General features: G+C 37.3%; 2 protein-coding genes across 3 annotated transcripts; both read left to right on the forward strand.

The window, feature by feature from the left end:
* The first annotated feature begins 5559 nt into the window (after positions 1-5559).
* LOC149175525 (protein LURP-one-related 5-like) lies at positions 5560-6815 on the forward strand. Of its 2 annotated transcripts, none has more exons than XM_089422869.1 (3): positions 5560-5889; positions 5978-6226; positions 6338-6815. In XM_089422869.1, exons 1-3 carry the CDS (start codon positions 5614-5616, stop codon positions 6467-6469), a joined length of 657 nt encoding a protein of 218 aa, XP_089278995.1. In that variant the 5' UTR covers positions 5560-5613; the 3' UTR covers positions 6470-6815. The 2 variants fall into 2 exon arrangements, with proteins under 2 accessions (XP_089278995.1, XP_089278996.1); XM_089422870.1 differs by having other exon boundaries at positions 5981-6226.
* Positions 6816-27248: 20433 nt separating this feature from the next.
* Positions 27249-29772, forward strand: LOC149175526 (uncharacterized). Its single transcript, XM_089421157.1, has 3 exons — positions 27249-27463; positions 27574-28706; positions 28892-29772. Exons 1-3 carry the CDS (start codon positions 27249-27251, stop codon positions 29770-29772), a joined length of 2229 nt encoding a protein of 742 aa, XP_089277283.1.
* The last annotated feature ends 42317 nt before the right edge of the window (positions 29773-72089 follow it).

The raw sequence follows: 72089 nt of genomic DNA on the forward strand, positions 1-72089 counted from the left end.
CAAGAAACCATAATATCCCAAGCAACCATCTTCCTCCACCAACTCTAGAATATGTTTCCCTTTGACTCAGTCCCCTTTTATTTTGATTTCAACATTACATAAAATGTACATAATATTTATAATGTGGCTCATATGAGAACCTTCAGTGGGTTTTTGATGATTATGTTGCTTCTTCCATAGCCTTGCTGTTGTCTCCTCACTCACTACATTAAATTAGACACTTTTTGCTAGCCACTTCCAAAGCGTAGCATGGTATTCCTATCCAACAACATCCAAGATTCAGCTTTCATTGTTGAGGGTTTCATTGCCACTACTTCAATTGGAAATTATTGATCTGTAGAACCATAATATCCTCCATTTGTGTTTTGTAGAGGGTGAAATTGACCCAATTTAGCTTCTCTAGATGAGTTATTATATTACCATCAATATTTCGTAGCTCACACCACCTGCAAATATAATACCAACTCATAAGAAATAATAGCAGAAAATAAATTTAAAATTAAAATCTAACTCATACACTAGACACAAGCTTAAGTGGAAAACCCAATTGGGTGAAAAACCTTGGGAAGAATGCCTTACTCATGCACACATTTACTTGATTAACCATGTATAAAAACGTTAACTTAAGAAAAAATGAATTATAAATAAATTTTATAAATAATAATGAGAAAATTATCATGGAAGAACTTATCAAAATTGGAATAATCTCAAACCCCTAAGTAACTGATCGGAGGAATCACTTAGCACGCATCAGCTTTTTTTAATTTACTAAAAATAATGGACCATTTCGCTAAATAAAATTTGGTTATATATAAATGATTCTTATAAATAAGAATGAGGAACTTACCATGCATGAACTTATTAGAATTGGAATAAAGTAAAATTTCTAGGAAATTGGTGGAAGGGAGCAAAGTGACACAAATTTAATTTTTAAGAATTATTAAAAGTCAATGCAGCATAACAAACTCTTTAATACATCACATATGCATATGATAGGCATATTCCCTCTAGAATCAATCTAAGCCGTCAATTAAAAAAAAGACAACAATGCATCCTAATTTTGTAAAAAAAAACTATATTTACATTATTTTGCATTGCTATTTTGTAATCACAGCAAACTGGTACCATTCCTCCACATTTGTCATCCCTATTAGGCCTAGAATTCCAAATCCCCTCTGCCTGTCAAATGAAAATTTGATGACGCTTTGGCATTTTTCATGCCTTTCATTTTACGTTCCACTTAAATTTGTGAGTGTCAACTTCCCCTTATCTAGAAATTCTCTTACAACTTTCCTTCATCTCAACTTCCTTTAATCTCCCTATGAGAGTGCCTTGTTTCTTCCTAAGTTAGCATATGTGTTTCCACCTAGTATACAACCATATTTTTAAGATTTTATAAAGCTTTTTAGCCTTTGGGAGTTAATAATTTTGATTATGTACATAAATTTTGACATGTCAAAGAAACTAAAGAAAGTGATATAGTTAAGATGGTGAGGATTTTCAACTGCAAGTAAATGAGATAGACTTATTTTTTTTAAATATCGAGAATTTAACTACTATCACTTTTTATAATTTATTTAAATCCAATAATTTACCACATATGTCAAATTTATTAAACATATAATTAAATGTTTAACTATTTCTTAATAACTTATTTTCACCAAATATTTTATTTACAGATGGGGACGCACATATTTATCTACTCACTACATATTTTATTTACTGAATTCTTTATTTATACCAAGATAACTTTAATCCCTATAAGTGCACTTTCAACCAACTGTGAACTACTTGAATAATAAATCTAGTAATGATAGCTAAATATTTTTTAAAATATTTGTATATCTTTTCAACTAATTTGATATCCATTACACATATTTGGAACACATTATTCCTAAAACCATGACGCTCAAAAATGTCAAGACTAAGCGAACTCTGCAATCTACAAGGTAAACTCTGCAATCTAATCTATCTACAAGGTAATCAACTCATCATTTACATTTGAACATTGTTAACTAACCATTTTCATAATATCTTAAATATGAGCCTATGATTTCATCATCTTAAAAAATTAGATTCACATTATTGTCCACATCATAGAGGAAATATGCAGCCCAACCAATCACACAAAGAAATCCTTCCTATTAAACATTGCCCTAGACAATACCATGACTTATTCTATTCATGCACTTAGTACGATTTGAATCCTCCAAATACAATTATATTAGAAATGGTTGACAATCTAAATAGGTATGTTAAATAAATATAAGTTTGTAACATCTTCAATAATTATTTTTATTGTAAGAGAATTTTAGCTTATTAACTATAAAATTATTTTTTTTAAAGAGAAATTCACTACAGTAAAAATAAAGTTGATTTTGAAACATTTAGTTAAAAACTTGAAATACAAAATTAGTCAAAATAAGCGTTGATTTTTCAAAATGGTAATTGAGCACTTCATTATGCAATAAATCACCAGTTATTTTTAGTCAAAATAAGCTAGGGCACTCAAAAAAACAAAAATAGTCAAAATAAGCATGGGCTTTTCAAAATGGTAATTGACCACTTTATTATGGATTAAATCACAATCTATCTTTCTAATATTTAAGACATTTTTTTAGGGTGACATGATATATTATTCTTGTAAAGGAACACATGTCAAAGAAATTCATTTTGACAAGATTGTATAATTTCACAACATTTATTTCACATAAAATAAATACTAAGAAAGAAATAAAAAAACAACAACCCAATGAGATTGAAACTGGTTGAAGAAGGCAACTTACTTGGGACTTGAAAACTGGTAAATCTTGTTGATTTTGAAGTAAATGATGAGGGCAAGTTCAGTAGAAAGCTCCAATATTTATTTTTAGCGACTTATTTTTGGTTGTGGTGTTGTCTTCTAGAGTTATCACATACAAATTTTTGGAATCGACGTTTCAAACATTTTTCGTGGTTCGATTACAAAAATTTGTATGCAATGACAACACCATTTGCTATCTGTTTGCTTTAGAAGGTGAGTAGCAATGGCAGACCACCTATTTCCCAGTAGAGCATGAAGTTGAATAATAGTCTTCTATTCCTGCATGCTAAAATTTCCCCTTGATATTTGGTCTTAGATGGTTAGCCCAATGTAATCTCCAACTCTTTCTTATCTCAATGCCCAACTTTCCTCCAGCTTCCATGGCTGTGCTACAGTTTGTAAGTAATGAGCTTATTTTCTTCGGGTGTCCATGGGGGAGCCCTACTATTATTTCTAATTTGTTGTTACTTCTAATAAGCCTTATTTCTAATTTGGTGTTACTTCTTATAAGCCTTGGCAAAGATGTTTTCGAATTAAACACTGAAACTGCCCTTCACGTCACCAGTTGTTCCTCCGCTGCTTTTATTTCTCGATGGCACTTCTTCATCGATGTTGGAAGATGGCATAATGAAACAAGAGGGAGAGTGTGGAGCAATTGAGGGAAGCGTAAGGAACAAAAACAAGCCCACCACCCCTTTTCAGTGTTATACACACCAAAAAATACATGTATATTTTTAGTATTTTTTAACCACGTACTAGTTTACAATTTGATGGTTGGATTCACATTCTTGACGTAGACTGAGTTCCTTGAGTGTAACACCTAGATTACAATGTAGTTGTTCTTAGTTGCCTAGGGCGACATCTCCCTTCATAAATTTCAAATCTACGAAAAAACTATAGCCATAGCCAAATAATTTTTTATATGATTCAAATCTATGAAAGTGTGCTCCATTGCCATGTGAGCCAGAAGTATTATATTGATTTGCATTACAACACTTGGTTTAATCTGACTTTGGTGTTTTTAACTTAAAGAGAAATACTATAAATTTTGACAAATCCTAAATTAAACTTCAGAATTACAGTTTCTGATTTATGAAACACATCATATTTAACAGGGAAAATTTACAACAACTATCAAATACGTCTTAAAATATGAAATACATCCTGTGTAACTTCAAATTCGAGGCCTGATCCCTACTGTTTTTCCACGTACGGTTCTGCTTGCAATATCGCGTAAGAATATATCGTTTGTCATAATATTTATTATAACCTATTGCAGATGGCTCTTAACCATTTGCTCGACTAATATGTATTTAAATAAACCAATGATATTTAGAGTAGTCTTCTAAATGTCTATTTACATTTGCATGTGCTTCTTTGCTATTGGTTCATTAATTTCCATTTAGATAGCCTAGGCTAAAAGTTGGTTCATTAATGTCTATTTATAGACACCAACCATGTTCAATGTCCTCGTCTGAATGCCTATATTGTGTTGCGTCTGATGTCCAGCCATGCAGATTAATGGTTCCACGCTATATTCAACCGGCCCTTGTACGGAGAAAAGTATCATGAATTAAGCTTCTGATCACCATTAAGCCATGATTGTCATATATTAAGTATAAGAAGGCATCTTAATTTTATGGGAAAAGATTCGACGAAGATAAAGCGGAAATTTTTTTATTTTTTTTACTATCATATAATAATTTAATAATTAATAAATAAAAATAAAAATCTAGTTACCCAAAAACTTTGGTTTTTATATAAAACATTACACCCAGTCAGATTAAAACATATTCTCTATAACCTTGTTATATCTTCAATTAATATTTATGCAATATACCAACTATATATTTTATGTAATTCTATCGATGCTTAATCACATGTTGGAGTTACGTTATTTGTTCAATTACTGGTCATGACATATACCAGCTTTAATTAATGCACTTATGTTAATTTTATTACACATTATATGTGGCAGCGCGCTATCTGTTTCATTAGTGGATATGTAATTGTTTCATTAATGAATAGACAATTCATGTTTAATGTAGTTGTCATGAAGTTTACTGTAACGTGTTGCACTTTTAGGTGTTACGAACTGTAAAAGGTCCATACTAATTTGTGCGTCATGGAACGTGTTCCATTTTTCCATGATGTAATATCTCATTCATTAAAATTTCCATCTATCATCATTAGGTTAAAATTTAGAAGATAGATTATTTTTTTAAGTGAATGAATCTGTGTGAGAGGTATATATGCGTTAGTTTATGTGAATTTAGTTTTTCTTTTATGTTAAGCATCATGAAAAGGGTTAATAGTGAGTTACTTTTTTAGAAGCATAGCATAGCATAGCATACTAAAGATTTTGATTTATAGGGAATATTTTTCTAATCAACATTGAAAAGTATAAAATTTTCAATATATTTAAGAATCTATAATTGAAAGAAAAAAAAGACACTCAGCTTAGCTTGCTTAGGGCTCAACCCAATGATAATGATAGTTCTTCTTTGCTCAACCCAATGATAATGATAGTTTTTCTTTTCAGTATTAAAAAAATTATAAATACATTATAAAAACCCAAAATATAAATACATTATAAAAACCAAAAAAACACATCGAAAAGAACTACCTTATATCTTCCAGTATCTCCTTTTAAGTGGATATCTCAGTATGTACGTTAATGAGGAATAAATACTTATTCAGTGGCTTCTATAAAATACTTATATGACCACACAAGCTCCTCTATCGACAAGCTCTCTTTCTTTCGTGGAATTTTGGAGGCATCAATATTCCAAGGAAATTGGTAGGAAAGAATGATGCACCAAGTGTATCCGGGAGCCTCCCTTTCTCCCTTGCCCCGGCAAGGCCATGTTTTGATGATCAGTGACAACAAGTTTGTTGCACACAACGATTCTCCCGTCACCTTCACTGTGTGGAAGAAATCACTGGTCTTCAATGGCAGTGGCTACACAGTCTTTGATTCCTCTGGAAACCTGGTTTTTAGAGTCGATAATTACGCATATGATCCGAGACACCAGCTCATTCTCATGTATACTGCAGGAAACGTTCTTCTTACTTTGCTCCACAAGGTAATAAATTTTTATAATTCCGATATCGTGAAATTTGAGAACATTTTATGGATTTAAATATGTGGTTTGATTTTGTTTGTGGGTTTAGCAGAGATTAAGTTTCAACGATCGATGGGAAGCATACAGAGGTGATGGCTATGGTTGTGGGATTAAGCCAGTGTTTAGCGTCCTAAAGTCGGCGTTGACTCTCTTCTCGAGCAAACCCTCTGCCAAAGTAGTGTTAAACCCTACAAAGGGACAGAATACAAAGCTTTGCGATTATGAAATCGAGGGATCGCTCTGCAATCCAACCTCCTCATTCACAGTATTCGGCTCCTCTCGGCAGATTATCGCTCAGGTTTGCTCTTCTCCAATAAAACCTAAATTGGTTTATTCCATAATTTTCCTTCTCATAGGGTTAGTGAAATCCCTATCACGCAGTTATTCATTCACTGGTTCAATGGCGCAGGCAAAACGAAAAGTAGCGAAACCAGAGATCATGTTAGGGGAGGACGTTCTAAGTCTTGTGGTGCAGCCTGGAATCGATCAAGCGTTTGTCATGGGTCTCCTCATCGTATTCAATAAGATTTTCAGCAGGTAACAGTAACGAGGGACAAATTTGGAGAATAAAACTGATCTGCAAGATGTTCGTACGTAGCGTTAAGGCTTTATTATAGGTTGAGCTGGCGATTCGACCTACGATGGATTCCAACAAGGAACTCATTCTTCTTTTATATTATTCGGTCGATTCCCTGACACTGAATTGCCATTGAATTTCGACAGACGCAGGAATAAATATCTCCACCGTGTACAGATTGGTTTTTATGATCTGTACAGTGTAAAGTGGTAAATATACTTGATACTCTTCACTGAGGCAAATTTAATGGGTTAGGTTCTGTAATTATTCGCAAGTGCATCTCCGGATTTATCAATACACAAAAATTTTTTCCTTATCTGAGTTTAGGCAAACATGGCTAGAAAGGCGTATATATTTGTAAGATCAATAGGGCAAATCTGGATACGAAGGCATATTATGTCTTATTTATGTGATGTTTGAATTAATCCTAAAAATATGAAATTTATGGAAATTTATACCAAATTATTTTAAAATTTATACAAATGAAGATAATAGTCCTAAGATGCAGTGGTTAATTAAATATGGTGTTGTTATGTTTAATTAAATTATGAACAAAAAATACAAAATTATATATAAAATTTGTTATATAATTTTTAATTTATATTTTCGACATTCATTATTTTACCGTTAAGAGTTATATCTGTTACCTTTTTGTCTTTTGTCCCCCGTTATATCACAAATTACGCATCTCTACAGCAATAATGTCTCTACTTACGAAAGGAAACGCGTAAAAGGCATCATTGTGAAATTGACTCTCAAATAAAGTAAGGATTTTGTTTTTATTATTGGAATGTTATTAATGAAATCGAATCTATGATCTTATTTTTTTTTTAAGTTAATTTAAATTTCTATTATGTAGACTAAAAATATAATATAAATATAGTAAAAATTACTTGGAGTAAATTTTAAATTACGATTCAAAGTTGTTTAATTTAAAATTATATATAAATTAATTCCTATATCCTATAATATTGTATACTTCTTAAAAATTGAGATTTTATATTTGTTTTAATATTGGATAGCTTTATGGAGGGCAATGTATGTTAGATATTTGAAAGAAGAAATATGTTATCATTTCTTATATTCTTTTATATATTGTTTATAAATTGGTATAGATTCATCTTAATCATCGATTTGATGAGAGTTTAGAAGGATCAAATTTATTGAGATGGAAACTTTGTTAAAATGCAAAACTTGAAAAAAGCATTGTACATCCAAAGATTTAATCTCTATTCTCACCAAATAAATTCATGATTAAGATGAATCTATTTGTGTGCCATTTTGTCGCTAACATGTCACAAGCTTAAATCTTATGGGGAGGGATTGAGGACGGGAGCCAAATTTGAGGGAATTAAACTATCTTACAAAGCATCCAAGCTCAACCGATTTTGGGACAATTTTGGTGATAACATCCCACTCGTAGGCAAATCATTCTTCCATTGAACATTAGGGCTCGGGCTTGTCACAATTCTAGCGATAACATCCCATTGGTGGCCTTATTTTATTTTTTCAAATGATTTGTCGATTTTGATTGTTGCGGCTATACTTATGGGGGCGTAGGACCTACATTAGGGCTCATTTTAATTTTTTTAATAATTTATCCATTTCAGTCGCTACCACTATACCTATGGGACCTATGACCTACATTGGGGCTCATTTTGTATATTTTTAATCAATTTATCAATTTTGGTCACGACAACTATGTCATTTAGCACTTGGACTTGATCTTTGGACAATTTTGGTGATAGCATCCCACTAGTGGGAAAATCATTCTTCCATCCAACATTGGGGCTCATTTTATCTTTTTCTAAATAATTTATTGATTTTGATCCTACCACTATGCCTACGAGGCCTATCACCTAGGCCTACAACCTATCCTCCTTTCTGTAGTCTAGGTTACTTCTGGGGCATTGAACCTTGGATCTCTTAATTTACATGATTTCATATCACTTCGATAACCAATTGAGCTACCTGGTTGGGACATGGTCATCTACATATTTTATTTATGATGGAGAATGAAAGTGAAATATTTTTACCACATCTCTGTTATCCGCAATTGTAATATAACAAAGAACCATTGAAACAATGAGAATGAGATTATTGATGGTTTATAATGTTTTTAGTTAAAACTAACTAGATTTTTATTTATTTTTATATATAGACGAATTTTATTGATTCAAATAACATTTTATTTTTATTTTAAAAAGAAAACATGTCATTTAAAATGTTGAGTACCAAAGGAATTACACATTTCCCTCAAAGTACAATGTAGAATGTATTTGACATATTGCTCACATTGCAATCAACACCCTCCAAAACTTTTCTCACACTTGAATTTTGGAGTCTATTGAGGATCTTATGATCTGTCCTTGGTCACTTCATTGTCGATTGATGTTTTCTGAAAAGCTTAGGTCTTCTTCATGGATTTTTTGTAGTGGTTGCAACACCCTCTGGAATTTTGGCTTGCATCTAATTTCAGAGCCTTCCTTGGTTTTTCCCTTGATGTTTGCAAACACTCTGGCTCATCCCATGAGCTCGTGTAGAGTCTTTACACCCTCTTTGCTTGACCATTCACCGGTTTTCTTTTAACATGTTGGTTGCAATGTTATGCTTGCAGTTTTGTTCTGGCAATGTTCAAGGTCTGTCTTCGTGTGTACAAGTTGTATTCACTATGTGAGAATCTGTCGCACTCACATAGAAAGTTGTATGCAATGTCACACAAGTGTTGTCACGATCGTTCAACGATCTATCCCAAGTGCTGCACTTGTCGCTCGCACCTTTTAGTCAGCCACACTGAGCATATGTTGTCTTGTTGATTTGAGGTGTCTCATCATCAGGTCATGTTGAGTGTGTGTTTGCAAGGTCATGTATACACAATTTCACTCACTCACACACAACCATTTTTCCAAAATATTGTTTGATCATACCACCCTCTATCAGTCGAACCTCCGCTGAGATGCACTACATAGTCTCAACCCTCAGTGACCAAGTACTGATACCCATAATTATGTAGATATTGTGACTTCCTCCCAAGAAATCTGCACTCTGCAATCCTGGAATCAACCTGGTTGACTCTCACCTAGAACAACACAAAATTTTTCCAAGAAACTATCTCAATCTACGTTGCCTACAAGCCTATCCATCAAGCCTCATGCTAGTCAACTAGAGAGTTTGACTAGGTAGTGACCTTGGGCTCCACTCCAAAAAATTTCACAGAAGTTGTGAGCATGCTCTCCTCTACTGACTGAAGAAATTGCGTAGACATGAGGGATAGGCCCCCAATGCATATCATTACACTATCTCTAAAAATTACACAATTCTGTCAATGTCTCCCCCTATCAATTGACCTACTACTCCTCATAAAAATTGTGCATTTATCTTGAACCGTCAACCAGCTGCCCAACACTGTGCCCAGCACAGAAACTACATAGACATGTCTTGCATGACTTCCTCCTAGTTCTGCACAGTTTTGGCTACCATGCAACCTTAGCTCGCTCCCAACCTCCCCTGATAATCTGCACAATTTTCATAGTTGGTGCTCCCTGCTAGCCTCACTACCTTACCTACAAAAATTGTGCGGTTCTGCCTCCAAGCTGAGCCTGATCCCGCAAAATGTCACTGTCGTTCCAGACTACTCCAACTAGCTTCTCAGTGACCTCTACACAATTTTTCTTGACTGTTCCCTGAAGCCCCGCATCTTGGCTTCAAATGTGCTTTGTACATTTTCAAAACCTTGCCCTCTCTCCGAGTCTCCTACACCTGAAAACGAAGGATGATGAATCATGGTAGACTAGGATATTCATGGATTTGACATCCTCTCATCATGACTGATTGTAGATATAGATACATGGATGAGAAATGCTGCAACGACAAATGGGATGAGCAAGGAGCTCATGCTAGAAGAGTTGTTCGTGAACGGATGAACACGCGAAGAATTCCAAGTTACAACGAAGGGGATCCATGCACATGCAACATCGAGCAAGCACTAATACCATTGAAGGCTCCACACACCTTACCATGCGGAGGTGAGGCTATGATACACGAAGAGCACACTCATCACTTAGCAACACAGCAGCTGGACACAGACACTACAATCAACATGAACATACCAGCAATGTCATGTCAAGTCATGCCATGAGTTATCTTAGTCACATAACTACTGTGTGCCATACTACTGTAATAAATGTATTCTAATGTGGAAGTCCAAGAGACCCGCATATGATGTTGAAGAGTCATGTAAGTCAAAAAGTCATGAAGGAAGTCGAAGAGTCACAACGATCAAGCTTCCCCTTGGCTATATATACCCCTCATTTTTACATGGAAAGGAACTTTCACCTTGGATCCTCCCACATAGCCTTGAGAGTCTGTAGTATTTTCTTCGAGGAGTGAGCAGTGGCTCCAACACCCCACTATCGAGGTTAGTAATGTACGGTGTACAGATGTGTCTTGGAACTTTCTCTTAATTTAGAAGCATGTTAATAGGCCAGCATGCTTTCACACATGTATTGTATTCATTTGTAAGACTATTCTTTCGATGCTTGTGATTTAGGTTGCTTTAACCTTTATTAAAACAATTGAACTATTTTTTTTTTTTAGTGCATATGTTGTTGAAAATGTGTTGTATCAGTTGTTAACGATGTCTCGCCTATGTGGACTATTCCATCAGACACTCAACAGATTCATTCTCATAAACTTGTTATAACACTGTCGCACTCGTGTCGAGTATTCTACTCGGTGTTGTACGTGCTATATGTTCAATGTGTGTTTGTGATTGTCGCATCCGTGTGGAGTACTCCGCTGGAAGCTGTGCATGTCCAATTATGTTATGTGTCTCTAGTACAGTTGGGAATATTCCCTTTCAACTTGATACACACTTTGATCCTCTCCCTCTACAGTGAAAGAAATTAGCCATAATTTACACTCAGCACTCACCAAGCACACAGACCTCGTTGTTTGATGACTAAGTATACCACTCGCATGTGTTGACCAGAAAGAGCTAAGGCATATCATTAACATAATGGAAACCAAGCCATCACAATGGATGGGACTCCTACATCGCACAATGTGAGGTCTAGTTGGGACTTCATATAGCGGATATCCTATGAATGTTGGTGGGTCCAGCACCATCAACATTTCTGGGGATAGAAGGAGGGGTGCCAGTTGTTTATCGCTGAACATCCTCCCACTTGCACTCGTCAATCATCTGGTAGAGGCAGTATATCACACTCCCTCTCACCTACGTACAACTATGAAATTGGTTACTCCTCACCTCCTAGATATGAAAATGAAATTTCATATCAACACCTCCACTCTATCCGTCCCATCACCCGTCAGTTTTCCAAAGCAGTCAGACTGATCCCAAGAATACAAGATCTTCCATATTCATTAAATAAGAGAAAGACCACTCCTAGAGGAATTGTTGTCTCATTAGTGGAAGAAGAAGTTCTTGCCACACTTGAAGGTCTAGCAGATGTTGTTTATAATAGAGAGGAACCTCGATTCTTCCGACAGGGAGAATACGACACCCTTGTGATCCTGGGCTCATACTCTGGTAAAGGAGGCGAAGTGGAAGGTAGCAGAGGAGGTGGAAGTAGAGATGAACCAACAGACTTAGAGGTGGAACCATTAGAGTCTGAAGAAGAGGAGGAGGATGAAGAAGAAGAAGACATGACTGACCCAAAATTGGAATGGATGACTTAGGGACCATTGGATCTCCCGAGTGCTTTGCACAGGATGCCAAAGCATTCAGAGAGGATGTTGACAAAGTATGACCCTGATAGAATAATAGTGAAGGAAGAAGACCACTTGGACAACTTCTACCTACAGCTACAGACACATGAGGTAAGGTACAACAATGTTGCATGTAGATTATTTTCATATACCTTGGATGGTCGAGCAACAGTATGGTATGACAGCCTTCCTGTCAACTCCATCCAAAATTCGGCTAGGTTTAAAATTATGTTTTTGGAAAAATTTGCTAATGACAAGACCTCTACCATGTTGCTCAAATAGTTGGGCAATCTCAAGATGGATTTGAAATAGAAAGTGAAGGACTTTACTCCAAGGATTTTATGCATCTTGAATAAGTTTACAGTAGACACAAAATGCCATGACTCCATCACTATTGACTATTTTGCATTTGAACTGCCAACTAGTATTGTGCAGTTTGTCATGTGAGTTGCGAAACTAATGTTACTTGTTAATTGCAAAGAGTCAATTGTTGTGGAAAAGGACCTATGCATGATTGGAGTCATCAAGGATGATGAACTAGAAAAAGACTCCAAAGATACGAGAAGGAATCCCCAAGTTGCTACGAGTAAGGGGAAAGACAAGGAAGCAAGTGACCTTGAAACCCTTACTTGCCTTGTCCAAAACATGACAACTAAGGTGTCTGAGCTAACGAAATGAATTGTCGAGACATCTACGAGTAGTTGACCTCCCAGACAACTGAAGAGGAGCATGTCATCAGGAAACAGTAGCTTCCCAGCTGAAACAGTGTAGAACTCCAGCTTAGTGTTCCAGACTAAAATGTGTGTGAACTCCAAGTTTTGCTCATTCCATGAAGACCGTCGCCTGAAAGGAATTTTTTGGAATGGAAAGAAGTTGCGGACTTAGTGTGCAACATTTTGACAAACATGGTAAATAATGCACATTGTCAATCAGAAGATGAAGACAATGAAGAATATGTTGCATCTAATGAGCCACTAGGTACTGGGCAGGTGATCAACATGTATCAATGCTTGCATGCAACCACGCCTAGAATTTGATGTCCCATAGGAAATATTTCATATTTTAAGATGTATTTGATAGTTGTTGTAAATTTTTACCCATCAAATATGACGTGCTTCATAAATCAGAAACTGTCATTTTGACATTTGATTTAGGATTTGCGCCGTCAAAATTTATACTACACTTCTTTAAGTTAAAAACACCAAAGTTAGATTAAACCTAGGGTCATAACGCAAATGCATACAATACCTCTAGCTCACGTGGCAATGGAGCCTGGCACACTTTCATAGATTTGAATCGTATAAAAAATTATCTAGCTATAAATTATCTGGCTATAGTCTTTTTGTAGATTTGAAATTTATGAAGGGAGATCTCAATCTAGGCAACTAAGAACAACTACATTGTAATCTAGGTGTTACACTCAAGGAATCGACCAACCAATCTATGTTAAGAATGTGAGTTCATCCATCAAGCTGTAAGCTAGTACGTGATTGAAAAATAGTAAAACTATACATGCATTTTTTGGTGTGTATAACACTAAAAAGGGGTGGTGGGATTATTTTTGTTCCTTAGGCTTCCCTTAATCACTCCACACTCTCCCTCTTGTTTGATTCAGTCATCTTCCAACATCGATGAAGAAGTACGATCGATAAATAAAAGCAGTCGAGAAGCAACTCGTGACGTGAAGGGCAGTTGCAGTGTCTAATTCGAAAACATCTTTGTCGAGGCTTATCAAAAGTCACACCAAATTAGAAATAATGGTAGGGCTCCCTGCTGTGAAAAAGTTGGGCTTAAGAAGGGCCCTGGACACCCAAAGAAAATCATAAGCTCGTTACTTACATACTGTAGCATAGCCATGGAATGGTAGAATGATGGGTGCTGAGATAGGAAAGATCTGGAGATTACATTGGGCTACCTATCTAACTCCAAATATGAAGGGGAAAAATTCAGCGTGCAGGAATAGAAGACTATTATGCAATTTCATGCTCTAGTGGGAAATAGGTGGTCTGCGATTGCTACTCACCTTCCCAAGCAAACAGACAACAAAATAACAATGAAAAGGGGTAAGCAATAGGTGGACCTTAAACTCATTCAAAATAGTAGTCACTTTCATGCTATTTTCTTTCTTTTCTTGAAAAGCAAGGACAGTTATTGATTTGAGGCTCTTTCCATCTATATTATGTGTGGTGTTGTCTTCTCTAGTCATTGCATACAAACTTTTGGAATCGACGTTTCAAATTATTCTCGGTGGTTCATGAACCACGAAAGATGGTTTGAAATGTCGATTCCAAAAATTTGTATGCGATAACTCCATAAGACAACACCACAACCAAAAATAAGTCACTAAAAATAAATATTGGAGTTTTCTACTGAACTTGCTCTCATCATTTACTTCAAAAGCAACAAGATTTACCAATTTTCAAGTCCCAAGCAAGTTGCCTTCATCATTTACTTCAAAGTCAACGAGATTTACCAGTTTTCAAGTCCCAAGTAACTTGCCTTCTTCAACCAGTTTCAATCTCATTGGGTTGCTGTTTTTTTTATTTCTTTCTCAGTATTTGTTTTATGTGAAATAAATGTTGTGAAATTATACAGGCTTGTCAAAATGAATTTCTTTGAAGTTCTTGTGATTTATTCCATAATAAAGTGCTCAATTACCATTTTGAAAAGCCCATGGTTATTTTGATTATTTTTGTTTTTTTGAGTGCCCTAGCTTATTTTGACTAAAAACAACTTGTGATTTATTGCATAATGAAGCGCTCAATTGCCATTTTGAAAAGCCCATGCTTATTTTGACCATTTTCTTTTCTTGAGTTCCTTGGCTTATTTTAACTAATTTTGTATTTTGAGTTTTTAATTAAATGTTTTGAGATCAACATCATTTTTACCGTAGCTAATTTCTCTTTAAGAAAATAACTATATACTTAATAAGCTAAACTTCTCTTACAATAAAAATAATTATTGAAGATGTTACAAACTCATATTAATTTAACATACCCATTTAGATTGTCAACCATTTCTAACATAATTGTATTTGGAGGATTCAAATCGTACTAAGTACATGAATAGAATAAGTGATGGTATTGTCTAGGGCAATGTTTAATAGGGAGGATTTCTTTGTGTAATTGGTTGGGCTATATATCTTGTCTATAATGTGGACAGTAATAGCTTGTGATTTATTCCATAATAAAATGCTCAATTACCATTTTGAAAAGCCCATGCTTATTTTGATTATTTTTGTTTTTTTGAGTGCCCTAGCTTATTTTGACTAAAAATAACTTGTGATTTATTGCATAATGGAGCGCGCAATTACCATTTTGAAAAGCCTAGGCTTATTTTGACTATTTTCTTTTTTTGAGTGCCCTGGCTTATTTTAACTAATTTTGTATTTTGAGTTTTTAATTAAATGTTTTGAAATCAACATCATTTTTACCGTAGCGAATTTCTCTTTAAAAAAATAATTATATACTTAATATGCTAAACTTCTCTTACAATAAAAATAATTATTGAAGATGTTACAAACTCATATTAATTTAACATATCCATTTAGATTGTCAACCACTTCTAACATAATTGTATTTGGAGGATTCAAATCGTACTAAGTACATGAATAGAATAAGTGATGGTATTGTCTAGGGCAATGTTTAATAGGAAGGATTTCTTTGTGTAATTGGTTGGGCTATATATTTTGTCTATAATGTGGACAGTAATGTGAATGTAATCTTTTAAGATGAGGAAATCATAGGCTCATATTTTCGAAATTATTAAAATGATTAGTTAATAGTGTTGAAATGTAGATGATGAGTTGATTACCTCGTAGATAGATTAGATTGCAGAGTTTACCTCGTAGATTACAAAGTTTTCTTAGTCTTGACATTTTTGAGCATCATGGTTTTAGGAATAATCTGTTCCAAATATGTGTAATGGATATCAAATTAGTTGAAAGGATATACAAATATTTTAAAAAATATTTAGCTATCATTACTGGATTTATTATTCAAGTAGTTCATAGTTGGTTGAAAGTGCACTTATAGGGATTAAAGTTATCTTGGTATAAATAAAGAATTCATTAAATAAAATATGTAGTGAGTAAATAAAGATGTGTGTGTCCATCTCTAAATAAAATGTTTGGTGAAAGTAAGTTATTAAGAAATAGTTAAACATGTAATTATATGTTTAATAAATTTGACAAATGTAGTAGATTAATGGATTTAAATAAATTATAAAAAGTGATAGTAGTTAAATTCTCGATATTTAAAAAAAATAACTCTATCTCATTTACTTGCAGTTGAGAAACCTCACCATATTAGGTATATGGCTTTCTTTAGTTTCTTTCACATGTCAAAATTTATGTACATAATCAAAATTATTAACTCCCAAAGGCTAAAAAGCTTTATAAAATCTTTAAAATATGGTTGTACACTAGGTGGAAACACATATGCTAACTTAGGAAGAAACAAGGCACTCTAACAAGGAGATTAAAGGAAGTGGAGACATGGTGAAACACATATGCTGAGAAGAAACAAGGCACTCTCATAGGGATATTAAAGGAAGTTGAGATGAAGGAATAGTTGTAAGAGAATTTCTAGATATGGGGAAGTTGACACTCACAAATTTAAATAGAATGTAAAATGAAAGGCATGAAAAATGCCAAAACGTCATCAAATTTTCATTTGATGGGTAGAGGGAATTTGAAATTCTAGGCCTACATGCAATGCATAAAAGGAAAATCGATAAGCAACCACAAAAGAAAAGTGGTCGATATAATCTGAAAAGCCAAGGGGCTCACCCTATGATTGGGGAGATGCAAGAAAAGCCTGAACTGTTGAGGAAGGTTGATCCACGAGCCATTCGAAAGTAGAAAACACAAAGCCAACCCAGGAAGATAACTGCAAACGAAAGTACATCGATGAGCAGTAAAATTCAGAACACTCCACCGGATAGTGCAAACATGAGTCTAACCCTAGACATCTCATGAGTTTACCCGCTCTTCACTACAATATTATGGAAAATATGAAGAAAAATCATGCAAGCATCTCTTTGTTCGAGAGAGATAAGATCTAGGGTCAACGAGATATTTTGTTGCATGCATTGGCAAAAAAATCCACATACAACACAACCTCTACTTGCAAGGGAACAAGAACATCTCTTGGTTCACTATCAACTATGTTCAACACACTCCGGATGGAAGAAGCAAACTCTGTATTCCCTCCATTCTTTCTTTCATTTGAAAATTTTAACTAGAATGTTCACAACTCTTTGGTTGACTCTGGTGCATAATCCAACTTCCTGCCACTCCCCATTGCCAAGTAGATCAATGCCCAATGGAGAAAGACATATGTGCAGATCATCCAACTAGATAAAAAATTCATACCAACCATTGGTGAAATTTAAGACGTGATCATCCGATTATCTCATGAAAGCCAAGTTCACCAATGCATCAACATTGTTATTGTAGACATACTAGAAGTGTATGGCTTAGTTCTTAGCAAAGTCTAGACTAGCAAGTTGAATGGATACTTTTCCCTAGACTAGTCACACTTATGGCTTCCATACCAGGGCAAAAGAAATCAGATCCAGGTGTTACCCGAGAGTTACATGAAGCATAATGTCACTGCCATCAATGCTGAGAATGAATTGTTGGATTTCATGGAACTCATGTTTGGAAACAGCCTCTTGGAAACACAACTAGGTTGTTATCTCGCACAGCCAGCTACAACCCCACTAGACATACAGTTGGGTCTCCCTCCTTGCCCAACTGATGGAAATGAAACATGTATAGTACACTGTAACACTAGTAGCAGTAGCAATGGTAGTACTAACACATCATGTGGTCTGTGTACAGATGAGTTGTGGACCATATATTCTGATGAATCAAAGACACAGGATGGCTCTAGAACTGGGTGTGTCTTGATAGACCCAAAGCATAGGAAACACTTGCTCTCAAGTCGATTGGAGTTCGAGTGCACGAGCAACACTATTGAATATGAAGCACTTGTATTGGGCTTGCACAAATCCATTAACCTCAATGTTGTCACACTCAAAGTGCTAGGTGATTCAGAAATTGTGGTATGACATGTACGTAACACCATACACTGTTTTTCACTTCATCCCAAAAGTTATCAGCAAGAGGTATGGTGACTAATATCTAACTTCCAAGCTTTCAATATCATTACTGTGCCAAGAATGCGTAATGCAACTAACGATGCCTTAGCTAATACAGTTGCTAGGATAACACTGCTTAGGGATAGGTTTACTGTTGAAATTTTTTATAAGCCTTCTATCCTAATAACATAACTAATTTACATTTTCTTACAATTATCAATATATACTGCACTTCATGGCCAACATTTATGTCTTCAAGGATGCAACGATTGATGATGATAAGCATGAGCAGTATCTGTAAGCTGAAATTGATGACAAGAAAGGAAACCTCATCCCTAAGGGTATGGTATCTCTCAAAAAGCTCTATGACTTGCAGAACCACTTCAGGGAGCCAAGGAATAGAAAAACCTACAACTCCACCATGATACATGAACATATCAACTTGAGAACAGAACGATATCTGAAGTTCATCAATCTTGGTATGTGTTGCACACCGCAAGTGTGGAAAGTCTTTGTCGACTTGTTTGAACAATACCGGGATGTGTTCACATGGACACATGATGATTTGAAAACATATGACCTGAGAAGAATCCAACATATGATTCTGGTCAAAGAAAGGGTCAATCCATTTCAAGAGAAGCTCATAAAGTACATCCGTCACTTGAACCCCTCATATAGAAAGAATTGGCTAAGTTGTTGGATGCTCGGATCACTTATAGCGTTCAACATTTTACGTGAGTTTCTAATTTGGTTCCAATATGTAAGAAATCATGGGAGATCCACTTATGCATTGATTTCAAAAACTTGAAGCATGGCCCAGACAAAAACAACTACCCCATCCCATCAATGGAACCTATTTTACAGACAATATCTAGAACAAGAATGTTGTCTTTGCTCAATGAACTTTCGGGATACAACCAGGTTCTGGTAGTGGAACCTAATAGATTGACACTGTTTTAGGGAATCTTGGCCCACACATGTACCTTCTACAATCACTTGACGAGAGGATTAACAACTTCCCTGTCAACGACCAAGACTTAAAGCACTACTTTCAGTAAGTCGGGGTTGGGCCCCGCATGATGTACAGAGTCTGTTTACTTCTTATTGTCTTTTCACTTTACTTTTTCTATTTTTTCTTCTTTTTGTTTTGTTAGCTTAATATCATGTTATTTTTGGTTTTGTCAATAAGTGTTTCCCTCTACTAAGTTATAGCTTCTGAATGAGTATGTGGCTGAGATCCAAAGAGTCTTGTGACACTCCAACACTTGGCCAGTCCCGTGTCTATCTTCTCTGAGCTTGGTTGTAACCTTCGACTGATGAATTCCTGATGAAAATATGAGTCGTTTGCAAGGGACACTCTGGTCCAACCATGAAACTATGTCCACATTGGGAAACCCCATGTTTATACTCAATCTTCTGCTCTGTGTGTTCAAGCTCATCCAACTAGTAGAAATGGAGAATCGAAAAATATAAATGATTAAACCTAAATCATATATCATACATGATTCTCTGAAGGAACAACCTCTTATGTTGTCAATAAGTCGAGATCCCTCTTCCATCCCAAAAATAAATAAGTTCCTATGCACAGTCCTCTTTTAAAAAATACAGAGGAAAAAGAGGAGAAATGCTTCCTACGTAGAGAGGTGAAGCATGCAACTCCACTGGGGTACTGACTAGGCTCACTGGTAGTGGAGGAATGTGTGTGTTCCTATGTGACTCTGTCGGGGTACTGGCCAGCCCTGCTAGTAGTGGAGAAACACTAGAGATGAAAACTTATACTCAAAAAATTTTAAACTCGTGAGCCAAACTACCCTTCCTAATTTTGAAACACTGTGATCAACTGAAATTTGTTGTTGTGTTTGACTAAGTTGGAAAAATCTGAACCATATCTGTCCATGGGGTAATTTAGGAAACCAAAGTAACCCGCAAAATGATTCTATAATCCTTGATGAACTAAGGCTCTGTGTTGTCAACAGACCGAAAAAGAGAAGTTGGTATTGAACTAGTGTGTCGCCAAGTCTTGTAGCGCTACAACGCCCTCCAAAATTTTGGACTGCATCCAATTTCACAGCCTTCCTTGTCTTTTCCATTGATGTTTGCAAACACTCAAGCTCATCCCATGAGCTCGTGTTGAGTCTTTACAACCTCTTTGCTTGACCTTTCACCAATCGTCTTTTAGCATGTTAGTTGCAATGCCATGGTTGCAGTCTTGTTCTGGAAATGTTTAGAGTCCCTCTTCATGTTTACAAGTTGTATTCACTTTGTAAGCATCTGTCACACCCACACATGAAGTTGTATGCAATGTCATGTAAATGTCGTCATAGTCGTTCAACATTCTATCCCAACTGTTGCACATATCGTTCGCACCCTTTGGTCATTCACACTGAGCATATGTTGTCTTGTTGGTTTGAGGTGTCTTGTCGTTGAGTCATGTTTAGTGTGTGTTTACAAGCTCATGTATACACCAGTTGACTCGCTACACTTAACCATTTTTTCAAATATCTATCGACCGAACCACCCTCTGCCAGTCGAACCTTCGTTAAGACGCACTACATAGTCTCATCCCTCAGTACGCAAGTACTATTGCACAGAATTGCAAAGAGCTTGAGGCTTCCTCACAAGCAGTCTGCACTACGGAATCCTAGGATTAACCTGACTGACTATCACCCAAAACAAAGTAGAATTTTCCCAAGAAGCTATCCCAATCTACACTACCCACAATACTATCGATCAAGCCTCCCACTAGTCAATTGGAGAGTTTCACTGGGCAATGAACTCGAGCTCATATCCTCCAAACAATTGCAAAGAATCTTTTAGCATGCTTACCTCCTTTAAGTGATGAAATTATGGAGACATGAGGGACAGCCATCGACTACTTGTCACTGCACTGCCTCTGAAAATTGTGTAGTTATGTTAGTTAGTCCCCATATCAGCCAATTTGTTCCTCCTCCTAAAAATTGCTCAGTTTTATTAGACCATCAACCAGTTGCCTGATGCCCCAAACAACCTGGAAACTACGCAGACATGTCCTACATGACTACCTCCTAGTTCTATGCAGTTTTGGCTAGCAAGCTTCCGCAGCCCGCTCCAAGCCTCCCTTGAGAATCTGCACAGTGTTTACTGCCAGTCTTGCCTATTGCCCGCATGTCCTTCCTTGGAAAAATTGTGCAGTTCTTCCTCCCACCTAAGCTAGATCAAATATAATGTCACTACCATTCTGGACTTCTCATCCCAACCTTTGAGTGAGCTCTACTTAGTTTTTCTTGACATATCCATGAAGCCTTTCATCCTAGCCTAAAATGTGCTTTGTGTAGTTTTAGAGTCTTGTCCTCTCTCCAGGTCACCTGCACCTGAAAATGAAGGATGATCCATCATGGTAGACTAGGAGATTTCTATATTTGATGACGTCTCCTCATGAGTGATTAAAGATATAGGTACATGGATGAGACATGATGCGATGACGAACAGGATGAAAAAGGAGCACATGAAAGGAGACTTGTTCATGGAATGATGACACACAAAGCATGCAAAGTATCAACGAAGGGGATGCATACACATGCAACATCATGTGAAAACCAAGACCACTCAAGAATCCATAGACCTTACCATGTGGAGGTATCATACACCAAGAGAACACTCATCACTCAAAAGCACTGCAGCTCGACACGGACACCGCCATCAACATGAAAATACTAGCACAGTCATGTTGAGTCATGTCATGAGTCATCTCGGTCACATCACTAATGTGGACCATACTATTGCAATCAATGTAACGTAATGTGGAAGTCCAAGAGACCCACATACGAAGTTGAAGAGTCAAGTCAGTTGAAGATTCATGTATGTAAAATAGTCACGAGGGAAGTCAAAGAGTCATAAGGGTCAAGATCACCCTTGGCTATATATAACCCAAATTTGTATGTGCAAAGGACTTTACACCTTGGCTCCTCCCACATAGCCTTGCGAGTCTGTAGTCTTTTCATTGAGGAGCAAGCAGTGGCTCAAACGCCCCACTATCAGGGTTATTGATGTATGGTGTACAAATTTGTCTTGGAAATTACACTTAACTCAAAAGCGTGTTAACAGGCCATCATGTTGTCACACATGTATTGTATTCCTCTATAAGACTATTCTTCAGATGCTTGTGATGCATGTTTCTTTAACATATATTAATACAATTGAAGTATTTCGGTTGCTTCAGTGCGTTTGTTGTTGGAAATGTGTTGTATCATTTGTTAACGCTATCTTGTGCATGTGGACTATTTCATCGAACAATCGATAGATTCATTCTCATAAACTTGTTATAACAATCTTCACACTCATGTGGAATATTCCACTGGGTGTTGTGCGTGCTATCTGTTCATTATGTGTATGTGACTACCACATCCATGTGGATTACTCCACCGAAAGTTGTGCATGTCCTGCCGTGTTGTGTGTCTCTAACAGAGTTGGGACTATTCCCTTTTGACTTGAGACTCACTCTCACCCTCTCCCTCTGTAGTGAAAGAGCCTAGACACAAGTTACACTAAGCACTCACCAAGCACACAAACCTCGTTGTTTGAATAATAAGTATATAACTCTCATGTGCTGACAGGGAAGAGACTAAGCATATCATTAAGATAATGGAAACTGGACCATCATACTGGATAGGACTCCTACAAAAAATGGTGTGAGGTCTAGTTGGGACTTCATACTCGGGAAATACCTTGAATTTTAGTAGGTCTATCACCATCAACAAGATTATAACAGTCAAATTCACATGCTCAGTCCCTGATGATTCATAAGCTCTCCCCATTTATGCAAGCTTGCAAATGCATATCACAATCCATCAAGGCAGTGTTGCTGCAATGTTCAACGCATGTCTACAGTTAGTGTACACTTTCATTGATTGTCTCCCTCACTATGGCTACAATTGCACTTCTATTTTGATGAGCTTTCCCAACTGTCACTTTTAAGTGCCTTTGCTTTTAAAAGTGTCGTTTTCATGTTTGTGATTATTTCTTTTGCTTTCTTTCACTTTAATAAGTGGTGTTTTCATCATATCTTCACTCTAGTATTTTCACTTTCAATTTCTTTATCATTTGCAAGTGTCGTTTTTTCATTTTCTTACTATCGTAAGTGTCTCTCTTAGTTTTTTTCACTCATGTATGTCTCACACATTTGCACATCGCTATAGTTAGTTCTGGTGCACTTTTCTGCATTACATGGTACTATTTATGATAAGAATGTGCATTAGACACATCCCTATAATTTAGCGCACCATTTTGTCACAGTCATCACTTCCATTGTAACTTGTGTTTTGCGTGTTGCAATATGTCGTGGTAACTATCTCACTTAGAAATAAGTGTTGCTTTGCAGTAATTTCAAGTTGTCACTATTGTTCATGAGTCCTCCACATTTTCCTAGGCTGTATTAATGAAACTCATGTGTGTGATTCAGTTTTGAGCCTTTTCCGGATGCATTTCACTCTCTTACTCTATTGATCCCACACTTAGCCATTTTCGAGCTCTTCTTGGTCCTTCTTAGCTGGTGCAAGTTGTGAAGGCATTAGAATGCTTACTAGGTGATGAGCACAACCCGTTCATAAGCCTCATTAATGATATCACTTCCTCCTACACTTGTGCATAATTTGAGCCTTTCTTAAGACCATCTCCTATGGTTGCACATTAAGAGTCTTCCAAGTACAGTTACCTAACAATTGTTGCCCATACTAACTCACTGCACTAAATTTTTACTACCTCTACCTTTCATAGCACATAAAGAACTCCTAGTTTATAGTAGGTACCTATACCATCCACTTACAAAAGAAAGAAAACACCATGAAAAGGTCCTCCAACTTCATTATAGTGAAGCACCTTCTAGGCTAAGTGACCTAGCCTTTTTTGCCTCTCTAAGTGAAAAGCATATTCTAGATGAACAGTCATCTACTATTGTGCCAAATTGTGCTACCATAAGAGGAAAAGCACATTTCAGATGAATAGTGAGATCATGTTGAGAAAAACTATGCTTTCCTGTAAACTTCCACCTTCCTTCAGCACATATCATAGTCATAAGAAACAAGCATTTAACCTTTTTCCTTGTTCTTCCCCTGTACACTAAACAATTTCTAAAGCCTCTCTTTCTCAGTGGATGACATTGTAACAAGGCTTAATAACACATCCTCTTAGCCCTTGACTAGTCAAAGAGCACTATTATAGCCTTCCTTGCTTTCCTTCCTAGCGCATGGTGTAACCTTAATCAACAAGGTCATCACCTTGTTCCTTGTGCTTCCCCACTGCGATGGACTAAGGAAAGCCCCTTCTTCAAAGTGCATGCATAGTAACAATGAATAATGGTGCCTTACTATGACACTATTGAGTTGAACCATGCTTTCCTCATGAAGCCTTTCCTTTTTAGTCCTCTAATAGACATATCATAATCAACATCTTCCGTGAGCTAAGTAGATATAGGGTAAAATATTTTAAGACTAATATTTCCTTACCATAAGTGAGCTTCATTGGAGGTTGTGCCATCTAAACCTAACAACGAAAGGCTCAAGGAATATCTTAAGGTGAAGAAATAAAGAAACGCTTTCAGAGAAGAAACACAAAGAAGAATGATCATGAAGACATGAAGAAAATATTTGACAATGAAGAAATGAAGACATTGCATGATGACTCAAAAGATTCCAACTCTAAACCAGGACCCTTTGGAGGGTGAAGATGAAGACAAAAGAAGATATTTCATGAAGATGGAGTACTGATCAGATCTATCAAATATAAGTCAAAGACATAAAAACGAATAGAGAAGCTTGGCATTGTCATGTGATCATGAAGTCCATGTCATCATTATCAGGTTGTTACTTGTACAACTGTCAACACAATGTCATATGTGTCCATGTGTATTGCCACATCATCATGTGGAATGTAATGATCTATTTTTAAGAGAATGACAAAGTGTAAATGTGTGGAAATCCAAGATTCACATGTGGAATATGAAAAGTCACATGTGGACAAAAGAGTCATATAAAAGTTCAACTGTCATTTAGGAGTCCAAAAGTCCTATAGATCATCCAGGGGATCAATTTAGTGCTCAAAATAAAATGTGTTCAAAATTCTTGAAACATATACCATTTGATAGATCTTAGGGGTTTGAAGCCAACACAACTCATTTCAATCAAAACTGATATTATATGCTCCTGATATTGTGTTTTGATCGAATCGCCAAACAGCTAAAATTTTAAAGGTTGGCTTGTAAGTACACCTAGTTAGAAGTTCGTATGCTGAATAAGGAAGTGATTGGGTAGTTGACTGTGCACAATTTGGGCCAATGGTTGGTTTATATGTGTCCTTTTGTGGTTGGCTCATAAATTATTTTTTTATTATGTCATGGGTTGACTATGTAGTTGGAGGACTAATGGGGGAGGGTCATGTGAGCCAACTAGAGGTAGCCACATGGCCTCCCAAGGGTGGTCTTTTTTTTTTTATGGAGTTCAAGCAACCACGAGAGTCAAATTCGTGACCTAGCACCATGAAACATAAGGAATAACCAACACGCCATCACATAGGACCATGGCGGAGGGGACTTGGGGCTAGGGCCTAGCCCGGCCCATAGGTCCCGACACTCACATAAAACACACCACTAGAGGCAGAAATATTGGGGGGGAACCCAATGAGACCATACCTAGGTGAAAAGGCATCTGTATAATACCATGCATGCACCAACAGAAAAGGGGCCAACCGCGGGGTCATATAACAGCCAAGAAACCAGGTGCACAGAGGTGTAATGGCGACAACTCATAGGGGACTTGCCCTGGACCACATGTGCACCCATGAGACCATGCCAAAACTAGAATTGGGCATGCCTTTAGCCCATGACCTCAAGAATAAAGGCCTATAACTCTACCCTATGCACAACCACATGACCGAAAATTATGAAACTAGGCATTAATGGGCAGTTTAACCATCCTATATTTTTTGTTCTCGAGGTTGTAGGCCATAATTGTGTGTTGGTTTTGGTTTTGGGTCTGTAAAGCCAATTTTGGGTAGAATTGTAGGATTATGAGCTATGGAATTTGGCAAAAACTTGTAACAAGCATAGCTTTTTCAATTTTTTGCTAAATGAGGTAAAGAAAGAACCCAGATGGGAGATTTTGATAGTTGTGGATCCATTGGGAACATTTGTTTTCTGAACACTGCAAATTCATGTAAACACATATTTTTTAGAATAATTAAAGAGGCCCTACATTGGAAGCTAGATCAAGAGATGTAGCCTAGGAAAGGGCTGAAGTCATTTATCATTGTTTAGAAAATCTTCGGCAAAATCACATAACCAATCTTTTGTCGACGCGTTTCGAACCAACCAGTGTGGTTCATCGTCAGGACAAGTTGAAGAACCAAACTGGCTTAGCTTGATTAAATAGAGTGTGTAGAGACTCCAACGGCTATATTGCCAACGGCTAATTTGACCTAATGATCCTAGTCAAACCACTAATCTTATTATTAATAAAAACATATAATTAGTTAATATAATATTTAAAATTATTATTTAAATATATATAATCTATATATATTATTTAAATATAATCTATATTTATTATTATTTAAATGTAATTTATATAATCTATATTTATTATTTAAATATAATGGTCCATAATAAATTCTATCTTCATGTTTATTAAATAATCTATATTTATTGGATCATAAACTCGGCCAACACAGGCTAGGGTTCTGAGCGCTCCATCTACGGCGCCGACAGCACCTCACGCAAGCACAGTCTGAAGCAAAGAGATTGCAGAAGCGGTACATAGCAGCAGCGCATCAGGGCCTCTCTATGGCTCATCCGCAGGGGGGGGCGTCAGAGCCCTCCCCGTCGCAGCAAGATCCTGCGCAAAGCGTCGTCTTTGGGTCAGTTGACAGAGAGATTCTGAACATGGGGAAGATACCCCAGAACGACAACAAGGGAACTGGAAAGCGTAAGGAGGAAAACAGTAATCCCCAGAAAGGAACGGAAAAACCTGAAGAAGGTCCGAAGATAACTTCAACCACATGCAGGCCAGTTGCCAAGGAAAGACCGCGTATCGAGCTGCCAGGAGACAAGATTGACAGAAGGATTGAGTTCATGAGAGATCACGCTCTCATCGGAAAGTTCATAGGGTTTTGGCCTACTGAGAGAGCCCTTAAGGGTTGGATAGCAGCGAAATGGAAACCAAAAGGGGATGTCACGCTACAGCTAGGACCAAAAGGTTTTTTCACAGCTTGGAGGACAAATACAGAATATTAGTAGGAGGGCCTTACTTTTTCAATTCGATTGGTCTATACCTGAGGGATTGGATCCCCAGATTTAACCCAGACAAGGAAGATTTAACCTGGGCGTCGGTCTGGATTAGGTTATATTCTCTCCCGGATGAATATTGGGAGGAGGACATTCTCAAAGGGATTGGAAATGGGGTAGGAGAATACATCAGAACGGCAGAGGAAACCCTGTCTCGTAAGTATATCTCCTATGCCCGAATTTGTGTTTTCATTCACCTCAATGAAGCCCTTCCTGAGTCAGTCACTCTTGCCCATCGAGATGAGGAATGGATCCAACTGCTCGATTATGAGCATGTTCCTTTTCGATGCCGAAAATGCCATGCCCTAGGTCATCTCTTTAGGGATTGTCCTCAAAATGCCCAAAACAGCTTCCCCGACTCTCCTGATTCCCCTGCCCAGGAAGGCTTCACTAAAGTCACTAGTAGGAAGCGTTCCCACAAAAAGCCCGAAAATGGGTCCAAACCCCAGCCCCTCAAGTCCCATGGCCCAGTAACCAAGAACAGCTTTGGCATTCTTGGCCAAGTCTCTGAGGATCTCCCACCCCTCGATGAAGACAACCCTGATCACCCGACCTCCTCATCGCCTCCCTCTTCATCGCAACCCCCTCCCAAATCTCCAACCCCTAATATCTCTCCCTCCATCCTCAAGCGGGATCAGAAAGACACTCCAGAGATCATCAAAGAAATGGAAGTCGATGGAAAATCAGAGCATCCCCAGAATCCGGAGATCAGTACTGAAGACAACGATCAAGTGCAAATCATGGAGGAAGAGCCCGAGAGTATCGACCTGAATGGCTTAGACATCCTAGAGCTGGAGCTGGCCTGTAAAAAGAAAGCATATGATTCAATTCCAGCACTCCAACTCAACAAGCTCGAAATGGTCATCTCTCAGGCTTACTATCAGAACCAACTTGGAATACAGCCAGGCAGCCAATGGGATGGAAGCCTGCGCACAAAAGACACAAAAAAGAGAGGCAGAAAGAAAGATCTGCAAAGAACAATAGAGATTGGAAAAATCCTGGTGGATTCAGGCAGATACGCAACGCTGACAAAGTTCTTCAAGCCCTCCACCAACGGTTAATGATGAAGCTGGTATCATGGAATATAAGAGGGCTTAACAGCCCCAGAAAACTCAGGATGTTAAAATATATGATAAAAAAGGAAAAGCCACAAGTGTGCTTTCTCCAAGAAAAATAGTGTAATAGTACTACGCTAGGTAGCATACTTTCGAAAGCCTGGCCTGGTTGTAGCTCGGTAGCAGTGGACGCCTCTGGAGCCTCAGGGGGTTTGGCGATAGTTTGGAATACCCAAGCGGTATCCCTTTCTGATTTTCATGCGGCGCATCACCTTATTCAGGTGACCTTTCACATCTTGGGCACCAACATTTACGGTAATCTGTCAAATGTCTACTTCCCTCAAGATTCTGGAAGTAAGATAGCGCTCCTCGACACGATTGAAGCACTAAGCAACAACAGAAGATACCCACTCTGGATCGTTGTCGGGGATTTCAACATGATAACTAAAACTGAAGAGAAGCTGGGAGGTAGGCGCAGAATGGAGCATGAGGACAGCCGCTTCAAGGACTTCATCCAATCTACCTCTCTTATTGACATGCCGTTCTGTAATGGCATCTATACTTGGAGTAACTGCAGGTCTGGAAAGCACAAAATCGCCTCAAAACTGGATCGCTTCCTCATCTCTGACAACGCGGTCCACTTAGGAGGAGACTTCTCAGCAGCCATTCTTGCTCATACTGGATCGGACCACTGGCCAATAGCACTTCAATGGCAAAGACCAGGTAACTTAATCAAACGGCCCTTCCGATTTGAAGAATTTTGGCTCACGCATCCCACTTTCAAGGAGTTTGTGAAGGCTACGTGGGCTTTGTTTATTCCCCCAGAAGGATCAAAGATGTATCAATTCCAGCAAAAGTTAAGATTTCTCAAAGATCATCTAAAAAGGTGGAATAGGGAAACCTTCGGTAACATCTTCAAGGAGCAGCATAAACTTACTCAGGACCTGGAAATCCTTCACCAAAGGGTTATCATGGAGGGGCACTCGGAAGCCACCCTGGAGCAGGAGAGACTCATCCACAGTCAAATGGAGGACAGGAGGAAGCAGGAAGAAATCTATTGGAGGTAGAAGTCAAGGGTCAGATGGCTGAAGGAGGGTGAGCGTAATACAAAATTCTTCCACAGAACTACAGTTCAGAGAAGAATGCATAACAACATTCCCTTCATTCAAAAACAGACAGGGGCAAGAGTAGAGACACATGAGGAAATTGAAGAGGAACTCCTCAACCACTTCCAACAGATCCATAAAGAGCAGAGAGAAGGGCGGAGACAGGCCATTCGCAAAATCACTAGCAACATCCCTAAGATCATTACGGAGGAACAAAATGACCTCCTAATGCGCCCTATTCACCCACAGGAAGTGGATGAAGCAATGAAGCAGCTCAAAGAAGGTAAAGCCCCGGGGCCAGATGGGTTTTCCACCACCTTCTTTCACTCTTTCTGGGACATGCTAAAAGAGGAAGTCTGGCAGGTAGTTGAAGAATCCAGGGCTACGCAATGGCTCCTTCCCTCTCTCAACGCCACCTTCATAACTCTCATCCCCAAAGAGGAGGAGTCCATTACCCCGGACAAGTTCAGGCCTATTGCGCTTTGCAATGTCATTTACAAAGTTATATCAAAAGTCATAGCAAATCGTCTCAAACCTCTGTTACCTGGACTCATCTCCCCGGAGCAGTCAGGGTACGTGGAAGGATGGCACATATTAGATGGCATCCTGCTCTCTCACGAAATCATTCATTCCCTCAATCACTCAAAGCAATCAGGTATGCTTCTCAAATTAGACCTTTCCAAGGCATTTGACAAACTAAGCTGGACTTATATTCATGACATGCTAACAGCTTTTGGCTTCTGCTCTCCTTTGATCTGTTGGATCATGAATCTGATCTCTTCCACTCATTTATCAATTCTCATCAATGGCATCCCCTCCCGCCCCTTCAACCCCTCCAGGGGTATTCGGCAAGGGGACCCCCTCTCTCCCTTTCTCTTCATGATTATGGCGGAAGGGTTAGGGAGGCACATCAAACAAGCCCTCCTCTCTCATCAGATTAAAGGCATCTCTGTGCATAACTCCCCAGCCACCTCCCACCAGCAGTTCGTCGACGACACGATGCTTTATGGTTATCCTTCTGCTTAAGAAGCTCGCTGTCTAAAATCTCTCCTACAGGACTTCTCAGAGGCCTCTGTAATGCACATCAATTGCTCTAAATCCCATATTTTTTTCTTCCATACTCCGCCCTCTGTCAAATCTGCTGTTTCTTGAATCCTGGGGTTCACCGCGGCTTCTCTACCCTCCAAATACCTGGGTACTCCCCTCTCGGCTTCAATTCTTAAACAACCCGCTTGGCGTTCCTTGCTTGAGAAACTGGAAAACCGTCTTAATCTCTGGACATATAGATCTCTCAATCTAGCCAGTCGAATCGTTCTCATCAAATCGGTTTTGCAGGCAATGCCTCTGTACTTGTTTTCAATTTTAGCTGCGCCTAAATGGGTTTTAAGAAGCATAAGAAACCTTCAGCGCAATTTTCTGTGGAGCAGTGCGGCTACCAATCGCAAATGGGCCCTGGTAAAGTGGTCTAATGTATGTATGCCCAAGGAAAAGGGAGGCATTGGATTAAGAGATCCTGAACACAGCAATTCCATCATGAACGCCAAGATCTGGTGGCAATGGATCACTAGCCCAGAAAAGCCTTGGGGAAAAATATGGACAGCCAAGTATGCCGGAAATCGACCTCAAGAGGAACTCATCAGATTCATTCCCACTGAAAAGGGATCCACAATATGGAATGCGGCCAAACAACACTATCAGATAATACAGAAGCACAGCTTCTGGGAAATAAGGAACGGACGCACCGCAAGATTTTGGACCGATGCCTGGAACCAACTGCCTAAACTCCAAAATATTCTTCACCCTTCTGTTCTTCCAGAAAGGCCAGAACATCAGCAGGAAAAAGTTTACCAATTCTGGTCATCGGAGATGGAGCATGGCTTCAGGATCTGGAAACGGAGCAATCTAATACTCAATCATGCAAATGAGCAGCAGCAAGAGGAGCTAATGATCGAGCTAAAGAAAAGAAGTATCAGGCAGGATAATGGAGGGGACATTCTCAGATGGGGGTACCTACCCAAGGGATCCTACACAACCTCAGAGGCTTATAAGTTGTTATGCAGCTTCCCTTCTCCCCCAGACCCTTTATGGAGCAGAATTTGGGAGCTTGGTCCATGGCCAAAAATTGCCTACTTTCTCTGGCTGGTGGGTCATAAAAAAATCCTCACCTGGGATAAGCTCAGAAAGCGGAGCATTCATGGCCCCTCGATCTGTCTTAATTGCTCTCAAAATGAAGAAACTATCCATCATCTCCTTGATACCTGCCCTTTAGCTAGTCAACTTTGGGACAAGGTCAGTTTCAGGTGTCAAAAAAATTGCAGGGGGGAGGGAGACATAATCAACTCCTTAATACTTTGGCCAAAATTTCCTTACAAGAGCAAGATCCTCAACCATTTATGGAGTATTCTTCCAGGGATCGTCCTCTGGAACATCTAGAAGGAACGTAATCATCGCATTTTCAAAAACAATCGCTCTCCCTTAGAAGAAACCTGGAGCAAGATTCACAAGAACATACAAGAGACAATGGCACTTCAGGTATGGACAGCGGATGATCTCCCTTCTACTGATAACGAGCACAACATTCTAAATAATTGGCAGCTGCAGTTACCCCCGGATTCTCTTAAGAGCAGTGTTCCTAACATCAATTGCAAGAACCTCTGTCAATGGAAAGCCCCTCCCCAAAACTCATACAAGCTGAATTTTGATGGGGCTTCCAAAGGAAATCCTGGCGCAGTTGGTTATGGAGGCATATTGAGGGACTCTAAAGGAACTCCCATCCTGATTTATTTTGGGAACTTAGGGTGGGACACCAACAACTCCGCAGAGCTGGAAGGTCTATGGCAAGGCCTTTTGCTAGCTTGGAATCTCAACCTTCAACCACTGATAGTAGAAGGGGACTCCCAGATTCTTATCAACATGGCAACCCGTCTTCAGAATGGCTCGAATGCAAGGAAAGTAGCACCCAGTTGGAGGCTTGAAGCTAGGTTAAATGATTTGGCTCAGAAGATCAGCAATTCTAGAGCCCTCTCCTTCACTCACACTAAACGGGAAGGCAACAAAATTGCGGACCTCCTAGCCAACATTGGGACAGAGACTGATCACCCTCTGCTTTCTGGAGACACAAATATCATCCCCAATAGGCAACAGCTCCAGGATTGTCAAAGACTGATCCAAGAAGAGGCTGTCGCCCCGGATGCGGGTGTCATCGAGCCTGTCCATGGGAGGCCACATGCCTGGCATGGGCTGACACGTGATGAGCATGAGCCTTTATTGCCTCAAGCCGCCGATCCTTCAAGACACGAGAGGCATAAGGGCGATCTTAATGGAGCTGCGGGAGGTGATGGCAATCCTGCAAGACGCATTTAATGAAGGTCATTTCAGAGGGAATGTTCAGGAGCTTAAATATGCGGAATCGGTGGGTAAGAGAGCTCAGAGCGACAAGAAGAATTCTCAGAATTCTGAGTGCCAATACCACGATCTGGTTATTGAAAGATTGGGTGAGGTCCGCACCATTCTTGTGTTTTCTTGGCTCTGTCTTCGCTCAGTTAAATTCGGTTCATACCCATTTTGGATGCAGCAAGCTACGGGAAGGGACCATAGCCACTGTCGGCCCTCCACTGCTCTGGTTCAGGAAAAAGAATTGGAGGATACCATGGTGCGGCTGTGCGAGAGGATGCCTAGCAGAAGAGGCCCAGGACGTGGAGAATCCTCTCGTCCTCCTGCAGCTGACGTTCATCATCATTGCTGCTGTTGCTACTGTTATCGAAGGGCGGGAGTCACCCCACTCTCAGCTGGTCAATTTCTGGAAGTGGGTAGCTCTATTGAGGGTGAGCCCATACTCCTAGCATTTGGCTCCGTCACCTTTACGCTGGGTAGATCCAGAGACAATGCAGGTGTTAATGCCCACATCTCTGTGCTTTTCACCAAAATCCCTGAGGAAAATGAAGAAAGTTCGTCACTGGTTCCTGCGGAGGATAGTTCAGCAAGCGAGAGGGGAAAGCGCCCAATGGGAGAGCCCTCCAATGTAGCGAGCAATTCAGGAAGAGAGTTGCCTCAACCCCCCTCCCATCTTCAAGAACCCGAGCTGCCAGCTCCCGCGCAGAATCCCATGGCTATGTGGGAAGGGGTTCTAGAGGGACAAGGTTGGAGCAGAATCGTGGAAGAAGAACCAGAGGAGTAGTTCCCAGCGGCACTCCTTCATTTTTGCTTCCTTCTCTCAGGTTGGGGTCAGGGTGCTGGCTAATTTCAAGTTTTCGTTCTGCATCATAGTCTATTTCCTTTATGTCCTTAAGTCTGGCTCGCGGCTTCCACAGTTGCACTGGGTCCGGAGTCTAATGTCTGGTCTAAGCTTTATATCTTTGCTCGTTTCTTGTCAGTTCTCGGTAATGTTATCGGTCTCTATAGGTTGTTTGGGCTATGCGTCTTTTTGGAATGCCCCTGCGCGGGCTGTTTTGAAGTCATTCTGGAAAATCTCAGAGTCATGTTTTTCATGCTATCTGGAACTAGTGCCCTGCGAGGCAAAAAATATAAGTTTGATATCGCCACCCAAGGAGCCACGGTTGGCCCTGGGCAGCTAGTCTGTTTGATGTAAAAGTTTACATGTACATATTAATACAAAGTAGTTAGTATTGCCGAGAAAAAAAAAAATAATCTATATTTATTATTATTCCTAAATTATACAAATAAATAGTATTAAATTACTATTATTCTTAGAATTTAGTTACAATAGGTAATTGTGTATATATTTTAATAATAATTATTTAAATCTAAATATTAGGTTTGAATTTCCTACGTATGATAGAGAGGTAGATGTTGAGAAATTGAATAATTGGGTTCATAAGATTGAATTCAATTGTAGGATACAAAGAATCAAGGATGATGAAACCAAGATTCATCTAGCTTCTCTTAGATTGGAAGGCACAACACCTGTTTGGTGTGAAGCCATAACTCAGGAGGACATGAAGAAACATGGTAAGGTTTTTCCTCTTGGAATTATTTTGTTGTTGCAATAAGAAGGCAATTTTATCCATTAGCATACATGCATAAAGCTATTATAGATTGGCAAACCTTTGGGCAAGCTAAACGTCAAAATGTACAGAGCTATACTCAAGAATTTAGAAAAAGAGAATTGATTTTAGGTACAGATTTATCCTGTGAAGATAATCTACTCAAACATATTGGAGGATTACATAGTTACTTGAGATATACATTCTCATGTTTAACCCTATAAATCTAGGTGAAGTTTGTGTACAAGAAACTCATTTAGTGGTAAGAGGGAAAAATGTTTTTGAAGAAACTATTGAGAAGTCATCTAAGTATGGAGAAAAATTAAAAGGGGAGTTTTTGGTAAAGATAACAAGAATTCTTCGGTCAGGAAAGAAGGAGAAAAAATCACATGTAAACACTATTACAAAGAAGGTCATGATGAAGACCACAATTAGAAACTTCATCCTGAGATGAGATCCAAAAATTATAATAACAAGGAGAATGAAAAGGTTACTCCAACTACATAACAAGATCTAGAAACTGATTCTGGAGATGAAACAAAAATCATAGCCATGGGGTCTTCGACATAAACTGTATATTAATAAAGGGTTTCACAACCCACTTTTTTTCATGGGTCATTTCAAGCTATCATGGCTTTGATCATGATTTGTAACATATCATGGAGTTATTTTACATTTATTAATGTATTATTCTTAACATAGTTAAGCATTTCATTTAGATTTAGGTTCAACTCGGCTCTATAGCTAAGCCATTATTATTATGTGGTCTATTGCACCTCTTATGCATCAAATACATTGTGTTTTCCAACAATAGGTTATCACACAAAATTTTCTTCTAGATCCAACCGCACACACACATATATAATCAACACATATATCACTTAAATTTCCCCACAAAGATGCACCAAATATAGAAGCATTAATAGCACAAATACAATCCCTGAGTCCAAAACTATTAAAAACAATGCAACATCATTCATTAAGGGTAAGAAAACATACATATATACTTATCTTTAGGTTTGCAAGGCAATTGGGATTGGGACAAGGACTCTCCACCCAACCTTAAACAACTCTAAGCACTTTTACTTGTAGCTATCACCCCTCAGCTGGATTCCATTATTTGAGGGGGCGATGCCTCCTTCTAGGGCTACACACTAGCTATTGAAATAGGGACTTCATAGGACCTCCTTCCTCAATCCCACCAGCTAATTGCTTCTTTCTCTTATAGCACAGGGTTTCCAGAGGTGCCACACCTCATCCCCAAGTGTACCCATAGTGATTCACCCCTTTCTAGGGTGTTTAGAATCCACTATACCAACCGAGAATGATCCAAAAGTATTTCATGAAGTCTTCCTCTACTTTTTCTTTAAGGTTGACTCTCAGAAGTTAATACAGGTCTTCAGAGTACGTTATCTCAACCCACAACCTCTAGGGGACCCAAACTATTATAGGGCTCCAAAGATTCCATCCAAACCCCTAGCCTGTAGGGACCCAAGCTGTCATAGGGCTCTAAAGACCATTCTTTCAACCCACAACCTCTAGGGACTTGAGATGTTACAGGGCTCCAAGGATCCAATCTCAACCCATAGCCTCTAGTTACACCAAGCTATTACATGGCTCTAGAGACTAGCAATTCAACCCACAACCTCGAGGGACAAAAAAATGATCCCCTTCTCTTCTCTTCTTTTCAACGCGACTTACTAAATGATTCTATGAGAGGATCAATTCCAGTCCCCTTCTTGGTCTGCCTCCAAAAAAAAGGTCTCTATTCCCTTGCTATGAAGAACTAAAATGGGTCTCTCCCAATGCAAAAGTCTCCTCTATTCGAATGGGTGTGCCCTACTCAAATGTTGTGTGCCTCCTCTTTGTCCCCGTGCCTTATGTTGTTTGAATGCCCTCCTACTTTTCTTTTCCTTTCTTAGTCCCAACCTACATTTATGTCAACATTATTTACTATTGCGTCCTTGTTGTTTGTATGCTTTCATAATTTTTGTCCTCTTTCCATGTTGTGTTTTTCTAGGCAAGAATGGGCCTAGGTATGTTTCCTTAGCACATTTAGTTTCAAGAAATAGCTCATTAACTTCCTGCACCATCCAACCTTCAATGGTTATCCTGCAAATTCAGGTTTCTTCTTTGTACAAGAAACCATAACATCCCAAGCAGCCATCTTCCGGCCCCAACTCTAGAATATGTTTCCCTTTGACTCAGACCCCTTTTCTTTTGATTTCAACGTTACGTAAAATGTACATCATATTTATAATGTGGCTCATATGAGAACCTTCGGTGGGTTTTTCACAATTATGTTGCTTCTTCCATAGTGTAGCTGCCGTCTCCTCACTCACTACATTAAATTAAACACTTTTTGGTAGCCACTTCCAAAGTGTAGCAATGGCATTCCTATCCAACAACATCCAAGATTCATCTTTCATTGTTGAGGGTTTCATTGCCACTACTTCAATTGGAAAATATTGATCTGTAGAACCATAATATCCTCCATTTGTGTTTTCTAGAGGGTTAAATTGACCCAATTTAGCTTCTCTAGATGACTTATTATATTACCATCAATATTTCGTAGCTTACACCACCTGCAAATATAATACCAACTCATAAGAAATAAAATTTAACTCATACATTTGACACAAGTTTAAGTAGAAAACCCAATTGGGTGAAAAACCTTGGGAAGAATGCCTTACTAATGCACACATTTACTTGATTAACCATGTATAAAATTGTTAACGTAAGAAAAAAGGAATTATAAATAAATGTTATAAATAATAATGAGAAACTTATCATGGAGGAACTTATCAAATTTGGAATAATCTCAAATCCCTACGAAATTGATTGGAGGAACCACTTAGCACACATCTAATTTTTTTAATTTACTAAAAATAATGGACATTTTTCTAAATAAAATTTGGTTATATATAAATGAGTCTTATAAATAAGAATAAGGAACTTATCATGGATGAACTTATTACAATTGGAATAAAGTAAAATCTCTAGGAAATTGGTGGAAGGGAGCAAAGTGACACAAATTTAATTTTTAAAAATTATTAAAAATCAATGCAACATAACAAACTCTTTAATACATCACATATGCATATGATAGGCATATTCCCTCTTGAATCAATCTAAGCCCTCAATTAAAAAATGTCAACAATGCATCCTAATTCTATTAAAAAAACTCTATTTACATTGTTTTGCAGTGCTATTTTGTAATCATGGAAAATTGGTACCATTCCTCCACATTCATCATCCCTACCAGTCCTGGAATTTCAAATCCCCTCTACCCGTCAAATGAAAATTTGATGATGTTTTGGCATTTTTCATGCCTTTCATTTTATGTTCTACTTAAATTTGTGAGTGTCGACTTCCCCTTATCTAGAAATTCTCTTACAACTATTCCTTCATCTCAACTTCCTTTAATCTCCCTATGAGAGTGCCTTGTTTCTTCTCAGCATATGTGTTTCACCATGTCTCCACTTCCTTTAATCTCCCTCTTAGAGTGCCTTGTTTCTTCCTAAGTTAGCATATGTGTTTCCACCTAGTATACAACCATATTTTTAAGATTTTATAAAGCTTTTTAGCCTTTGGGAGTTAATAATTTTGATTATGTACATAAATTTTGACACGTGAAAGAAACTAAAGAAAGCGATATTGTTAAGATGGTGAGGATTCTCAACTGCAAGTAAATGAGATAGATTTATTTTTTTAAATATCCAGAATTTAACTACTATCACTTTTTATAATTTATTTAAATCCAATAATCTACTACATATGTCAAATTTATTAAACATATAATTACATGTTTAACTATTTCTTCATAACTTATTTTCACCAAATATTTTATTTATAGATGGGCACACACATCTTTATTTACTCACTATATATTTTATTTATTGAATTCTTTATTTATACCAAGATAACTTTAACCCCTATAAGTGCGCTTTCAACCAGCTATGAACTACTTGAATAATAAACCCAGTAATGATAGCTAAATATTTTTTAAAATATTTGTATATCCTTTCAACTAATTTGATATCCATTACACATATTTGGAACACATTATTCCTAAAACCATGATGCTCAAAAATGTCAAGACTAAGCAAACTCTACAATCTAATCTATCTATGAGGTAAACTCATCAATCTAATCTATCTATAAGGTAATCAACTCATCATCTGCATTTGAACATTGTTAACTAATAATTTTCATAATATATTAAATATGAGCCTATGATTTCGTCATCTTAAAAAATTAGATTCACATTACTGTCCACATCATAGATGAAATATACAACCCAACCATTTACATAAAGAAATCCTTCCTATTAAACGTTGCCCTAGACAATACCATCACTTATTCTATTCATGTACTTAGTACGTTTTGAATGCTCCAAATACAATTATATTAGAAGTGGTTGACAATCTAAATAGGTATGTTAAATAAATATGAATTTGTAACATCTTCAGTAATTATTTTTATTGTAAGAGAAGCTTAGCTTATTAATTATATAACTAGTTTTTTTAAATAGAAATTCACTACCGTAAAAATGAAGTTGATTTCAAAACATTTAGTTAAAAACTCAAATTACAAAATTAGTCAAAATAAGCCAGGGCACTCAAAAAAAACAAAAATAGTCAAAATAAGCATGGGCTTTTCAAAATGGTAATTGAGCACTTCATTATGCAATAAATCACAAGCTATTTTTAGTCAAAATAAGCTAGGGCACTCAAAAAAACAAAAATAATCAAAATAAGCATGGGCTTTTCAAAATGGTAATTGAGCACTTCCTTATGGAATAAATCACAAGCTATTTTTCTAATATTTAAGACATTTTTTTAACGTGACATGATATATATTCCTATAAAAAACGCACCTCAAAGAAATTAATTTTGACAAGCCTGTATAATTTCACAAAATTTATTTCACATAAAACAAATACTAAGAAAGAAATAAAAAAAATAACAACCCAATGAGATTGAAACTGGTTGAAGAAGGAAACTTACTTGGGACTTGAAAACAGGTAAATCTTGTTGATTTTGAAGTAAATGATGAGGGCAAGTTCAGTAGAAAGCTCCAATATTTATTTTTAGTGACTTATTTTTGGTTGTGGTGTTGTTTTCTAGAGTTATCGCATACAAATTTTTGGAATCGACGTTTCAAACCATCTTTCGTGGTTCATGAACCACCTAGAATAGTTTGAAACATCGATTCCAAAAATTTGTATGCAATGACTCGGGAAGACAACACCATTTGTTGTCTGTTTGCTTGGAAAGGTGAGTAGCAATGGCAGACCACCTATTTCCCAGTAGAGCATGAAGTTGAACAATAGTCTTCTGTTCCTGCACCCTGAAATTTTCCCCTTGATATTTGGTCTTAGATACTTAGCCCAATGTAATCTCAAGCTCTTTCTTATCTCAACGCCCAACTTTCTACCGCAGAGCCCTCTAGCTTCCATGGTTGTGCTACAATATGTAAGTAACGAGCTTCTGATTTTCTTCGGGTGTCCAGGGCCCTTCTTGAACCCAAATTTTTTGCAGCAAGGAGCCCTACCATTATTTATGATTTGGTGTGAATTCTGATAAACCTCGGCAAATATGTTTTCGAATTAAACACTGAAACTGCACTTCACGTCACCAGTTGTTCCTCCGCTGCTTTGGTTTCTCGATGGCACTTCTTCATCGATGTTAGAAGATGGAAGAAATAAACAAGAGGGAGAGTGTGGAGCGATTGAGGGAAGCCTAAGTAACAAAAACAAGCTCACCACCTCTTTTCAGTGTTATACACACCAAAAAATGCATGTATATTTTTAGTATTTTTCAATCACGTACTAGCTTACAGTTTGATCTCTGAATTCACATTCTTGACCTAGACTGGTTGGTCGGTTCCTTGAGTGTAACACCTAGATTACAATGTAGTTGTTCTTAGTTACCTAGAGCGAGATCTCCCTTCATAAATTTCAAATCTACGAAAGGACTATAGCCAAATAATTTTCTATATGATTCAAATCTATGAAAGTGTGTCAAGCTCCATTGCCATGTGAGCCAAAGGTATTGTATGCATTTGCGTTATGACCCTAGGTTTAATCTGAGTTTGAGGTTTTTAACTTAAAAAAAGTACTATAAATGTTGACAAGTCCTAAATTAAATGTCAAAATGATAGGTTTCTAATTTATGAAGCACGACATATTTAACAAGGAAAAATTTACAACAACTATCAAATACGCCTTAAAATATGAAATACATCGAGTGTGACTTCAAATTCGAGGCCTGACCCCTACTGTTTTTCCACGTACGGTTCTGCTTGCAATATCGCGTAAGAATTTATCGTTTGTCATAATATTTATTATAAGCTATTGCAGATGGCCCTTAACCATTTGCTCGACTAATATGTATTTAAATAAACCAATCATATTTAGAGTAGTCTTCTAAATGTCTATTTATATTTGCATGTGCTTCTTTGCTATTGGTTCATTAATTTCTATTTAGATATCTTAGGCTAAAAGTTGGTTCATTAATGTCTACTTATACACACCAACCATGTTCAATGTCCTTGTCTGAATGTCTATTTATCAAAATTAGGTTGCCATATTATTTCAATACACAAGAATTGTTGCCTTATCTGAGTTTAGGCAAACATGGCTACAAAGGCGTATATATTTGTTAGATCAATAGGTCAAATCTGGATATAAAGGCGTATTTCTAATCTTAGAGAGATGTCTTTTTTCTTTTTTTTTTCTTTTTCTTTTTTCTTTTTTTTTTCGAAAGGTGGAAAAACCTATCAAACTCAGTTTGTCAAACCAACAGTGAGGACAGCCATCTCTGGCTGCTATCCACGAATGTCAGTTGACACATCACTGTTATCAAGGAAAACCACGCCACCTGAAATAACCCGCTGGTGGTCCGTAAGGGAGCAGACTTTCACTCCTGCCAGATGCCTCTGGGTCTTGGGCCGTTAACCTGTTTCCTTACGTCCGAGGAAGACGAGCTCTTAGCCAAGCAGAAGCAGTTTTAGGGCATACTCCAGGCCCATCTTAGAGAGATGTATTATTTACGTGATGTTTGAATTAATCCTTAAAATATGAAATTTATGGAAATTTATACCAAATTATTTTAAAATTTTTACAAATAAAGATAATAGTCCTAAGATGCAGTGGTCAATTAAATATGGTGTTGTTATGTTTAATTAAATTATGAATAAAAAATACAAAATTATATATAAAATTTGTTATATAATTTTTAATTTATATTTTCGACATTCATTATTTTACCCTTACGAGTTATATCTGTTACCTTTTTGTCTTTTGTTGATAGTCATGGAGTTTAGAAATATATCACAAGAAGATTGTCCCCCGTTATATCACAAATTACGCATCTATACAGTAAGAATGTCTCTCGTTATATCACAAATTACGCATCTATACTGCGAAAGGAAACGCGTAAAAGGCATCATTGTGAAATTGACTCTGAAATAAAGTAAGGATTTTGTTTTTATTATTGGAACGTTATTAATGAAATCGAATCTATGATCTTAATTTTTTTTTAAGTTAATTTAAATTTCTATTATATAAACTAAAAATATATTATAAATGTACTAAAAATTACTTTGAGTAAATTTTAAATTAGGATTCAAGATTGTTTAATTTAAAATTTATTTAAAAAAAAACATATAAATTAATTCTTATATTCTATAATATTACATATTTTTTAAAAATTGAGGTTTTATATTTTTTTTAACATTGGATAGCTTTACGGATTACAATGTATGTTATATATTTGAAAGAAAAAATATTATATTATTTTTTATGTTCTTTTATATATTGTTTATAAATTGGTATAGATTCATTTTAATTATAGATTTGATGAGAGTCTAGAAGGATCAAATCTATTGAGATGCAAACCTTTTTAAAATGTAAAACTTGAAAAAAGGTTTGTACATCCAAAGATTTGATCTCTATTTTCGCCAAATAAATTCATGGTTAAGATGAATCTATTTGTGTATGGTTTTGCCGCCAACATGTCACAAGCTTAAATCTCATGGTGAGGGGTTGAGGATGGCAACAAGATTTGATGCAATTAAACTATCTTACAAAGCATCCAAGCTCAATCGAGTTAGGCACAATTTTGGTGATAGCATTCCACTCGTAGGCAGATCGTTCTTCCATCGGACATTAGGGCTCGAGCTTGGCAAAATTCTAGTGATAACAGCCCACTCATCAACAATGGGGCTTATTTTATTTTTTCAAATGATTTATCGATTACAGTTGTTGCGACTATAACTATGGGGGCCTAAGACCTAAATTAGGGCTCATTTTATATTTTTTAATAAATTATTGATTTCGGTCACTACCACTATATCTATGGGACCTATGACGTACACTGGGGCTCATTTTATCCTTTTTAATTAATTTATCGATTTTGGTCAGGACGACTATGCCATTTAACATTTGGGCTTGAACTTGGGAAAATTCTAGTGATAGCATCCCACTTGTGGGAAAATCATTCTTCCATCGAACATTGGGGTTCATTTTATTTATTTTTAATGATTTATTGATTTTTGTCACTACCACTATACCTATGGGGCCTATGGCCTACATTGGGGCTCATTTTATCTTCTTATAATTTATCGATTTTGATCTCTACCACTTTGCCTATGGGGCCTGTCAGCTAGGCCTACAACCTATCCTCCTTTCTATAGACCAGGTTACTTTCAGGAGTTTGAACCTTGGATCTCTTAATTTACATGATTTCATATCACTTCAATCACCAATTGAGCTACATGGTTGGGACATGGACATCTAGATATTTATTTATGCTTGAGAGTAAAGGTGAAATATTTTTACCACATATCCTTTATCCTCAATTGTAATATAACGAAGAACCATTGAAACAATGAGAATGGGATTATTGATGGTTTATAATGTTTCTAAATAAAACTAACTAAACTTATTTTTGTTTTATATATAGATGAATTTTATTAATTTAGATAACATTTTATTTTTATTTTAAAAAGGGAGCATGTCATTTAAAAGGTTGAGTACCAAAGGAATTACACATTTCCCTCAAACTAGAATGTAGAATGTATTTGACATACTTTTGACATTGCGATCAACAACCTCCAAAACCTTTCTCACACTTGAATTTTGGAGTCTACTGAGGATCTTACAATCTGTCCTTGGTGACTTCATTGTCGATTGATGTTTTATGAAGAGTTTAGGTCTTCTTCATGAATTTGTTGTAGCGGCTGCAACACCCTCCGAAATTTTCACCTACATCAAACTTTAGAGCCTTCCTTGGTTTTTCCCTTGATGTTTGCAAACACTCGAGCTCATCCCATGAGCTCGTGTCGAGTCTTTACACCCTCTTTTTTTGACCGTTCATCGATCGTCTTTTAGCAGGTTGGATGCAATGTCATGCTTGCATTTTTGTTCTAGAAATTCTCAGGGCTTGTCTTCTTCTGTACAAGTTGTATTCGCTATGTTAGCATCTGTCGCACTCACATGGAAAGTTGTATGAAATGTCGCGCAAGTTTTCTCACGGTCGTTCAACTATCTATCTCAAGTGTTTCATTTGTCGCTCACACCTTTTGGTCAATCACACCGAGCATATGTTGTCTTGTTGATTTGAGGTGTCTTCTCGTCGAGTCCTGTTGAGTGTGTGTTTGCAAGGTCATGTATACACAAGTTCAGTCACTCACAAACTTAACCATTTTTTTGAAGATCTATTGATCGGACCACCCTTAACCAATCAAACATCCTTTAAGATGCACTACACAGTCTCAACCCTCAGTCACCAAGTATTGCTACCCAAAATTACGTAGAGCTTGAGGCTACCTCCCAGGCAGTCTGCACTACGCAACCCTAGAATCAACCTGGTCAACTGTCACCTAGAACAACTTATAATTTTCCCAAGAAGCTATCTCAATCTGCATTGCTCACAAGACTATCCATTAACCCTCCCTCTGGTTAACTGGAGAGTTTCACTAGGCAGTCACCTCGGGCTCCACTCCAAAAAATTGCATAGAATATGTTAGCATGCTCGCCTCTATTGATTGAATAAATTGCGTAGACATGAGGGATAGGAACCTGTTGTGTGTCACTACATTACCTCTGAAAATTGCATAGTTCTATCGGTCTGTCACCTTGTCAGCTGGCCTTCTACTCCTCGAAATTGTGTAGTTTTCTTGGATCATCCACTAGCTTCCTGACATTATGCTTAGCCCGGAAACTATCCAGACATGTCCTACATGATTTCTTCCTAATTTTGCACTGTTTTGGCGAACAAGCAACCGCATCCCACTGCCAGCCTCCCCTGATAATCTGTGCAGTTTTCACTGTTAGTCCTCCTTACTCGCCACATAGCCTTCCGTGGAAAAATTCCGCAGTTCTGCCTACCAGCTAAGCCATATCCCGCAGAATGTCACTGTCATTGCATACTACTCCAACCAACCTCTCAGTGACCTCTGCGGAATTTTTCTTGATAGTTTCCTGGAGCCCTGCATTTCGGCCTAAAATGTGCTTGTGCAGTTTCAGAGCCTTGACCTCTCTCCTACTCACCTGTACCCATAAACGAAGGATGATGCATCATGGTAGACTAGGAGATTTATGGATTTGACATCATCTCATCATGACTGATGGTAGATATATATACATGGAAGAGATATGGTGCAAAAACGAACGGGATGAACAAGGAGCTCATGCTAGGAGAATTATTCGTGAACAGATGAACACACGAAGCATGCCAAGTATCAACGAAGGGGATGCATGCACATGCAACATCGAGCGAACACCGAGACCACCGAAGACTCCACACACCTTTCCATGTGAAGGTGAAGCTATGATACACCAAGAGCACACTCATCACTCAGCAACACTGTAGCATGACACAGACACCACAATCAGCATGAACATACCAGCACTATCATGACGAGTCATGTCATGAGTCGTCTCGGCCACATCACTACTATTTTCCATACTACTATAATCAATGTAATGTAATGTGGAAGTTCAAGAGACCCACATATGAAGTTTAAGAGTCATGTCAGTTGAAGAGTCATGTAAGTCAAACAGTCATGAGGGAAGTTGAAGAGTCACAAGGGTCAAGCTTAACCTTGGATATATATACCCCTCATTTGTACATGAAAATGACTTTTCATCTTGGCTCCTCCCACATAGCCTTGAGAGTCTGTAGTCTTTTCATTGAGCAGTAAGCAGTGACTCAACACCCCTCTATCAGGGTTAGTGATGTATGGTGTATGGATGTGTCTTGGAACTTTCTCTTAATTCAGATGCATGTTAACAGGCCAACACATTTTCACACATGTGTTGTATTCATTTGTAAGACTATTCTTTGGACAATTGTCATTCATGTTGCTTTAACCTGTATTAAGACAACTGAACTATTTCAGTTGTTTTAGTGCATATGTTGTTAGAAATGTGTTGTATCAGTTGCTAATGATGTCTCACCTATGTGGACTATTCTACCAGATACTTGTAAGATTCATTCTTGTAAACTTGTTATAACGACCGCCGCACTTGTGTGGAATATTCTATTTGGTGTTGTACGTACTATATGTTCACTGTGTATTTTTGACTATTACATCTGTGTGGACTACTCCGCTGAAAGTTGTGCATGTCCTGCTATGTTGTGTGTCTCTAATAGTGTTGGGACTATTCCCTTTAAACTTGAGACTTACTCTTGCCCTCTTCCTCTAAAGTGAAATAACTTAGACACAGGTTAAAGTATCCACTCACCAGGCACATGAACCAAGTTGTTTGAAGACTAAGTGTACCACTCTAATGTGCTGATAAGCAAGAGATAAGGCATATCATTAGGATAATGGTAACTGGGCCATCATAAAGGATGGGACTCATACACTAAATGATGTGAGATCTAGTTGGGACTTCATATAGGGGAGATCCCCTGAATGTTGGCGGGTCCAACACCGTCAACATTTCTGGAGCTGGAAGGAGGGCTGTCATTGGTTTATGGTTGAATGTCCTCTCACCCCCACTCATAATTCATCTAGTAAAGGAAGTATCTCGCACTCCCACTCACCTACATGCAACTTTGAAATTGGATACTCCTCACTTCCCAGACATGAACACAAAATTTCGTATCAACATCTCCGCTCTATTCATCCCATCACCCGTTAGTTTTACAAAGCAGTCAAACTGATCCCAGGAATGCAAGATCTTCCATATGCATCAAATTAGAGAAGTTCTTGATTGGAATAAGAAGTTCTTGCCACATGTTAAGGTCTTGTAGAAGCTCTTGAGAACAGGGAGGAACCTCTAGTCTTCCGACAGGGAGAATAGGACACCCTCGTGATCTTAGGCTCAGATTCCGGTATAGGAGGCAAACGGGAAAGCAACGAAGAAGGTGGAAGCAGAGCCGAACCAACAGACTCAGAGGTGGAACCATGATATTCTAAAAAAGACGAGGAGGATGAAGAGGAAGAAGACATGGCTGATTAAAAATTAGAATGGATGACTCAGGGACCATTTTCTCTCTCGAGTGCTTTACATAGGATGCCAAAGAGTTCAAAGAGGATGTTGACAAAGTATGACCCTAACATAATAATGAAGAAGGAAGACAAATTGGACAACTTTTGCCTACAGTTACAGACACATGAGGTACAGTATGACGATGTTTCATGTAGATTTTTTCCGTGTACCTTAGATGGTCGAGCAACGATATGGTATCACAACCTTTGTATCAACTCCATCCAAAACTCACGTATGTTCAAAATTATGTTTTGGAAAAATTTGTTGATGATAAGACCCCTACCATGTTTCTCAAACAATTGGGAAATCTCAAGATGGAGTCGAAAGAGAAAGTGAAAGACTTTACTCAGAGGTTTTTACGCATCTTGAACAAGTTTGCAGTGGACACAAAACCCCATGACTCCATCATTATCGACTATTATATGTCTGAACTACTAACCGATATTGTGCAGTTTGTCAAGTGAGCTGCGAAACAAATGTTACTTGAGAATTTCAAAGAGGTGAGCGGTGTGGCAAAGGACCTGTGCATGATTGGAGTCATCAAGGATGATGAACTAGAAAAATACTCCAAAGATGTGAGCAGGAAGCCCCAAGATACTACAAGCAAGGGCAAAGACAAGGAAGCAAGTGACATCAGAACCCTTACTCTTCTTGTCAAGAACTTGAAAACTGAGGTGTCTGAGATAAAGCAACGAATGGTTGAGACATCTATGAGGAGTCAACCTCCCAAGAAATAGAAGAGGAGCATGTCATCAGGAAACAACAACTTCGTGACTAAAACTGTGCAGAGTTCCAACTGAGTGTTCCAGACAAAAATGTCAGTGAACTGTAAGTTTTTCTCATTCCATGAAGACCGAGAAACGAAAGGAACTTGTTCGGAATGGAAATGAGTTGTGGATTCAGTGTGCAATAATTTCACAAACATGGTAAATAATCCATAGTGTCAACCAGAATACGAAGACGATGAAGAAGATGTTCGATTTGATCAGACACTAGGTACTAGGCAAGTGATCATCAATGCTCATGCGAAACATATAAAATGAAAACCGAGTAGCAACCCCAAAAGAAAAGTGGTCGATACAATCTCAAAAGCCGAGGGGATCGCCCTACGAATGGGGAGATACAAGAAAGATTGAAATTTTCAGGAAGGTTGATCCACCAGCTATCCTAAAGCAGAAAACACAAAGAATGCCTAGAAAGATAGTTGCAAATGAAAGTACGTCCATGAGCAGTAAACTTCAGAACACTCCACCGGACAATACAAAAACGAGTCTAACACCGTACATCTCGTGAGTTTACTCGCTGTTGATTACAATATTGTGGAACATATGAAGAAAACTCGTGCAAGAATCTCTTTGTTGAAGTTAGCTAGGATCCATGGTCAATGGGATATTCTGTTGCGCACATTAGGGAAAATATTCGCAGACAACACAACCTCTACTAGCAAGGGAGAAAGCACATCTCTAAGTTAACTCATAACTATGTTCAACACACTCTCGATGGAAGAAGAAAACTTTGTTTTCCCTCCATTATTTCTTTCATTTGAAATTTTTAATTGCAATGTTCATAACTATTTGGTTGAATTTTTCGCTTCATCCAACGTCATGGCAATCTCCATTGCCAAGTAGATAAATTCTCAATGGAGAAAGACATCTGCGTAGATCATCCAACTAGATTGAACATGCGTAGCAACCATTGGTGAAATTTGGGATGGGATCATCCGATTATTTCATCACAACTGAGTTCACCAGTGCATCAACATTGTAATTATTGACATACTAGAAGTGTATTGCTTACTGCTCAACAGAGTCTTGTCTAGCTAGTTAAATGGATACTTTGCCATACAGTAGTCACACTTATGGCTTCCATACCAGGGCTAAAGAAAGCAGATCTGAGTGTTTCCCGAGAGATACATGAAGCATAATGTCACTGGCATCAATGGTGACAACGAACCTCTGGATTTCGTGGAACTCATGTTTGGAAACTACCTCTTGGAAACAAATCAAGGGTGTTAACTTGCATAGCTAGCTCCAACCCCACTAGACATGCAGTTGGGTTTCCTTGCTTCCAACTGATGGAAATGAAAAATGTACAGTACATTGTAACACTCGAAGTAGTAGCAGTAGCAGTAGCAATAGAAGTACTAGCACATCAAGCAATCCATGTACAAACAAGTTGTAGACCATATATTTTTATGGATCAAAGACACAACATGGCTCTGGATCCAGGTGTTTCTTGATAGACCGAAAGCACATGATACACTTGATCTCAAGTTTCTTAGAGTTCGAGTGCATGAACAACATTAGTAATTATGAAGCACTCGTATTGGGCTTGCACAAATCCATTCACCTCAATGTTGTCGCGCTCAAAGTGGTAGGTGATTCATAAATTGTGATACAACAGGTACATAACACCATACACTATTTTTCACCTCATCTCAGAAGTTATTAGCAAGACTTAAGGCGACTAATCTCTAACTTCCAAGCTTTCAATATCATTGTTGTGCCAAGAATGCATAAGGCAACTTCTGATTCCTTAGCTAATGCAGTTGTAGGATAAGACCGCTTAGGGATAGGTTTACTATTGAAATTTTTTATAATCCTTCTGTCCTTGATATCATAACTAATTTATGCATTTTTTACGATGATCAACAGATATTGCACTTCATGATCAATGTGATGTCTTCAAGGACACAACGATTGACGAAAATGAGCACTAGCAGTCTCTGTAAGCCACAACTTATGACAAGAAAGGAAATTGCATCCCTAAGGGTGTGTTATCTCTAAAAAAGCTCTATGACTTGCAGAACCACTTCTAGGAGCCAAGGAACAATAAAACCCATAGCTCCACCCTAATACATGAACATATCAACTTGAGAACAAAACGAAATTCGAAGTTCATCAATCTTGGTACTTGTTACACATCGTAAGAGGGGAAGCCTTTATCTTCTTATTCAAATGATACTGGGATGTGCTCGTGTGGACACATGATGACATAAATACATACGACCCACGAATAATCCAACATGTGATTTTGGTCAAAGAAGGGGTCAAGCCATTTCAGTAGAAGCTAAGAAAAGTACATCCCTCACTTGAACCCCTCATATAGAAATAACTAACTAAGTTGTTGGATGCTCGGATCACTTACATAGTTTGTCATTTTACATGAGTTTCTAATTTAGTTCTTGTATGTAAGAAATCCGAGGAGATCCACTAATGCGTTGAATTCTGAAACTTGAACCATGCCTCAGACAAAACTAACTACCCTGCACCATTAATGGAACCTATTTTACGAACAATATCGAGAACATGAATGTTGTCTTTGCTCAATGTCCTTTTGGGATACAACCAGGTTCTGGTAGTGGAACCTGATAGATTGACACTATTTAAGGAAAATCTTGGCCCAGACACATACCATCTACAATCACCTGATGGGAGGATTGACAACCGTCTTGTCAATGAACAAGATTTAAAGAACTACTTTCAGTAAGTTGGGGCCGCATCCCACGCCATGTACATATTATGTTTACTATTTGTTGTATTTTCACTTTACATTTTCTAGTTTTGATTCATTTTGTTTTGTTTGATTAATATCATGCTATTTTTTTTGTCAATAAGTGCTGCCCTGTACTAAGTTCTGGATTTTGAATGAGTATGTGGCTAAGATCCAAAGAGTCTTGTGACACTGCAACACTTGGCCAGTCCTATGTCTGTCTTCTCTGAGCTTGTTTTTAACCTTCGACTGATGAAGTCTTGACAAAAAATATGAGACATTTGCAAGGGAAACTCTAGTCCAACCATGAACCTGTGTCCACACTAGGAAACCCCATGCCTCTACTCAGTCTTCTACTCTATGTGTTGAAGCTCATCCAAGTAGCAAAAATGGAGAAGGGGAAAATATAAGTGAGAAAACCTAAATCAGAGGTCTTACATGCTTCTCTGAAGGAACAAGCTCTTATGCTCTCAATAAGTCGAGATCCATCTTCCACCCCAAAAATAAATAAGTGCCTATGAGCAGCCCTCTTCTCAAAAATACAAAGGCAAAAGAAGAGAAAGGCTTCATGCACAGAGAGGTGAAGCATGCAACTCCGTCGAGGTATTGACTAGGTTCACTGGAAGTGGAGCAATGCATGTGTTACTGCATGACTCCACCAGGGTATTTTCTAGGCCTGCTGGCAGTAGCACAACACTAGAGATGAAAACTTATACTTTGAAAAATTTAAACTTGTGAGCCAAACAACCCTTCCCGATTTCAAAACACTATGATCAAGCTAAAATTTGTTGTTGTGTTTAACTGAGTTGGCAAAAGGTGAACCATGTCTGTCCATGGTGTAATTGGGCAAGCAAAATTAACCTGCACAACGATTCAATACTTCTTGATGGACCAAGTTCCTAGGCTATCAACAGACTGAAAAGGAGAAGATGGTATCCAACCAGTGTGTCACCAAGTGTTGTAGTGACTAAAACACCTTCCAAAATTTTAGTCCACATCCAATTTTGGAGCCTTCCTTGGTTTTTCCTTTGATATTTGCAAACACTCGGGTTTATCCCATGAGCTCGTGTTGAGTCGTTACAACCTGTTTGCTTGACCATTCACCACTCCTCTTTTAGCATGCTAGTTGCAATGCCATGCTTGCAATCTTATTCCGGAAATGTTCAGGGTCCATCTTCATGTCTACAAGTTGTATTCACTATGGAAGTATATGTTCCACTCACACAAAGAGTTGTATGTAATGTCACGTAAGTGTCATCACGGTCATTCAAAATTCTATCTCAAGTGTCTCACTTGTCACTCACACCCTTTGGTCAGTCACACTGAGCATATGTTGTCTTGCTGATTTTAGGTGTCTTGTCATCGAGTCATGTTGAGTGTGTTTTCACAAGGTCATGTATACATGAGTTGACTCACTCACACACTTAACCATTTTTTTAAAGATTTGTTGACCAGACCACCCTCTGCTAGTCGAACCTCTGGTGAGATGCATTGCACAGTCTTAGCCCTTAGTGACCAAGTACTACTTCCGAGAATTGCATAGAGCTTGGGGATGCCTCCTAGGCATTCTGCACCATGGAATCCTAGAATCAACCTGGCTGACTATCACGAAGAACAACGCATAATTTTCCCAACAAGCTATCTCAATTTGTGCTTCTCACAAGCCTATCGATCAAGCCTCTTGATGGTTAACCAGAGAGTTTCACTACGTGGTGACCCTGAGCTCCACTCCTCAAAAAAATTGTGAAGAAGCTATCAACATGATCACCTATGTTGACTGAGGAAATTTCACAGACATGACGGATAGGAGCCCTCTACCTTTCACTACATTGCCTCTGAAAATTGCGCAGTTCCGTGAGTCAGTGCCCGTATCAGCCGATCTGCTTCTCCTCCTCAAAATTGCATAGGTTTCTTTGACAATCCACCAGCTCCACGACACCCCACTCACCTCAGAAACTGCACAGACATGTGCTACATGATTTGCTCCTAGTTCTGCGCATTGTTTTCTAGCAAGCTTTTGCAACCCGCTCCCAGCCTCCCCTAAGAATCTACACAATTTTTACTGCCAATACTCCTTGTTCCCTGCACTGCCTTCCTTGGAAAAATTGTACAGTTCTATTTCCCAGCTGAGCTAGATCCCATAGAATTTCACGACCATTTTGGACTACTCAACACAACCTCTAGGTGAAATCTGCATAGTTTTTCTTGACAGTGCCCCAGAGCCCTGCATCCCAGCCTAAAATTTGTTTTGTGTAGTTTCAGAGCCTTGTCCTCTCTTCACCTCACCTACACCTGAAAACAAAAGATGATGCATCATCGTGGACCAGGATATTTCTGGATTTGATGTCGTCTCCTCATGAGTGATTTCAGATACAGTTACATGTATGTGACATGGTGAGATGACGATGGAATGAATGAGTGCATGATAGGAGATTTGTTCGTAAACGGATGAACATATGAAGCATTCCAATTATCAGCGAAGGGGATGCATGCACATGCAACATCAAGTGAACACCAAGACAACTAAAGACTCCACACACCTTATCATGTGGAGGTGAAGCTATCATACACCAAGAGCACACTCATCACTCTACATCATTACAGTGCAACATGGACACCACCATCAACATGAAAATAATAGCAAAGTCATGGTGCATCATGTCATGAGTCGTCTCGGCCACATCACTACTATGGGAAATACTATTGTAATCAATATAATGTAATGTAGAAGTCCAAGAGACCCACATACGAATTTGAATAGCCACGTTAGTTGAAGATTCATGTAAGTCAAACAATCATGAGGGAAGTCGAAGAGTCACAAGGGTCAAGCTCACCCTTGGATATATATACCCCTCATTTGTACGTGCAAAGGAATTTTTACCTTGGCTCCTCCCACATATTCTTGAGAGTCTGTAGTATTTTCGTTTAGGAGTGAGCAGTGGCTCAAACACCTCACTATCGGGGTCAGTGATGTATGGTGTATGGATGTGTCTTGGAACTTTCACTTAATTCAAAAGCTTGTTAACAGGCTTGCATGTTGTCACACACATATTGTATTCGTTTGTAATATTATTCTTCAGACGCTTGTGATGGATGTTGCGTTAACATGTATTAAGACAATTGAATTATTTCAGTTTTTTTAGTGCATATGTTGTTGAAAATGTGTTGTATCAGTTATTAACATTGTCTAGCCCATGCAGACTATTCCATCAGGCACTCGACAGATTAATTCTCATCAAGTTTTTATAACGATATTCACACTTGTGCGAACTATTCTGTTGGGTGTTGTGCGTGCTATCTAATCACTGTGTGTGTATGTGACTGCCACACCCATGTCGATTACTGCAACGAAAGCTGCGCATGTCCTACTGTGTTGTGTGTATCTAACAGAGTTGGGACTATTTCCTTTTGACTTGAGATTCACTCTCACCCTCTGTTGGGTCCCTATAATACTAGTGATTACCCCATTACTATTGTAGTTATACCCCTTATTTATATTGTTGTGCCCCTATTATTTCTGTGCCCCATAGAATCCCTCTATTGTTATTTTTGTGGCTTTATATTATTATTGTTAGGTCGGCTGGATTATATTGTGACTCCTTAGACTCCTATATATAGAAAGGAGGTTTTGTCATTTGTATCATCAAAGAATTGTTCATTTATGTAATGTAAAGGAGGTTGCCCCCTCGAAGAGGCTGAATTCTAAGGTGTTGATCTATCTTTTCTATCTCTTCTTGAGCTGGTTTCATAACATTTGGTATTAGAGCTTTGGATTCTAGGGTTTCGCTGCTCCAAACAGGTCATCGTGCCATTTTCACTATAACTTTTTTCTGTGATGTTTCAGAAGTCACAAGAAAACCTATTTGAGAAGAAATCGCGCTAAACCTTGGGTCCAAATTTCAGAGATTTTCATGCGATATTTGCGGAGATATGATCTGAGGAAGTTGGTCTTTTTGCAGACTCCTGAATTACATTCAAAACAGGTGACCTGGGGAAAATCGTCATAACTTTCTCTCTGGGGATCGGATTGAAATTTCGCAAGAAGGTATAGAAAGAGGACGGACTGTAGTTTCTTGTATGTGTGGTTCAGATTCAAAGGTTGAAACAGTGACTCATGGAACGTCGTACAATTTAGCTCTACTGAACTAGTCTAAAAGCAAGTCACTGTGGGAGATTTCACATAACTCTTCCTTGGAGAATCCAATTTGGGTCAGAATTATGGCATTGGGAAGAGGACGCAGAAGACTACTACAAGTCTCAATTTTAGAACTGGATGATCTGAAATTACAGAGATACATCAAATTCAATATCAGGCTTCTATAAAGTGAAAAAAGGTCTGTAGTTTTTTTTTTTAATTTTTGTGTAAGCTTGGTTTAACGAATTCAAAAGGCATAGTAAAGCATTATTATCAGTAACTGATGCCCCGAGGAAAGAAAATGCAAACACCTAGTAAGGAACCTGAAAGCTTGAGCATGACTCATGAAGAAGAGGAAGAAATGCTACATGATATATCAAAATTACAAGAACAAGTGCAACAAATGTCATGCTCACAAAAGCTAACAGAAGCTAAGATAAGTGGCATGGAATCTAAGATAAATGGCGTGGAATCTAAGATAAATGGTGTGGAATCTAAGATAAATGGCATGGAAGCTAAGATGCATGATTTGAAGACAGATTTGAGGACAGATTTGAAGACAAACATGGCAGATTTGAAGACAGATTTGACAAATTTTCTACAAGAAATACTTACTAATGGTGAAAAGGTTGTAAAGGAAACTCATGATGTGAACAAAAGTAATGTTAATCATGATTCCATAGACGCTAATGTTGGATCGAAGACCCACCATATTCCAAAAATCGATATGAGGAAGTTTGATGGCAAGGACCCCGCCACATGGATATTACAGATGGAGCAGTTCTTCGATCTCAATAATGTGCAAAACACACAAAAGGTACGTATGGCAATTGTATATTTGGAACCAAATCAGTTTGTATGGTATCAATGGCTTTGCTCTCGTAAAAAAATTATCACTTGGGCAATTTTTAGGAAGAATTAATAGCACATTATGAAGATACAAAAAGCAACATTGTTTTTAGCCAATTGATAAGTCTCAAACAAAAGGGTTCAGTAATGGAGCACATTGAGGAGTTCCAAAAATTGAACATAAGGGTAAAAGATATTCCAGAGGAGCATAGGATTGATGTGTTCATAGGGTCTTTAAAGGATAATATCCAACATGATGTTCACCTTTGGGAACCTGATTCATTAGAGAAGGCATTCAGGTTAGCAAGAAAAATGGAAAGCAAAATTATGGCAACCAGGAAGAATACCACTCACAACTATAAAGATGGAAGTGTTGTTGCCCCTAGTCTTCCACAACCTATAAGGTTGACACCACAACAATTGGAAGAAGAAAGAGAAAAAGGGCTTTGTTACAGTTGTGATAACCAATACACTAAAGGTCATAAGTGTGCTGAAAAGAAATTATTCTACATAGATTGTGAAGAGGAAGAAAAAAAGGAGCAAGAAAGGTCAAAAGAAGAAGATATACTCCAGGAACAAAGCCTAGATGAAGAACAAATAGATCCGACCATATCTTGTAATGCATTGGTGGGAATTACCACTCCTCAAACCATCAAGATAGAAGGACAAATCAAGAAGAAAAAGGTAATAGTGTTGATTGATTCAGGAAGCACCCACAATTTTATTCATTGTAGGGTAGCAAAAGAATTGAATTGCTTCCTATATCCAGCACCAGAGTGTCAAGGGATGATTGAAAATGGAGGAACAATAAATTTCTCTGGAAGGTGCCATAATATCAAGCTATCCATGGGAGAATATGTATTGACTAGCCCAATGCTTTCCATTCCAATGGGAGGTGCTGATGTTGTACTAGGAGTCCAATGGCTACAATCCTTGGGTACAATAGCTTTTAATTTTCAAGAACTTTTCATCAAATTTTCTACGGAAGGAAAGGAAGTTGAATTAAGGGGTATTGTAGGGAAACCAGGAAAGATAATCAACTCTAATGGTATGAAAAAGCTTCTAAAAAAGGAGCAAAGAGGTGTAATTGCACAATTATGTTCGCTAGATGTTTCCACATCGGAATCATCTATTTCTCCAGATCTCCAAAAAGTCCTGGACAATCATTCCAAGGTATTTGAGACTCCCAAAGGTCTCCCACCTATGCGTGATCATGATCATGCTATTCATCTGATTCCAGGAAGTGTTCCTCCAAACATCAGGCCGTACAGATATCCCTATGTCCAAAAAAGTGAAATTGAACGTATGGTTGCAGAAATGCTAGAGGCTGGTATAATTCAACCAAGTCAAAGTTCTTTCTCTGCTCCAGTAGTATTGGTGCATAAGAAGGATGGATCATGGCGCATGTGTCCGGATTATAGGGAGCTCAACAAGCTCACTATTAAAGATAAGTTCCCCATTCCTGTCATTGATGAATTACTGGATGAATTGCATGGATCAATTTACTTCACCAAGTTGGATCTTCGTTCGGGATATCATCAAATCAGAATGAAGATTGAAGACATTCCGAAAATGGCATTTAGAACTCATGAGGGTCATTATGAATTTTTGGTCATGCCTTTTGGCCTTACTAATGCACCTTCAACATTTCACGGTTTGATGAATTCAATTTTCAAACCATTCCTTAGAAAATTTGTGTTAGTATTTTTTGATGATATACTAATCTACAACAAGTCTTGGAAGGATCATGTTGAACATGTTGACAGGGTGCTACAACTATTAGAGGAGAAACAATATGCAAAAAGATCCAAATGTTTCTTTGGAGTCCAGGAGGTGGAATATTTGGGTCATATTGTATCTCATGAAGGAGTTAAGGTAGACCCTAGCAAAATTAAAGCCATTAAGGAATGGAAAATCCCCACATCCATAAAGCATCTGCGAGGATTTCTTGGGTTGACAGGGTATTATCGCAAGTTTGTTAAGAATTATGGGAGAATAGCAGCACCTCTAACAACATTATTGAAGAAAGATGCATTTTCATGGACTCTGGAAGCAACAAAGGCCTTTGAACATCTTAAAGAGGCAATGTGCCAAGCACCGGTCTTAGCTACACCGGACTTCACAAAAACCTTTATTGTGGAATGTGATGCTTCAGGAAATGGAATTGTTGCTGTTCTAATGCAAGATGAAACACCCATTTCTTTTGAAAGTCGTCCAATCAAGGGAAAGTTTTTAAGCAAAGCTATTTATGAGAAGGAAATGTTGGCAATACTCCATGCACTTAAGAAATGGCGACCCTACCTAATGGGAAGACACTTCAAGGTAAAAACGGATCATGATAGCCTTAAATACTTTTTAGAACAAAGATTATCCTCTGAAGAGCAACAAAAGTGGGTCACAAAGATGTTGGGTTATGACTTTGAAATCATCTACAAAAAAGAGAAGCAAAATGTGGTGGCAGATGCACTCTCAAGAAAGGATGAGGATGTGGAAGCATTGTTGTGCGCCATTTCTATTATCCAACCAGATTGGATAAACGAAGCAAGGGAGGAATGGAAGAATGATGAAGAAGTGTGGGCACTTATTCGAAAGCTACAACAAGATTCTAGTACGTCTGATACATTTAGCTGGAAAAATGATTCATTATGGTACAAAGATCGCTTATACCTCTTTAAGAATTCCCAGCTAAAACAAAAGATTCATATGGAATTGCACACTTCTCCCTTAGGAGGGCACTCGGGATTTTTGAAAACTTACCACAGGGTTAAGAAGGAATTTTTTTGGGATGGCCTTAAATCAGATATTCAAAAGTTTGTGGCGGAATGTTTGGTTTGCCAACAAAATAAAGTTGAAACAATTAAGACACCGCGTCTATTACAACCTTTATCCATTCCAAGCCAATGTTGGGAGGAGGTTTCAATGGATTTTATCACAGGTTTACCTAAGTCTGAGGGAAAGAGTGTCATCATGGTGGTAGTTGATAGACTTACCAAGTATGCACATTTTTGTGCATTATCACATCCATTTAAAGCCAGTACAGTTTCTACTGCATTTATGGAAACAATTCAAAAGCTACATGGAAACCCAAAGATTATTGCAAGTGACAGAGATCCCATTTTCACTGGAAATTTTTGGACAGAATTATTTTCTTGTCTTGGTACTCAGTTAGCTCATAGCTCATCTTATCATCCTCAATCTGATGGGCAAACTGAGATAGTAAACAAATGTTTGGAAGGATATCTTCGTTGCTTTGTATCTGATAAACAGACACAATGGGTCAAATGGTTGCCTCTAGCTGAATGGTAGTATAACACTTCCTTCAATACAGCAACAAAAATTACCCCATTTATGGCACTTTATGGGTATCAACCACCATCCATCACATCATATTTAAGAGAAAATTCTAAGGTTTAGGCAATGGAACACCACATCGAACATCAACAACAAGTCCTCCAACTCTTAAAGGATAACCTCGTGTTGGCACAAAATAGAATGAAACAACAGGAAGATCAACATCACAGTGAAAGAAGTTTTGATGTAGGTAATTGGGTATTCCTACGGCTACAACCATATAAGCAAATGTCCCTAAAGCAAGCTAAGAAGGATAATAAATTATCACCAAAGTATTATGGTCCGTACAAGGTGTTGCAAAAGATTGGTACTATGACATACAAATTGGAGCGTCCTGCAGCTTCTCGATTGCACCCAGTTTTCCATGTTTCATGTTTAAAGAAGGTTATAGGTGACAAGCTCCCAGTGCAAACAATATTGCCAGAACTTGATGAGGAAGGAAAAATTATATTGGAACCAGAAGCAGTCACAGAAACAAGAACTCGACAGCTACGAAATCGAGCAATTTCAGAGTATCTTATCAAGTGGAAGAACTTATCCGCTGAAGATTCCACATGGGAGGATGAGAATTTTATGCAGAAGTATCCAGAACTACTCAAGCGTTGAGGACAACACTTTTTTGAAGGAGAGGGGCATGTTGGGTCCCTATAATACTAGTGATTACCCCATTACTATTGTAGTTATACCCCTTATTTATATTGTTGTCCCCCTATTACCCCCATGTTGTTATTTCTGTGCCCCATAGAATCCCTCTATTGTTATTTTTGTGGCTTTATATTATTATTGTTAGGTCGGCTGGATAATATTGTGACTCCATAGACTCCTATATATATAGAAAGGAGGTTTTGTCATTTGTATCATCAAAGAATTGTTCATTTATGTAATGTAAAGGAGGTTGCCCCCTCGAAGAGGCTGAATTCTAAGGTTTTGATCTATCTTTTCTATCTTTTCTTGAGCTGGTTTCATAACACCCTCTCCCTTTGAAGTGAAAGAACTTAGACATAAGTTACACTAAGCACTCACCAAGCACATGAACCTCATTGTTTGAAGACTAGGTATACCATTCTCATGTGTTGACAAGGAAGAGCTAAGGAATATCATTAAGATAATGGAAATTGGGCCATCATACCAAATGGGACTCCTAGACCAAACGCTATGATGTCTAGTTGGGACTTCATACTAGGGAGATCTCCTAAATGTCGGCGGGTCAAGCACCATCAACAAGATTATAACGATCAAAGTCACTTGCTCAGTCCCTGATGATTCATAAGCTCTCCCCCTTTATGAAAGCTTGTAAATGCATATCACAATCCATCAAGGCAGTGTCGCTACAATGTTCAACACATGTCTATAGTCAGTGTACACTTTCATTGGGATTCTCCTTCACCTTGGCTACAATTGCACTTCTCTTTCGATAAGTTTTCCCAACTGACACTTTGAGCACCTTTATTTTTAAAAGTGTTTCTTTCATGTTTGTGATTATTTATTTTGCTTGCTTTCACTTTAATAAGTGGCATTTTCCGCATATCTTTGCTCTCGTATTTTCAGATTCAATTTCTTTAGAATTATCAAGTGTCATTTTCGTATTTCTTACTATCGTAGGTGTCTCTCTTAGCTTTTTTCACTCAAGTATGTATCACACCTTTTCACATCACTAGAGTTAGTTCTGGTGTGCTTTTCTAGATTACATGGTATTATGTATCATAATAATATACGCTAGGCACATCCCTACAACTTAGCACACCATTTTTTCATAGTCGTCACTTCCATTGTAACTTGTGTTCTGAGTGTTCCAATATGTCGTCTTAACTGTCTCACTTGGAAATAAGTGCCGCTTTGCAATCATTTCAAGTTGTGACTATTGTTCATGAGTCCTCTACATTTTCCTGGGCTGTATTAATGACATTCATGTGTGTGATCTAGTTTTGAGTTTTGTCGAGATGCATTTCCCTCTCTTACTCGATTGGTCCCCCTCTTAGCCATTTTAGAGCTCTTATTGGTCCTTCTTACCTAGTGAAAGTTGTGAAGGCATTAGCACAATTACTAGGTGATCATCACAACCCATTCATAAGCCTCATTAATGATATCACTTCCTCCTAGACTTGTGCATTGAGCCTTTCTTAAGACCATCTCCTATGGTTTCACATTAAGGGTTTTCCAAGTATGCTTACCTAACACTTGTTGCCCATACTAACTCACTGCACTAATGTTTTACTACCTCTACATTTCATAGCACATAGAAAACTCTTAGTTGATATTAAGGACCTCTTCCGTCCACTTGTAAAAGAAAAAAACACCGTGAAAAGGGCCTCAACCTCAATATATTGAAGCACTTTCTAGGCAAAGTGACCTAGATTTTTGTTTCCTCTCTTAGTGAAAAGTGCATTCTAGATGAACAATCATGCACTATTGTGCCAAACTATGCTATCATAAGAGGAAAAGCACATTCTAGATTAAGAGTTAGCCCATGTTGAGAAAAACTATGCTTTCCTGCAAACTTCCACTTTCCCTCAGTGCATGGTGCAGTCTTAAGAAGTAAACATTCAACCTTTTTCCTTGTTCTTCCCTAGTAAACTAAACAGTTTCTCAAGCTTGTCTTTGTCAATACATGACATAGTATCAAGGCTCAATAAGGCATCCTTTTAGCCCTTGACTAGTCAAACTACACTATTATAGCCTTCCTCAATTTCCTTCGTAGCGCATGGTGCAACCTTAATCAACAAGATCGTCACCTTGTTCCTTGTGCTTCCCCACTATGATGGACTAAGGAGAGCCCCTTCTTTACACTGCATGGCATAGTAACAATGAATAGTGATGCCTTACTATGACACTATTGATTTCAACAATGTTTTCCTCATCAAACCTTTCCTTTTCAGTCCTCTAACGGGCATATGATAATCAACTTCTTCCATGAGCTAAGTATAGATAGGATAAAATATTTTATGAGTAATATTTCCTTGTCATGAGTGAACTTCATTGGAAGGTGTACGATCTAAACATATCAAGGAAAGGCTCAAGGAATATCTCAAGGAGAAGAAATAAAGAAGCACTTTCAAAGAAGAAACATAAAGAAGAACCATCATGAAGTCATAGAGAAAATATTCAACCATGAAAGAGTGAAGACATTGGATGATGACTCAGAAGATTCCAACTCTAAACTAGGACCCTTTGGAGGGTGAAGATGAAGAGAAAAGAAGATCTTTCATGAATATGGAGTACTGATCAGATCTATCATGAAGAAGTCAAAGACATAACAACAAAGAGAGAAGCTTGGCTTTGTGACATCATCATGAAGTCCATGTCATCATTATCAATTTGTTACTTGTACAAGTGTCAACACAATGTCATATGTGTCTGTGTGTCTTGCGACATCATCATGTGGAATGTAATGTTGTATTTTTAAGAAAATGACAATGTGTAAATGTGTGGAAGTCCAAGATTCACATGTGGAATATGAAAAGTCACGTGTGGACAAAAGAGTCATATAAAAGTTTGAATGTCATTTAGGAGTCCAAAAGTCCTATAGATGATCTAGGGGATCAATTTAATACTCAAAATTAAAAGTGTTCAAAAGTGTTCGAAGCTTATACCATTTGATAGATCTCGGTGATCTAAATTCACCACAACTCGTTTCACTCAAAACCGATAATGTATGCTCCTGATATCATGTTTTGATCGAATTGCCAATCAACTAAAATTTTAAAAGTTGGGTTGTAGGTGCACCCAGCTAACAGTTTGTATGCTGACTAAGCAGGTGATTAGGCAGTTGACTATGCATAATTTGGGCCAATGGTTGGCTGACATGTGTCCTTTTGTGATCGACTCATAAGTTTTTTTTTTAATATAATGGGTTGACTGTGTAATTGGAGGACCAATGGGGGAGGGCCATGTGGGACAACTAGAGGTAGCGACGTGGCATGCCAAGGGTGCTCTAATTTGTTTTTATGTATTTCGAATAGCCACAAGAGTTGAACCCGCGACCTAGCACCATGCAACACAAGGCCTAACCAAAATACCATCACATAAGACATAACATATATGGTAAATGGGCTACATTTAAAGATTATGGCAGGCGCATTTGGGGTAAGGGCCAAGCTAATCCTTAGCGTTTGGAACACCCCAAACCCATAGGACCATGGTGGAGGGGACTTGGGGCTAGGGCCTAGGCCAGTACATAATTCTCGACACTCGCATAAAACCCAGCATTGGAGCCAAATCCCACCATAAGAGGAGGAAAGATTGGGGGGGAATTCCCAGGTGACAAGGGACTGGCATAAGGCCATGCATGTGCCAACAGAAAGGGGCTAGCTCAGGGTCATATAACACCCAAGAAACTAGGTGCACAAAGGTGTAAGGGGGACAACCCGTAGGGGGCTAGTCCCGGGCCACATGTGCATCCATGACACCATGCCACAACTAGAATTGGTCGCGATTTTAACCCATGATCCTAAGAATAAAGGCATATAACTCTCTCCTATGTGAAACCACATGACCAAAAATTTCGAAACTAGGCATTAATGGGCAGTTTAATTGTCCAACAATTTTGCTTGTCGGGGTTGTAGGCCAGAATTGTCAGTTGGTTCCATGTTAGGGGCTCTAAAGCCAAATTTGGGTCAAATTGTAGGATGATTAGCTATGGAATTTGGGAAAAACTTGTAACAAGAATAACTTTCTCAATTTTTGGCCAAATGAGGTGCAAAAGGAACACAAATGTGGGTTTTTGATAGTTATGGATCCATTGGAGACATTTGTTTACTGAGCACTACAAATTCATTTAAACAAATATTTTTTAGCATAATGAAAGAGACCCTACATTGGAAGCTATATCAAGAGATGTAGCCTAGGAAAGGGGTGAAATCCTTTATCATGTTTTGTTGTTATGTGTTTCTAAAATATTTTATTGTTTATGTTTGGCTATTAATTATGTTTAAAAATCACTTGTTAATGTGTTTAGTAACTTGATCCATTACCTAGAACACATATAAAATTCACTTGCAATTCGTATATCACCTTCAATTTTCAATTACAGATAATTTTGGTATCAGAGCATCAGGTTATTGTGAAGGTTTTATCTTGTTTGCAAATGTTTTTTTTATGCTTACAATGTTGAAACTTAAAATAGGAGAAGGAGAACTCATGGAGCCAAGGTCTCAAATTGTTTCAAGGATAACAAACACACCTCAAGCTTCAATAGTTATGGCCCATGAAGAAGGCCCTAAAGGTATGTTTGAACATGAATGAATTTTTATACAAGAATTCTTTGAGATGTCTAAAATGGTTAAGGATCTTCATGAAGAGATGAATGCAAGGTTGTATGGAGAGAGATCAAAACCTCCAAAAGGAGATGGAGGAAAAGGAGACAAACCTCCAAATGGAATTGAGGGAAGGGTGACAAACCACCACCTTCACCTCTATCATCCTCATCCTCTTCTTCATCCTCATATTCTACTTCTTCTATCCTTTCACGAACACCCCCAAATTCTCCAAAAGGACATTGTAAAACTCGTTTTCTTAAGCTTGATATAAGGTTTGAATTTCCTATGTATGATAGAGAGGTAGAGGATGAGAAATTGGATAATTGGGTTTGTAAGATTGAAGTCAATTACAGCATACAAAGAATCAAGGATGATGAAACAAATATTCATCTAGCTTCTCTTAGATTGGAAGGCACAACACATGTTTGGTGTGAAGCCAAAATTCAGGAGGAAATGAAGAAATATGGTAATGCTTTACCCTCTTGGAATTATTTTATTGTTGCAATAAGAAGGAAATTTTATCCATTAGCATACATGCAGAAAGCTATTATGGATTGGAAAATCTTTAGGCAAGCTAAAGGTCAAAATGTGCAAAGCTAAACTCCAGAATTTAGAAAAAGAGCTTTGATTTTGGGTATATAATTTTCCTCTCAACATACTCTACTCAAATATATTGGAGGATTACTCCAGAATTTAGAAAAAGAGCTTTGATTTTGGGTATATATTTCTCCTCTCAAGATACTCTACTCAAATATATTGGAGGATTACATAGTTACTTGAGATACACCATTCTCATGTTTTACCCTATAAAACTAGATGAAGTTTGTGTACAGGAAACTCATTTCGAGGTAAGAGGGAAAAATGTTTCTGAAGAAACTAGTGAGAATTCATTTAAGTATGGAGAAAAAGGAAAAGGGAAGTTTTTGGTTAAGATAAGAATAATTATTCAGTCAGGAAAGAAGGAGAATAACTCACATGTAAACATTGTTCTAAAGAAGGCCATGATGAAGACAACTGCTCGAAACTTCATCCTCAGATGAAACCCAAAAATTATAATAACAATGAGAAAGAAAATATTACTCCAACTACACAACAAGTTCTAGATTCTGATTCTAAAGATGAAACACAAATCATAGCCATGGGGTCTCCCATGTAAACTGTATATTAATAAAGGGTCTCAGAACCCACTCCTTTTCAAGGGTCATTTCAAGTTGTCATGGCTTTTATTATGGCCTGTAACATATCATGGAGCTCTTTAACTTTTATTAATGTATTATTCTTAACACAGTTAAGCATTTCATTTAGATTTGGGTTCAACTCAAATCTATGGCAAAGACATTATTGTTATGTGGTCTATTTCACCTCTTATGCATAAAATACATTGTGTTTTCCATCAATAGGTTATCGCACAAAATTTTCCTCTAGATCCAACCACACACACACATATAATCAACACATATATGAGTGAAATTTCTTGACCAAGATGCACCACATATACAAGCATTAATAGCACAAATACAATCCCTGAGTCCAAAACTATTAACAATAATGCAACATCATTCATTAAGGGTAAGAAAACATACATATATACTTATCTTTAGGTTTGCAAGGCAATTGATACTGGTACAAGGACACTCCACCCAACCTTAGACAACTACAAGAACTTTTACTTATGGCTGTCACCCCTCATCTAGATTCCAGTGTTTGAGGGGGGATGCATCCTTCTAGGACTACACACTAACTGTTGAAATAGGGACTCCATAAGGCCTCCTTCTTCAATCCCACCAACTCGTTACTTCTTTTTCTTCTACCACAAGGTGTCCATAGGTGCCCCACCTCACCCCCAAGTGTACCCACAATGATTCACCCCCTTCTAGGGATTCTAAAATCTAATGTACCAACCAAGAATGATCCAAAAGTATTTTGTCAAGTCTTTCTCTCCTTTTTATTTAAGATGGACTCTTAGAAGTTGATACTGGGCTCCAAAGTATGTTCTCTCAACCCACAACCTCTAGGGGACCCAAACTGTTACAGGGCTCCAAAGATTGCACCCCAATCCATAGCCTACACGGATCCAAGTTGTTACGGGGCTCCAAAGACCTTTATTTTAACCCACTGCCTCCAAGAAACTAAGTTGTTACAGGGCTCCAAGTATCCAATCTCAACCCATAGCCTCTAGTGACCCCAAGATATTACATGGCAGAGACTAGCAACTCAACCCACAACCTCCAGGGACAAAGAAATGATCCCCTTCTCTTCTCTGCTTTTCAACGCTACTTACTATATGCTTCTACGAGAGGAACGATTCTAGTCTGCTTCTCGGTGTGCCTCCAAAATAAATGCTTTTGTTCCCTTGCTATGAGGAGCTTGAATGGGTCTCTCCCAACACAACAGTCTTCTCTATTCAAATGGGTGTCCCGTACTCAAATGTCGTGTGCCTCCTCTCATTCCCCATGCCTTATGTTGTTCGAATTCCCTCTTCCTTTTTTTTCCTTTCTTAGTTCTCGCTTGCATTTATGTCAACATTATTTACTATTGCATCCTCATTGTTTGTAGCAATTCATAATTTTTGTCCTCTTTTCTTGGTTTGTTTTTACAGGCGACCATGGGTCTAGGTGCTTTTTCTTAGCCCATTTAATTGTAAGAAATACTTTATTAACTTCATGCACCAACCAACCTTCAATGGTTGTCCTATAAATTCAGGTTTCTTCTTTGTACAAGAAACAATAACATCCCAGGTAGCCATCTTCCTCCCCGAGCTCTAAAATATGTGTCCCTTTGACTCAATCCCCTTTTCTTTTGATTTCAACATTACGTAAAATGTATATCATATTTATAATGTGGCTCATACGAGAACCTTGGGTGGGCTGTCACGACCATGTTGCTTCTTCCATAGCTTTGCTGCTGTCTCCTCACTCACTACATTAAATTAGAAATTTTTTGCTAACCACTTCCAAAGTGTAGAAATGGCATTCCTATCCAATAACGTCCAAGATTCATCTTTCATTGTTGAGGGTTTCATTGCAACTACACCAATTGGAAAATATTGATCTATAGAACCACAATATCCTCCATTTTTGTTTTCTAGAGGGTGAAATTGACCCAATTTAGCTCCTCTAGATGACTTATTATATTACCATCAATATTTCCTAGTTTACACCACTTGCAAATGTAATACCAACTAATAAGGAAGAATAGTAGAAAAATAAATTGAAAAATAAAATTTAACTCATACACTAGACACAACTTAAGTGGAAAACCCCAATGGGTGAAAAACCATGGGAGAATTTTTTTTATTACAATAACAATAAAATTACTTTTAACCATGTCCTTTTACACCCTATTACATAACCAAAAAACTATTGCAATATGAAGAATTCCTTACTAATGCACTAATGCACACATTTACCTGATTAACCATGTATAAAAAGGTTAACTTAAGAAAGAAGGGAATTATAAATGAATGTTATAAATAATAATGAGGAACTTATCATCGAGGAACTTATTAAAATTGGAATAATCTCAAATCCATAGGAAATTGATGGGCGAGGAACCACTTAGCACACGTCTAATTTTTTAAATTTACTAAAAGTAATGGACCATTTTGCTAAATTAATTTTGGTTATATATAAATGAACATTATTTTTTAAATTTAATAAATGTAATGGAGTATTTTGCTAAGTAAAATTTGGTTATGTATAAATGAATATTATAAATAAGAATGACGGAACTTATCATGGAGGAACTTATTAGAATTAGAATAATGTAAAATCTTTAGGAAATTGATGGATGAGGAGTGAGTGATACAAATCTAATTTTTAAAATTTATTAAAAGTCAATGCAATGTAACAAACTCTTTCATACATCACAACCACTCATAAGGATTAAGACTAAGCATATGATGGGCATATTCCCTCTAGAATCAATCTAGGCGCTCAATTAAAAAAAAAGTCAACAATAACATTTAAAACTAGATTTCATTACAATACTATGGGCCAAATAGCATGAGACAATACTATAGATTAGCAATAAATGCAAACTACTTTAACTTTGATTTGGTTTCACACCTCACAATTTGAAAGTTATGAAAAGAGTAAAACTTTTTATGATTATATAGAAAAATGAAAACTTTATATTAAAAAGGTTATTTACTTAAAAAATTATTGCATTTACTAGTATATAGTCTGTAATTTCATGTGAGCTATCCCCTTTAGAAATCAGAAGCATTAATTATCTGACATTATTCTTAAATATATTAATTATTTTTCAATTAAAAATGTAGTACGCTAATAAATATATCATTAATATAATATAAGAATATTAATATATGATAAAATTTATATAATATATGGGTATAGATAATACAAATAAATTTTAAATTTATATGTGGAATTGATATTTTAAAGGTTTATATTTATTTATTTTTTGTAAATTCAATATTGGTGAGGCTATATCATCTATCGTGGTCATGTCCAAAAATAACACCTAAATAAAATATTAAATTGAACAAATAACTTAACATCCAAAAATACCTTAATCAAATATCAAATTTACCATCTATCTAAAAACTCCATAAAATATCTTATTAGGAAATATAACTTTTGAAAAATTTAAAAATCAAAACTGTATATATAAAGCAGAAACTCTATAATAAATTGATATGATGCTTTATTAATAACGTTGTATATTTTGAAAAAATAAGTAAATATGTAAATATCTTCCAATTTAACAATTGAGATATCCATATGGTGTTTATCTTTTTGGGAATTTGTTTTTTATGGGCGATATTTCTCATAACATTTCCAACGTCATGTCTGGTTACGCTGTAGTTCCGTTGCTCGACATATGTTTAATTATGATTCACATCTTTGATCTCATATATAGATACGGTGCATTTATGTTAGATATATCAATTTTTGGGATTATATTAAATATTATTATTTTGAAATTCAATGTATTGGGTGATGTTTATAGAGGTGAAGAAGTGAGATTGAAGTTAGTGAAATAAATCACATAGTGTCAATTATCACTTCCGGGGGTTGCACCGGGTAAATCAAGACTTCCAATATGGTCACCCATGATCGCCTCTGGCTCAAGCGCTTGGAGTTTTCCCCACAATCGAGCCCACTTAGCTTGCTACCCCATTTGCAAAAACTTAACAAGTATTGTGCGTGCCTCATGGACCATTCAAGTAGAGTTCCCTTCACTCTTTTGAATTAAGTATTGGGGTTTTCCGAGTGCATTATATTAGATATCATCTTTTTGAAATTCAAATCGATTAAGTAAGTCAGTCATCTATGAGCCTTTCCACCAGAGATAGTTATAAAGCTCTCATAAAAAAGGTCATAAAGGAATAACCTACTTAACGCAATTGAATCCCAAAAAAATAATGTCTACCATCTTAATTTTATAAAAAAAAATAAAAATTACATTGTTATCTGGAATCATGGCTAACCGGTACATGGCTAACTGGTACCGTTCCTCCCCTTTGTCATCCATATTTTTTCCAGGTACGGTTGTGCGTGCAATTGCGTCTTCGGTAAAAAGATGTAATCCTTTTTACGCCTAAGAATTTATCGTTTGTCATAATATTTATTATAAGCTATTACAGATGGCTCGAAACCATTTGCTCGACCAACATGTATTTAAATAAACCAATCATGCTTAGAGTAGTCTTCTGAATGTCTATTACATCTGCATGTGCATGTGCTTCTTTGCTATTGGTTCATTAATGTCTATTTACATAAACTAGGCTTAAAAGTTGGGTGATTAATGTCTATTTATACAACCCAACCATGTTCAATGTCCTTGTCGAAATGTCAATGTTGCATATAGCTCTTAACCATTTGGCCTACTAATATCTATTTAGATAAACCAGTCATCTTTGGTCGACTCTTCTTAATGTCTATTTACATTTGCATGTGCTTCTTTGCTATTGGTTCATTAATGTCTATTTAGATAAACTAGGCAAAAGGTTGGTTCATTGATGTCTATTTATACAAACCAACCATGATCAATGTCCTCGTCTGATGTCCAGCCATGCAGAATAATGGTTCCACACTATATTCAACCGGCCTCTTGTACGGAGAAAACTATCATGAATTAAGCTTCTGATAACCATTAAGCCATGATTGTCATATATACGCACTAGAATAGTAGTATAGGAAGGCATCTTAATTTTATGGGAAAGGAGTCGATAAGATAAAGTGGAATTTTTTTTTCCCTCCTATCATATAATAATTTAATAATTAATAATTAATAAATAAAAATAAAATTTTAGTTATCTTAAAACTTTGTTTTTTTATATACGAATTTTTTCAATATTCATTATTCCTATTAGGTTAATAAGTATTTTTATTTTTTTATATAGGAATTTGTTAAATATTAATTATTTTTATTAGGTTAATAAGTATGTTTCAATTAAAAAGAAGATAACTATTTTAGATTTTTTATAAATTTAATAAAAAAAATATTTTTTATTATTTTAATAAAATATAATGAGTAATAAAATGTAGCAAAAAAAAATTCCAAACATAAAATATTAGTTCTTACAGATCTTCACAGCTATATTTCTTTTTAATATAAGTAGTTTATTATTACTATTATCCACAATTTATTTTATATTATTTTATTATACTTTTTAATCATTTATTTTATATTATTTTATTATACTTTTTAATCATTTTTTGTCTTTTTAATTTGAGATATGTGTTCTTGAAATAGTATTTTTGAATTTACATTTTTACTGAGTAACTTTACAAATTTTTTTCCCTAATTATTAATAAGATTTTTTTCCCTTCTAGAAAAAAAATCTTATTTTACCTAATCATTTCTGTACTACTCAAATATACCTCCTCTATCCTAAATATAAACATATAACATTTTATACTTTATAAAAATCTCTGAACATTACACCCAGTCAGTTTAAAACATATTTTCTATTACCTTATTATAATCTTTATTATTTGTTCAATCAATATTTATGACATATACCAACTCTATATTTTATGCAGTTCTATCGATGCTTAATCACATGCTGGAGTTACGTTATTTGTTCAATTAGTGGTCATGACATATACCAGCTTTAATTTTATTACAGATTATATGTGGCAGCGCGCTATCTGTTTCATTAGTGGATATGTAATTGTTTCATTAATGAATAGACAATTCATGTTTAATGTAGTTGTCATGAAGTTTACTGTAACGTGTTGCACTTTTAGGTGTTACGAACTGTAGAGGGTCCATGTAGAGGGTCCATACTAGTTTGTACGTCATGCAACGTGTTCCATTTTTTCATGATGTATATCTCATTCATTAAAATTTCCATCTATCATCATTAGAAATTTCCATCTATCATCATTAGGTTATGATTGATTGCTTTGCTTCTCGGAAAATATGTTGAAAACAGTTTAGTTCCAAACTTACACATGATTTCCACTTGTACTATGGGAATGGTAAGTTTATTACTTAAAGATAAATTAAATTTAATTAAATTTGAAAAAGGTACTTGAGGATAAAATTTAGAGGATAAATTATTTTTCTTTTAAGTGAATGAATCCATATGTTTGTGTGAGAGGTACAAATCAGTTAGTTTACGCGCATTTAGTGTTTTTTTAGGTTCAAGCATCCTGAAAAAAGGTTAAGAGTGAGTTGCTTTTCTAGAAATAAGTTTTGTTAAGGGGGTT

Source organism: Pinus tabuliformis, chromosome 4_1 (assembly GCF_031772625.1).
Source record: "Pinus tabuliformis cultivar Carrire ecotype Pingquan chromosome 4_1, CPIR1, whole genome shotgun sequence".
Lineage (NCBI taxonomy): Eukaryota > Viridiplantae > Streptophyta > Pinopsida > Pinales > Pinaceae > Pinus > Pinus tabuliformis.

Bases quoted from the DNA above. Each gene is read 5' to 3' on its own strand.
- LOC149175525 (XM_089422869.1), top strand. From the start codon at position 5,614: ATGATGCACCAAGTGTATCCGGGAGCCTCCCTTTCTCCCTTGCCCCGG. The intron at 5,890-5,977 runs GTAATAAATTTT...TTGTGGGTTTAG, and splicing joins TTCTTACTTTGCTCCACAAG to CAGAGATTAAGTTTCAACGA. The intron at 6,227-6,337 runs GTTTGCTCTTCT...TCAATGGCGCAG, and splicing joins CTCGGCAGATTATCGCTCAG to GCAAAACGAAAAGTAGCGAA.
- LOC149175526 (XM_089421157.1), top strand. From the start codon at position 27,249: ATGGGGAAGATACCCCAGAACGACAACAAGGGAACTGGAAAGCGTAAG. The intron at 27,464-27,573 runs GTTCATAGGGTT...GTTTTTTCACAG, and splicing joins GATCACGCTCTCATCGGAAA to CTTGGAGGACAAATACAGAA. The intron at 28,707-28,891 runs GTTAATGATGAA...GCTCGGTAGCAG, and splicing joins CTTCAAGCCCTCCACCAACG to TGGACGCCTCTGGAGCCTCA.